Source organism: Triturus cristatus, chromosome 5_2 (genome assembly GCF_964204655.1).
Source record: "Triturus cristatus chromosome 5_2, aTriCri1.1, whole genome shotgun sequence".
NCBI lineage: Eukaryota > Metazoa > Chordata > Amphibia > Caudata > Salamandridae > Triturus > Triturus cristatus.
The window spans coordinates 621,347,808-621,419,896 of record NC_140588.1 but is presented as its reverse complement, the minus strand read 5'-3'; positions in this window follow the sequence as shown (position 1 = coordinate 621,419,896).

Below are 72,089 nucleotides of genomic sequence, written 5' to 3'. Positions count from 1 at the left end.
CGCCAAGCCACGCCCCCCGACAGTGCAATTTTTGAGTTCTGCATTGTTATCCTATGGGCGGAAGAACAAGCTATGGAAACAGGTACAGTACATTGACTTACAGGACCAATCTCCAGGAATTAAGTGAGTGATGGGCAAGGTCCAAGACAGAACCAGCAGTACACCACCAGCAAAAAAGCATTGGGAACCCAAAAAGTTTCAATTGGGATTGGTCTCTGTGAAAAGAGGCTGCAGGTTGTGGTTAGGAAGCCAGTCAGGGTGAACCAACAGAGTGGTCCAAGGCTTGCAATGCTCGGGATGTAGGGGCACCTTGGATCCACATCTCCAAGACCTGGGGGCAATGGATGCAGAGGTGTCTTTAGGCGTCAGGATTCTCTTATCTGGCACATTCACGGTCGAGGAATGTTGCTTGCAGAGGCTGCAGGCGATGTTGGGGAGTCCACGAGGTGTGAGACCATAATGGACTTGAGCTCTGGATGGCTGGGGAACCTTTTTGGCATGGATGGCCCTCTTCAACTCGAGCCAGAGGCGACAAGTACAGTTGTGGCTTCGGGTGTCGGGTTTTGGTGGTTCTGGATGCCTTTGAGTCTTTTGTTTTGGTGTTTCTGCAGGATGCAGGGAACAGTTCCGTTGTTCTTTGTGAGGTCTTGGTCTTTATTGAAGGCAGGCAGTCCTCCCAGGTTTGGGAGGCACACAGATGCAGGATGAGTCATCTTTGGCACAGGGTTGACAGAGAACGGCAGACAGGACAGCACAGCTGGTGCCAAGTCAGGTGCTCTCTTCAGTCTTCTGTTTTTGCGTCTCTTCAGTCTTCTACTTTTGCGGCTCTTCTTCATAGGTTGTCAGGATCTGCTTCTTTGGTGCCAGAGACTCCCCTAAATACTGAATTTAGAAGCGTTAAGGAAGTGTAGGGTAATAGCTAATGGGCTACTGAACCTTAGGGTCACTATGCCCCCTATTTGACCACTTCCTATGAGAAGCAGGCATAACCCTGTCCCAGAATTCCTAAGTATGCCATCAGAAAGATGGCTACTTCTGAAAAATCGGGTCCACCTCACTGTAGCCCACCTTAGGGGTGGTACTAGTTTGCAGGTCATCAGGAGGGAGGAGGTGTTACACCCTCTTCCCGGACAGGCTTTTTTTCTGGTTCTCCTGAGAGCAAGGGCTCTCGCCCTAGGAGGTCAGAACAGCGTCTCGGGTGGCAGGCTGGTAGAAAGCAATCAGCAAGGACACCAGAGGCTGGTAGGTTTCATGGGGTACCTCTAAGGTGCCCTCAGAGTGCATGGTGTGGTAAATTCGACACTGGCATCATTGTGGGTTTACCAATATGAGATGTTTGATACCAAACATCCCTATTTTCAGTGAAGCCATTATGTAGTTGGGGCACTCATTTTCATCAGTGTCGAGCACATGTTCTAAAATGGCTTCCCTCGTCACTTGTACTGGCAGTAATGGAACTTACCAGTACAGGGGCACATCTGCTCATGCAGGTATACCCTCACATGTAGTACTCAGCACCCTGCCTGAGGGCTGTCAGGTGTGCTGTAGGGGTGACTTACAAGTATCACATGCAGTGGTAGGAGACATGGCACACAGGGATGTGTGACATATTGTGCTTTGACTTTTGTCTGTACCAAGATACGCAGACTGCAGTGGCAGTCTTTCATGTGCTTGGCGAGGGGTCCCTCAGGGTGGTACAATTCATGTTGCAGCCCTTAGGGGCCCTCTTTAGTGCCTCAAGACCTAGATACCAGGGTACCATTTAATAGAGACTTCCAGAGGGTGCTAAAGGTTTTGCCAGTTGGGGGAACAATTGTATAATTTTGGGAAAGAGCTCTGGCACTAGGGATCTGGTTAGCAGGTACCCGTGCACTCTCAGTCATAATCACATCATTTACCAGTAAAAAGCGGGGGTGGCCTTGTCAAAAAGGGGCACTTTCCTACACATGCTCGGTATCTCACTGTGTCACTCTGCCACAGTCACTATGTGACTCACATGCTCACACTGTCTCACTGACTGTCTCACTGTCACTCACCCGTTCACTCTGTCACTTATGGTAAAGCTGTTCCACTGCCTCACTCACTATCACATTGTGAGGTATTTGATGTGTACCATGTTTCAATTGGGTAAGTCCTGTGAACATAACTGATTAAGGGCTTCCCTAACAAAGAAATTGCAGATTAACACAGTGGTGAAAGATTGAATGGAGAGTTTGACAAGTACTCTTGAGATGCATGCCCAGGTGCCATGTTGAATGTGTAAAGTCTAGTGGTGGTGTGCAGATCTGCATACGGTGCTATTTATGGCCGGATTTAATTGAAGAGTGACGATTCACAATTGTTATCATTGCGCCCTGTTTTTTTCTGCATTTGTGTGGAGAACGTCGAGCAGAAATTGGCCATGGAGCCACCCGAGGACTTCTCAGTCGCCAGCGTTTGAACTTTATAAAGGACTGCTACATCTAAAAAAGCTTTCCATGTAGATGGGATAGTCAGAAAATGGAAATACTGGTTTACAGAGTATATAGTATTTAATTTCTTTCTCTTTTCTGGGCTAGAACACCTGACTAAAATATTTACAACAATAAGCCTCAATTTACGTTTGTGTACTATTTGGTTCAGAACATTTTTTCATCCTATTAGGAATTTTACTTAATTATAAATGTTCTGTAACATGCAAGCTGTCATTCCACCACTTCTTTTTCTACAATGCCCTAGAGAACCACCAATAGGCTGAAAAGAGTGGTACCCAGTATGTAACCAGAAACATAGCTACCAATGATACGGCTGGTGCAGTGGCACCAAGGCCCAGGCTGTGTAGTACGAGTCTGCCCCATTCATATCAGACGTTTCATGTTCATCCTGGGTCTAGGAAGGCCATTTCCAGCCCTTGCATTAGTGTCCATGGTACCTTTGCTACGCCACTGGAGGTAACATTTACTTATGAGCAATTTATAGTTATTTATTTCGATGTGAAAGGACAAAACGCATGTCAGCCCATTGCATAGGCCCTCGTGGTAAAAAAAGAATTGAGCAGCTGCCAAGAGCCATGAACCTTGCTGGTCAAGTTTTTGCTGATTTTGAAGAAGCAGTTAAAAGATTGAAACAGTTTAGTTTTGAAGAGAGGTGGCAAGAAGACATCATTTCTATTCACAAAAACCTGGCAAGTCTGTAGATGCCTATGTGGAAACACTAAGAACAACTGTGGCAGCATGTGCGTTTGAGAGTTTCACTGACCAACTCATTGAAGACCAGCTAGTTGGCCAGTGGCGTCTCATTCATAATGGGCTTTAGGGCTATGCTCTACCAATTAAGAATGAATAGGCCAGTAGCAGAGATCTTGCAAAAGACATTCTGCTTCTTAAGCAAATGGTGTAAAGTTATACTCATTGTTTAAGTGTGCAGCTGCCAGGAATTAACATTTTTTGACGTGTCTGCATACTTCAGGGCTGCCTGGGCACCATCCTTCAACCACATAAGCAGACGTGTAATGTTTCAATGGAGAAAGGGACAGATGAGGAACATCCCATGTGCATAGAAACTTCCTGGGTGCTTGGAGCAACCGCTCCATCCACTACATCAGACATTTCCAGCTGCTGGTGTGCACGAGCAGGGGCGTAACATGATCAGTAAGATTGGGGGGTTGTAAGCTTCAGATATTTCAACAATCATGCCTGTACATGATGTTAAAATACATTATACAACGAGCAGGACATATGAGAGGGGCTTGTGGGGCAGTGAAAAGGGAGAGGAATGCGGATTGGTAGGAGAACTAAGAGAAAACATAATCTTTTGTGCAATAACCAACGTTTTTGAGGACTTTCAAAATAGACAAAGGGAGAGATTGTATGTGCTTTTTTGTCTGTGTGTATGAAAAAGTTACTGGTGAAATCCAACAGATACCTCACCATACCCGACTTAAAGCACCTGTACCCAACTACTCACCAGTAAATATATTTATTGGAGTGAGTTCTGACTATTGTTCCTTCTTCCCTTGCCAATAGGTCAATGGGTCTTGATCCAAGAAGTTCTCTATTTGTTCAACCTAACACCTCCCTGAAGCTACACCCCATATCCACTAACACTAGTAGATAGGATTTGACACAAAAAAAACACCTTGTTGAAGCATGCGTTAAAAAGAAGTGCTTTTAGATGTAACGTTTCCCACTTTGCATGTGTGCTGCACTGTACAGCACACTTCTGAAATGGTAAAATAGTTAACGTTTGTCTAGGCATAGTATTTTGTGCTGCAAGTGTACCCTCCCAGTATAAAACCTATGCTAGACTCACGCAGACACCATTGCACTATGGTGCACATATGCTTGTGTGGTGCTAGGCAGCCTGATTGCGCACCAGCACTTGAGAGAGAGAAGAGAGAGAGCAGAATAGTGCCATATCATAGATAGGAAGCTTTCCTGCTCAAGCAATGCACTGCAGCACCTTTGGGTGCTATGCTGTGTCATAATATTGTAAATCTGATCCTTCGTGGCCTCACCTTTGCTGATACCCTCATTGTGGAATGGCTGAACTATGACTTTCTCATGTCAGAATTTGCATTTTCAGAGGAAGAGACCCCAAGAGCTATCATAGACACCTAGATGTCAGAGGATATATTTTCATTTTAAGAAAAACAATTCCTTGACGCAATCACCAAGCAAAACTGATGGGTGCAACATCAATGAATTAACTGACGAGACCTCAGGTGCACATTAGAAGTATCGAACAAGCTAGGGGGGAGCTATGGGGAGCAACAGGTAAAAGGCTAATGGATGGAGTCAGTTTAAGTGTGAATTTGGTGAACCCAGGGGTGTAGGAAGGGCGGTGCAGTGGGTTCTGACCGCCCCGGGTGTCATCACTGAGGGGGGTGACAAAATGGCAAAAATGGCCACTTTGTCAAGCCGGGGGTGACAAGAAATTTTCCGCACCAGGGACCACCTGACCTTCCTATGCCACTGGGTGAACCCAGAAGGAGTACACAGAAGCCTCTATACTCTGTTTCAACCCCCGCCAGACATCCTCAATTTGGAAGATCGGGCACTATGGTACCCAGGAGCCGGCCTGCTTCCAGGTGATGAACTGCTCATTGATGCTCCCTTACAATCAGTTACACACGTGGAATGGATGTCTTGTGAGTATAGGAAGCTGGCTTGAGTATTATGCACTTCCTTGAGAGTGGGGACTGCCGTTTTCACTACCAGTAAAGATTACTTGCTACAGATTTGTCTACGTTAAAGTATATGTCCAAACCCTAATGCCCTTCAGAACCAGTGCGTCATTTTTTAATGCGCATCGGTGTCAATAGCTCTGCTCAGAAGCACGTGGCAGGCGCTATAACATGTTGGCGCATCAGATATCAAGTCTGCATAATCGTGAATCCATCTCATGCTTCTTCAATCTACTACCAAACATTCCCTGCCCCTTTATCTATTTATGACAGGTTCCTGCTTTCTCCCTTTGCAACAGGTTTTCTGTACTTCTGTTCCTCCTTCTATCCCCTTTTTGTGCTTTTTCTTCTGTTGCACTTGGTAAATGTCAGATGATAAATGTAAGAGCCAGTCTCCAAAACTGAGTTCTGGCGACCCTATCGGCAACCACCAGCTCACATTAAGCACTGTTCATAAGCCCTTTTCCTGAAGAGTTGCAGGAGTTGTGGAGAGATAGGGCCCTGAAGAGAACCAGGAGCTGTGGAGAGATGATATTATGGTAGGATACCTCTATGGGGTTTGTACATTTCACTTTACTGCTAAACAAATGGTTTGAATTAAATCACATTAAACATTGGACTCTTACTAAAAATAAGGTAGCACAAAGAAAAGATTTCGTAAAGATAAACCATAAACATGTTGCATTGGACAATGATGATCCTGTAGCCCTCCTCCCTCCCTATCAAACTGTTTATCACCTGCGCCTCATCTCATCCTACCAGTGAACCCCTTCCTGTCCACAGAATAAGTCTTATTATAGTACAAGTAAACCAGCCCTACCCTGAATAATGGGGCTAGGGAGTGGCCATATGTAGAGGGTGCACCACTGGACCCGGAGAAGAGGGACCGGACATAGCAGGAATACAACTATAATCCTTACTTTGCAGGAGCTCATGTTGGCATCACTAAAAAGGGACAACAAGCCCACACGTTGCCCTTTTAAAGGTGATGCTAAACTTGGCAGGAAAGAGGTTCCTTTAAAGTGGGTGCCGCAGACCACTTCCTTTATGGAGGCCAGAGCCTCCATTATCTTAGCCTATTTGGAAGGCAAGCATTCCAGGACTCACCGTGCGGACACCTGTGCCATCGAAGAATCAAGCACCTCAACTCAAAAGAAGTAATTCACATAAATTAATAAAGATGTGCTCTCTGGAAAGATGTCCGTCATGTATTTATTTAATAAGGAGCTGTCTTCGTAGTGTCACGAGATGTAGTTTGTATGCTAAAGCTAGTTTTTCCCTGGGCACTGAAAAGAGATGTTAAATGGTTTAACAAGAGGTGCTTTGCACATCACAAGGTACTATTCAGTTAAGTGAAAGTTCCTTTCCCTGGGCCCAACTGCCTGTGCTTGGAGTTGTCTTAGTGGTATCATATACATACTGAAAGATTTAGTAAATCAACCTTTATTTGAAGGGTGCAGATGTACAAAGCAAGCATCTTTTATTGTACTACCAGCAACTACTGTGTAAAAATACCCTCTTGTGTGCCCCAAAGCGTGCCCACAGGCATAGGTATGACTAGCGCAGTAGGGTGGTGGCCGAAAGTCTCTGTGGGAAGGGACCGCTCCAATGCAAGGATGTCACCCAGTCAGTGGAAGGGGGCATTTTCCTTGCTTGCACTGGGGCCCAGAGCACACTGGCTGGATATCGCACGTGAGACTCCCAGCAGTCTCTGGGTAATTAAGCAAGTAACAATAGTTGATGGTTGTGAGTGGACTGTGAACATGGTTATCAGTTTGAATCATAATTATGACACTTTTAACTTTTAATTATGATGCTTTTCTGAGCAAACACATCTTAGCTTCCGAGTTTTCAAGAAAAAACTCAACTTGATCTCATAATGAAAAGTCAAAGTCATATTAATCATGACTGTCAGCCAGAAACTGGCCCCTCCAAACAACATTCAACAATTGAAGACAGTATTTGTCTTGCTTGGCTTTCAGTGGTGTGGTGATATGACGTGCTTTGAGAGTAATGATACTGGGGAGCCAAGAGCTAACATCAGCTAACATCAGACACTCCCAACAAGTGTAGTGTAAAGTAAAGTGAGAACACCACCCGCTGCAAAGAGGAGCAAAAAACATACCCTCCCCAACGCTGGCTGGGGTGGGATTGTTCTTTGCATAATTGTGGCTATTGCTGGCAAACAGTGCCAGTCCTGTCCATGATGTGCCCATTTGTTACATTATTGAGGCCATGTTCAGCTCAATGGTACGTACCTTTTGAGTGTCATTTCGCCACCATTTTAGCTTCCATTGTCTTAGTGGTGGTCATTTCATATCAGTGCACATACTTGACACCATGGTTCTACTCTTAATATAACTTTGCTATCTGTGCCATAACAGTGGTCATTCTTTGATATTTTTACATTCCTTAACATAATTGTCATACTTATGAATTTTTTTGAGAGGTGAGGGGGCATTCATCACGCAATTATAATTCTCCCTGGCATAATGGTGGTGGAAATCACAGCCACTATCAATGTGTGACATTACTGCATATGAAAATGACAAATTGTTGTTTGAGCACCGACTCATTAAAATAAAAAGCTGGTTGTTGGGTATTTTGGGACAAAATAATGTGTTTTTTATGAAAAAGAAAAGCTTCTGTTAGGGAATTGGGCTTTGACATTTGTATTTTCAAAAATAGGCAAGTTGATTGAAATATATATTTCAATATGTATATGAGTGACAATTCATTCTGGTTTTGGGAGACCTATTGCTGATCTTGGTGCCTCGGCAGCTATGGTAGCTGATCCATGAATCGTGTTGTTTCTTTTCATCACCTATATCAATAACACAATTTTTGTAGTGTTTCTTCTGCTTTTTTAAGGCATGAGCATGTACGATTGGTGCAACTCTCTGAATTTTCAGATCAGTTCCTTGATATGGAGGCGGTCAAGTCCAAATCAGATTCTAAAATCCATGCCAGTCAATCTGTCTCAGGTACTCCAATCCCCTTAAGCACAGTCCTTTCTTTCAGTTCCTTTAAACTCATTTCCACTGACAAGTGTATCATGCTCATCAACATGAGTAAACCTTCTAGTTCCACTGATGACCTTATAGTAGGGTCAGTCTGGAAACCCATTATTAATGCTAATGTTCCATTTTTGACTCACATCAATGATTCCTCCTTTGCTTTGGGCATCTTTGCTGAGCAGTATAGGCATGCTGTTGTCCTCCCCCTGCTCACATAAAGCTTTCTTGAATCCAGCTAACCATAAAAACGTCTGTGCAGCCTCATTTCTCCTTTTCACCACTAACCTCATTCGGAAAATCGTATATCCAAGACTTCTTCTATAGCACTTATGTCCTACAACACTGCATAGAAAGTTTTCACCCCTGGCCGCTCTACTGAGCCTGTAGTAACTTCTGCATTGGATGATCTTTGTATGATGGTAGACAAAGGCAATGGGGGCAACTCCTTGTTCTCCTGGACTTTTCAGTGACCTTTGATGCTATAGACATTGCCATCTTGCAGCAACGCCTCAGTTGCTGTGGCCTGGGTGACTCTTCTCTTGGATGGATTTCCTCCTTTTTATAAAACAGATCTCAATCTATTCAAATTGAGCACTCTTGCTATTCCCCTAAACTGTGTTGGGTAGTTTCCCAAGGTGCAATCATATCCCACCTACTCTTTGATCTTTATATTAGTCCTCGTGCCTCGCTTCTATAGAAGTTCAACCTCGTTTCCTATTTCCATGCAGATAACATGCAGATTATCTGCCTCCTCTTCCATCAATTGAATGAATACCCCTCTCATCTGTCGTTAGCTCATTTAACCACCCATCGTTGGATGAAAGCACATTTTTGAAACTCAACCCTAGTAAGACCGGAATTCTCTGATTGGGAATAATGTTAATAGATAGGATTTTTCCCTCTGGCCAGAAGAACTGGGCAATTCTCCGCCTGTTTGATGGTCCACAATTTTGATACTATTCTGAACAGTAAACTTTCTGTTAAACACCAGATCGCTGCTGCCACCATATCTTGTTTTTTCCAACTCAAGCAGTTCAATAGAACTTCCTTTTTCTTGCCTTCCTGCACAAGGTTATGGTCACTCATTCTTTCAAGATAGATGGGACTTTTGGATCTCAGTTAATTTAGGAATTCCATAAAAAAGTCATATTCGTCTCCATAAAATTCAAAGTGTCATAGTGAGGCTGATTTTTAATTTTAGAAAGTTTGATCAAGTTTCCTCCTTCCATGCCCACCATCAATGAGTTCCAATTTAGCATCACATTCCCTTTACAACTGTTAGTCTGATGCATAAAAACTTCTATAGTGCAGCACCCACCTGAGAATATAAAGAAATATGTAAGGTAACTGAAGTCTTCTTCTAACTTCCTTTTTGTGACTCCTATATTGAATCCATACAATTGGGGGGAGGGTAGATTCTTTCTAATTCTTGAGTCCTCCTTGTGGAATGATGTGCCTTTACACATCTGCGTGGAAACTAACCTGCTAGATTTATGTAAACTTCCCAAACCTGACCACCCCCGCCCTAGCAGAGGAACCGCCACTGGTATTTGGGTCTGGGGCCCTGAGTCTGGTCTGCTATGTCTGTGTCAGTTGATCTTGTCAGCCTCATTTCACTAAGAGGTTTTAACTTGTTCATTTTTTGGATTAGGAAATTAAATATATTTAAGCCCAGATTTACAAAGATTTTGTGCTAGGATTGCATCAGATTTTTTGATGCAGCCCCAATGAAAAATCCTTTTTGGGATTTACAAAGCCAGGCAAATGTTGATTTTTGTGGCCTACTAAAAAAAAGTAGCGCAATTTACTTTCCATCGTGTCGGTGTTTCATGGGTGGTGCCTGGGCATTCTTTTGCATCCACCCATGGATTTTCACGCAAGCCGATATTTGCTTAGGCCCAGATATAGAAAGATTTTGCTCCTGGGCTGCGTCACTTTTTTGATGCAGACCCAACACAAAATCCTTTTTTGGTATTTGCAAAGCCACACAAATGTCAGTTTGTGTGGCTTTGTAAGGAAAAGTTATATTGCTTCAGATAAGCATTCCGTGAGTGGTTCATGGACGTTCCCATGCATCCACTCTTGGATTGTGATACAAACCCATATTTACAATGTGACATGGGTTTACGCCAAAATGGTGTGCCTGCCTCAGGCTGTTGTAACAAGGAAACATCTTTATTTCAGGAGTTTGTGAGTTTGATTTTGAAAAATAAAAAAAAACTAATGAACCACACACAGGTATTTTCTCATGGAGTGGAGGTAATTTTTTCCCTTTTTCACTGTCCTTCACAGCAAGGATATACCTGGCGGTGATGGTCAGTAAATAAAAGCCATATGACCAACGACTTTAATTAGGCGACGATCAGATGGCTTACTTCCAATGGCACCTACTCTGTTGGGTCTACGGAGGACGTTTACACTGAGAAAGTAAATTTTGCTCTGTCGGTGTAAAACCAGCAATCCGTGTAACTCAAAATTGGCCAGGCGGACCTTGAGTTTGGTGGACAGGATATTCAGTTGCCATTGCCATAGAGTACCATTGCGCTAAAACTCTAATGGCCATATTATCAAGAACGGCGATAACATTATTGACGCTTTAGTGGCAGGAAACTGCTGCTAAAGCGGCTATAAGGGGTTTGATAATATGCCCTAGAGAATTCCAATAGAAGCCCAGGTTTGTGGTCCTTCACACCAGAACCTGGGCTTCTATTGGAATTCTCTAGGGCATATTATCCAGCCCCTTATCGCCGCTTTAGCATCAGTTTCCTGCTGCTAAAGCGGCGATAATGTTATCGCCGTCCTTGATAATATGGCCCTAAATCAGCCCATAAGGCCCACCAAATGCAAATCAATACTGACCCTGCTCTTTGTGAAAACAGTCCATCCTAAACTTTGGTCACCCTGTGGCCCATTGCTTTTTTAGTTGGAAAATTTAAGATTCACCCCTTCATCATCCCCCGAATCTTACTTACCACGCTACGCCCCTGGTCGAGTACTTTCATTTGTTTTGCTCTGTTTTCTTTCCTGCTCTGTGTTATACGTTCTCATGTGTGTCTTGTAAAGTATTACGTTTCTTTTCATTTCCTCATTAAAGAAAGGTGTGTTTTGTCCTGTTGTTTGTGTGTTGAGTCTGGCAAACTGTCTCGTTCCTCTGCTCCTCACACTGATAGATGCACTGAAAGATCAACTTCATGCAGACTCTGGATAGCAAAAAGGACCATATCGTTATTGCATTGCAGTCTTTCTCGGTTTCATACTGTTGAGACTCTGTGCTGTTTCATTTTGCAAAGAAAATTGCTCTTTTTTTAAAGGCACGGCAGGGATGCAAGTTTCTCTAGAGAGAACAGAGGAAACAATATTTTCTGACTGCAGGCTTTCGCCTTAACATGGTGGTTGTCTAAATCCTGCTCGTAATTATAATCAGGATAATCTCAGCTTGCAGAGACCTTCCTCCTCTGCCTGGCTTATAATGAATGTGCTAATTACACGCTGTGCCACATGGCTCTGTCCTGATTGCGCAGTCAACGCCATTCAAAAGCTGACGCTAAGAGGCGCGCGCTCAAGCCCGTGTTGACAAGATTAACCATTTCACTGACTGTGTGGTCCTCCTCAAAGGAGTCTTCGGCTTTTTAATGAATAATTATGGATTTCGCCAAAGGTGCACTGAGTAAGAATGAAACAATGCAGGAATGGCTGTGAACATTTTAACCCCCACCTGCTGAGGTTTTTCCAACCCCAGTGTTGTGCCTTTTTAGGTCGAGCCTAGATTCAGCGCACAAGCGCTGCTCTGGTGATGATCTTCTGTAGTTGACTACGTGAGAGAAGCAACGCCCACTCCCCCTCCCATATTTTTCATTGGCTTGTGTCATTGTCCATCCTAAATGCTGGCTTCTGATTCATCAATAGACTTGTTAGTCCATCCTTAGTATGGCCATGAAGTCATTTGTCACCTCCCATGGCTACTTGCCCCTTTACTTGGTTGTTACACGGTGCATGTACTTTTTATTTATTGAGTTTCTCTTTCTGCCGACAGGTTCCTGCATGGACACGGATCTGTCGTATCTGTGCTAAAACGCTCTTCGGCGGCGCATCGCCAGTAATGTAGCCTGTGAATAACCCCTCGATGTTGCATTCCAGCTCGGTGCTCTCGTGGGCTGGGTGTCTCCAAGTTGGGCTCGGTTCTGCGCACATGTGATGATGGTAATGAAGCTTGTTCTGTGTGTCTCCGGCTCTCAGCCGTCGGCGCTTGTTTTATGATAGTGCCTGCTAATACAGAGTTTTGCTATGTAGATTTGTAGAGTGCAATATCACTCTGAAGTATATCGTGGTACTGAGCATGTGTGAGTCTAACCAAGCCTAGGGCCTAGTGGGACTACTCAGTAAACCAACTCTTTAACTTCTTGCAGAATTCAAGAAGTGAGGGAGAGGCTCTTATATGTAGCCATAGGTCATTCCATGCTTTAGGAGCGATGTAGGAGAAGGTGGACCACCATATCTAGTTTTCCATATATGTGTGGGATATCTGCAAGTCGGATTATAGATTAGTGGAGTTTTTTGAAAGGTTTGAGAAAGTAGATGTGATTGTAGAGGTATGCTGGGCCAGTATTATGTAGTACCTTGAAAGTGTGTGGGAGGAGTTTGAAATGTGCTCACTTGTGTATGAGGAGCCAGTGTAGCTCTGTCAGGTGTGGTGTGATGTGAGTGCTGTATGGAAGGATGAGAGTGATTCTGGTCATCTAGGGCCCGATTCATAGAACTAACTTAAGACAAACTCCTAAACTTACTACCATTTTCATATTCACAGAAGGCACTTACTCATTTTGGTATTCACAGAAGACACTTACTCACTTCGGTATTCACAGAAGTTAGGAGTCCTAACTTTAGGACTCCTAAATGCCTTCTGTGAATACCAAAAGTCTTAAAATTAGGATTTTTCTCAGTTTAGGAGTCCTAAAGTTAGGACTCCTAACTTTACTACTACTAAACTGAGAAAAATCCTAATTTTAAGACTTTTGGTATTCACAGAAGGCATTTAGGAGTCCTAAAGTTAGGAGTCCTAATTTTACTACTACTAAATTGAGAAAAATCCTAATTTTAAGACTTTCGGTATTCACAGAAGGCATTTAGGAGTCCTAAAGTTAGGAGTCCTAACTTTACTACTACTAAACTAAGAAAAATCCTAATTTTAAGACTTTCGGTATTCACAGAAGGCATTTAGGAGTCCTAAAGTTAGGACTCTTAACTTCTGTGAATACCGAAATAAGTAAGTGCCTTCTGTGAATACCAAAATGAGTAAGTGCCTTCTGTGAATACCAAAATGGTAGTAAGTTTAGGATTTTGTCTTAAGTTAGTTCTGTGAATCGGGCCCCTAGATCTAAATGATCTGCAGCCATCTTGTGAGTTTTTGTTGATCTTGGCATAGAGGGTGTTTCCATAGTCCAGCTTTCTTTGCACAAGGCTGCGCATGACGGTTTTCTGGGTGCTGATTGGGAGCCACTGAAAATCTTTCTCAGCATCTTCAAGGTATGAAGCATGACGCTGTGATGACGTTGACTTGGCCAGTCATATTCGGTTTGCTGTTAATGATCTCAAGGTTCTTATCATGGGTGGTGAGGGTGGGTGACTGTCCTAGTTCTTTTGGCCACTGAGTGGAGTCCCACAGTGAAGTGCCCTTCCCAAGGATCACAATTTTGATCAGTGTTCAGCTTCAGATAGTGATCTTCATCCAGTGGGTGATTTCAGTCATGCAGGCATTGAACTTGTTCTGGGTACTGGGCATCTTGTCCATGAGGGAGAGAATGAGTTGCATGTTGTTGGCATAGGAGAAGTCCTTGATGTTGTGAGAGGTGATGATGCTGGCTAAAGGATAATGTATACATTGAAGAGGATGTGGTTCAGGGATGATCCTTGTGGGACTCTGCAAATGAGGTTGTGCACTTCGAAGGTGTACAGTGCCAAGCTGACTGACTGGGTCGTTCCAGTCAGGAAGGAGCAGATCTATGGAAGCGCATATCCTCAGATTCATATGTCATGTAGGTGTTGAGTAAGGAATGGGTAGGAGATTGTGTCAAATGTTGTGGAGACCTCCAAGAGAATGAGGGTCTTCTCCATCTGGAGTCATGCAGATGTCATCCATGGTGGCAATGAGGGTAGTTTCCGTGCTGTGGTTGGGTCTGAAACTGTGATGCCAAGTTGGTGGTCGCAGAGATATTCAGTGATGCACCTGTTGATGATTATCTCTAGGACCTTGGCTGGAATGGTAGCAGGGAGATCACTCTATACTCTGTGGGCGTTGAAAGGTCTGTGGAGGGTTTCTTCAGCAATGGAAGGCCAGATGTGTATTTCCAAGCATCTGGGAACATTGCGGAAGAGGTGGAAGCATTTAAAATGGGTCTGATCACGGCCCTTATGAGTTGCAGTCCTCTGGAGTAGGAGTGGTTCGGGCAGGGGTGAGATGGGGACCCCTGGTTGGATGGACTTCATGGTGGTGGTTGGTTTCTTCTGGGGTGATGATGGGCCATGTGGCTAGCATTAATTCTGTGGATAAGATCGAGAGGCATTTAGCAAAGCCTGTTGGGTCCGGTTGTGGGTTGAAGTTACTGTAAATTGCAGTGATTTAGTTGCTGAAGAGTCGAGAGAAATAGTTTCAGAGGTCTTGCGCGGGTGTGATCAAGTTGGAGGTGGTCGATGGTGAGCTGAAATGCTCCACAATGGCTAAGATTTATTTTCTTCTATTGGTACCGGCTTCAATGTGGTTCACCAGAGCAGTGCGTTTGGTGTTCTGAATCATTTGATGGTGGTGTCAGGGTGTATTTGAACGTGCTCCTGTCTGCATTGTCCTGGTTCATTCTCCATTCATGCTGCAGTGGATTGCAGTAGTATTTCATCAGTCTGAGTTCCTCCAAGTACCAGCTGGCCTAAGATCTAACTCTTGTTGTATTACTGTGTTTGAGGGGGCAAGGGATTCGGTGTAGAGAGTGATCTAATTGTTGAAATTCTTGATGGCTTTCGGGAGGCGGTTTCTCTATTCGGGTCACTGGATTGTTCCAATTCTTGTCAGTGATTCTGTACCAGTTTCGTCAGGCTTGTCTAGTGGTGGTGCATGTGTGTTTGACCGAGATGGGGATGCTGAAATTGATGAGAGCATGGTCTGTTCAGGAGATGAGCCCAGGGGGCTCCTAGACTCTGATGTTGTAGAAGTTGGTAAAAGTAGGATCCAGGAGGTATCTGGCAATGTGTGTAGGTCCTTTTGCTTGTTGGGTGAAGCCAAGGCTTTCAAGATCTTCAATGAGTGCTTTTGAGTTGGGATTGGCGTGGTCTTCCAGGTGGAAGTTCATATCTCTGGGTAGGTAGTAATTGTTAGTGTCGAGGGCGAGTGGTACAACGAAGTCCATGATGGTGTCAGTGAAGTTAGTGCTTGGTCCTATTGGTCTGCAAATGAGGGTGCCACTTAGGGTGAAGTTGGCTGTGATGTGGAGCTTGAACGACAGGAGTTTCATGATAGAGGATGCCATGTCCGTGGAGGTGGTGCAGCTGATAGCAGTCTTGTGGAGGATGGCAATTCCGCCTCAGCCTTGTGAAGTCTGTCTTGCCTGGCGATCTTGTTGCCGGGGGTGGGGATATGGCTGTGGCGAAGTCAGAAGCCAATGCAGGATTCAGCCAGGTTTCTGTGAGAAAAAGTAGGTACGGGGAGTTGTCATGCAGCAGGTCCCAGATCTCCGTGGCTTGTTTGTAAAGGCATGATTTCCAATAGAAATGGCCAGAGGAAAATTCATGATTTTATCAAAAGATTGGGGTTTGCAGTGCACTGTGGGTAATAAACATTAGTGTGGTCCATGCAAGCCATACCACCCTCTACTCCCCAGGATGTCTAGTTTTCAGAAATGTCTAGGTTTGGTAGGTTTCCCTATAGGGTGGCCAAGCCCAGGCCCAACTCCACAGCTACTCACATCGCAAAAGGATTGAATTTAGTGGGGAAAAATGTAATGCCTCCACATTACATTTTGGGCTCTTTCCTGTCACAGGCACTATGCTCAGCCATATGAGTGGGGTACCGTTTACATTGGGAGAAGTTTGGGAACGTTGGATAATAGGAATTTTGTGGATCCCTGCTGCTTCCGAAACATTCCTTCAAAGAAACCAGAGGTAAATGTATGATTTTAGCCAAAGTTTAACATTTGTAGCCCATTGTGACCAAGAAAAGATATAGGGATCTATGCAAATCTTATCACCCTGCGCTCTTCTGGGTATTCAGTTTTCAAATATGTCAGGGGCGTTATTGTTCCTCCAGAGGTAGCTGACACAGGGCCAAAATACCATACCTAATGCTGAGGGCAATTTGGTACGGAATTTTGTAGGCAGTCTACGAAATGCTGAACGTCTATTACCCTGATGTCATCTCCAGTTAAGCTGTTGAGAATTTACCTGCAGCACAATGTAGGTAAGACTGCCTTCAAAATGGTTGCTTGTTTTAGGATGGCTCCAAAAATGTCTTCCTCATTACTGATTTTTCCTGCTTTACAAGATGATGTGGCTCACTTGCAGCCAACGTTAGAAAACATAACTAAGTACATCAGGTATTTTTCCTGTCCTGTTTTCGACAATGGGAAGGGCACCCAAGTACAGGCTCATACTGATTAGTTTTGAAACAACCAGAAGTCATTGGTTCAAAATTCAAATTCCAGTAACAAATGTTTTCAATTGAATCAAATCTCAGAAAACTGAACCCATGATATACTGGTCGTGAGTTGTAACGTCACATCAAGACACCAACCACTTGATGGTCTATTCATACCCCTTTCATGTGCACCACAAAAAATAATTCACACCACCAGGGACAGGCCCAACACAACACAATACTCATGTCAACAAACTGCCGCCATTCAAGGACCCATCCAATTGATATGGCCACATGACTGAAACACCAATCAAACTGCCTGTCACCCAGTCATTAGCTAACTCATATACAAACACACCATCACCAACTACATACAGGCCTATATCTTCCGTAAATACCAACATTAACATTTTAGCCATGGCAAATCCATCCAACACAAGTGGATTTTAGCCAGGCCGGTCTTCAACTAATCATCTAAGAACACTTTCTCATCTCCTATAGCAAACAAGAAATGACAGTGCCGAAAAACTCATGATATCATTGGACGCTGACAAAAGCGTGTGATCATGTGGAATGGAACTATATTTTTCTCATGATTTCGAAGGATGGTACTGGGTGACAGGATTATTGCAGTTATCAAATTGCTGTATAGCAAACCAACAGCAAGTGTAAACTGTGGTGGGTGTGTTTCAGAATCTTTCAATATCCAAAGGGGAACCAGGCAGGGTTGCCCCCTGTTGACAACATAAAACTGATTAGCCATAGAACTACTACTCATCACCCTAAAGTCAGATGTTAGAATAAAAGGTATTAACACATTGGCAGGTGGAAACAAGGTGGCATATTATGCTGATGATATTATAATGACAGACTCTAGTTCAGCAATGATATCTGTAATTGAATCCTTTTCAAAATGTTCTTTCAGGATACAACATTAATTGGTCTAAGTGTGAAGCCCTACTGTTAGAAATTGGGTCTCTAGTTGGCAGAGTTATGCACCCTGCCCAAGTAGGGACCACAATCCTAGTCAGGGTAAGTCAGATACCTACCGTAAATTAACCTGTGCTCACCCTCTGTTAGCTTGGCACAGAGAAGTCAGGCTTAACTTAAGAGGCAATGTGTAAAGTATTTGTGTAATGCTTAAAACTGTAAAACAGTGAAAACACCAACCACAAATAATCCACACTAGGAAAATAGAGCTTAATTTAATTAACAAAACAAGACCAAAACTACGAACATCCAATAAGTAGAACCGGAGTTATGAATTTCAAAAGAATATCTAGAAATATAGCACTTAAAAGCATAAAGTGCCAACCGGGGATATCAACTTCAGGCCGACTGCTATGGTGTATGGGCCAGATACAGAGACTAGCCTTGGCCTGCTGCAAACAGTGCCTTGCGAGGAGGATGCGTTGATGGGTCGAGGATCCGATGCGTGGAACCAAGGAGGCGATGGGTCATCGTCAATCCGATGTAGGTGTCAGTTCCGACCGTGTAATCCGAGAAGTGGCGGCGGCTTCCTTGCAAGGTGGGTGATGCATCTTCGTCGAGCCACACAGCTGGCAATGTGATGTAATTGGCAGGCTATGCGGTGGCGATGGAGGTGATCCATCGGTTCTGACCAGCGCAATGACACTGATGCCAAACTTCAGAAAACCCACTTCCAAAGGCCCAGGACTGAATTGGCACCACTTAGCAGGGTAAACTCACAGTAAGCAGAGTCCCAAATGTTTTAGGAGTGTGGAGGAAGTCTTTGATATCCCTGAGACTTCAAAACAGGAGGCAAGCCAGCAATCCATTGGAGTCACTTAAGTTCTTGAGGACGTAGAGATGCAGGTCCAATCCTTCTCTCTCCCAAGCAAGAAGAGCAGCAGGCAGCAGGGCAGGCACAGCAGAGCTTGAGTCCAGCAGAGTGACAGTCTTTTCAGCAGCACAGCAGTTCTTCTTCATGGAAGAATGTCCTCAGGTCCAGAAGTGTAGTGAAGTGGTGGTGCTTGTGGCCCAGTACTTATACCAAGTTGTGCCTTTGAAGTGGGGAAGACTTCAAAGAGAGGTCTTTGAAGTGCATACAGTCCCTGTTCTTCCTGCCCTGGATCCACACTCACTACAGGGGGGTATGTAGCTCTTTGTGTAGAGACAGGCACAGCCGGTTCAGGTACAAGTGTCAGCTTCTCCCTCCCATCCTTCCCAGTATGATCCGTCAGAATGTGGATGGCCCATCAGGCACACCTAAGCTCCCTTTGTGTGCGGCTGTCTAGAACGATCACCCACCCCAGACGTGCATTCAGAGAAAGGCAGAGGCACAGAATGGTTAAAGTAAGAAAATGCCAACTTTCTAAAAGTGTCCTTTCTAGACGTGCAACTTAAAATTCAACTTTACCATGAGTTGAGATTTTATATTGTGAGTTCAGAGGCACCAAACTTGAAATATCTATCTTTTCCTGATTGAGAATTACACTTATAAAATGTAATAAAGTAATCCCAATGTTAACGTATTGGAGAGAGAGGTTATGCAGTAGTGAAAAAGGAATTTCATATTTTTCACTACCAGAACATGTAAAACTTAAAGGTACATGTCCTACCTTTTAAATGCCTTGCATCCTGCCCTTAGGGCTGTATAGGGCCTACTTTAGGGATGACGTGGATGTATTAAAAAGGAAGGTTTGGGTCTGGAAAGAGGGTTAACTTGCCAGGTCGACATGGCAGTTTAAAACTGCACTCACAGGCTCTGCAATGGCAGGCTTGAGACAAGCTTAAAGGGGTACTAAAGTGGGTCAATAATACATCAGAGGGTCCCTGTAACATCAAATGAAAGGGGAAAAAGGGCAGGGAAGCACAATCAATTAAACAACAACAAACCCCTTCCAAAAATATTTACAACAAAAGACTGTCCCACAGACGAGATAACGCAATTCTCTAACAATATTGTATTTTATTTTCAAAGATATTTATCTTTTTCATTCAATAGATATCCACAACTAAGTCAATAAATACATATAGCTTTGTTCTTCATCCATATACGAAGAATCTCAAAAAACCACGAAGCAAAACAATTAATCCAGGTACATGACTCAATAGTTCATGACATACACAAAAAAAATTAAATACAATAAATTAGAAAAAATAGAAACAGTTATAATGAAAATACACATAACAATAATATACATCAAAGACAATATACAAAACACAATTGCGCCGACGCGCGTTTCGGAATCCCATGTACCATCCTTCCTCAGGGCACTGATGGTATATTCATAAACCAATATTTAACAATAACTAATACATTTCTTTAATCTGAATCAAAGATATTTTCGCATATTTGTCGAAGCTTCGTCAGTAGCATTTGTTACAATACAGTTCATAAGTGTGAGACGCTATCAGTCATAAGGATAGAACTGGTCCCTAGGACTCTCTTCCTAAGATTCGTAGTTTGTACGTATCTTCAGAGGTGATAAAATGATTTAGACCCTGGGTAGAGATCACCTGTAGCTGTAAATGTTCAGATGCTTAAATCATCTAAATGCATCAACTAGTTAAGGTGATATCCAAATATATCCATGATATGGAATATCATTAAATTGGAATAGCATAAGATGAAGTCCGTTTCCACAGGAAATTAATAATAAGCAACTTAGATCATAACAGGTTTATCCACTGCCGTCCGTGTCTATGTGGCATATAGTCCTAAAATGTAATCATAGTTCCTCTATCTAAAGATGATAGGAACAGGTTGAATCAGGAGAAGAATTCCCTCAGAGGTCAAAGATCCGCCAGATATCTTCTGCTCGTAAGGTAAGCGAATTCGCAAGCACTGAAGGTTTCCCCAAGGTCTCCCCTCAGGAGAACCGAATGACATCCTCTGCACAAATGACGTCAAAGGGTCGTCCTCCAGAGCCATGAGTTTAAGAAAGTAACTTAAACAGGATCAGTATGAACTAGTCTCAGAATGACTATTTATCACCAAGAGGCACATTATACTGATGTGATGGGTAGGAGGACATAAAAACCGATAGGACGTTTTAAGGCCTCGAACCTCAATCATAGGAGAGTGTTTTTAAATAAGCTGTCAAGGTGTCAAATTATCCAGGTTTTTATATTGAGTTGTACTTACATCAACTACCAACATATTATCAAGGGAAGTAGACAGGGAGTTAGAATAGTAATGTCACACTCCCAAATGTATGCTTACCTGATGATATATTGAAAGCTGATATTGTGAAGCCAATGTGAGCGCCGGTCGATATCTTGACCTCGATAGTCAGTAATATGGTAATGAAATACGTGGGCTTGATAAGGAGTAGCCAGGCTCCCATCGAATCAATATGTCACAATCTGTATTACAGAAGCATGGTTTGGGTCAGTAAAAACCGGTAATAATGATAATTATTTAAAGTCATATTTAATTTGTGGGGTAATTTAGAAGGCTGACAGCTTCTGCGCCTATACACACATTATGGGTCACACATTTCCATTGGCAAGAGGACTAAATGGAAAAAGAGACAGTCTAAGGAGAGTGTCGGGTGTGCAGTAGGAGGAAGAGTTGAGACATTTTTGAGGCAAAGCAGAAGAGATGGAGTTGGGGGCTAGGAAGGTCTCATGGGGAAGCAAACGGAAGGTAGGATGGGATGTAGCTTAGAAGGGGGACAGAGGAAAAGACGGGCAAGTGGATGTACAGTAAAAGATAGATGCATATGAAACAGAGGATACCCAAGAAGACTATTGGAGATCCGAAGATAACATAGGAGAGGGCTGGTATGGTGATTGAAATCTTAACTGGTAGATAATAATAGTAATTGGTTCAGGTAAATGCCACAATTCCAATAACTAACATAAAATATGAGGAGTATAAATGACGACATTGGTAGGGATAAGACATGAGCTTACCTCAAGAGATAAATGATCCAAATAAAAATACAACAAACAATACATTTAATTGAGGGTGAACACAAAACATATATGAAAAGGAGGAAATTGATGAGTTATGAGGCAGCACATTTGACATAGGAATGTGGAGGGGTAAGAGGAGAGCACATGGAGCTCCACTGAGAATGGGGAATGTACAGATGGATACGAAACGACGGTATATGTTAGGATGAATATGTCCTCCACTTGATAATGAACGTGCACTCCTGCTCTGAGTGCCCCAACTGTATTGATGTCTGGATCCCTAACACTGATTTTTGATGTCATAAGTGAACATGGATAATGGGGTGTGCCATGACATAGGCTTGTCTCACCTACTGCGGTGTTGTTGGACTGGAAAGGGTGCCCAAAGAGTTTCCCTCGTAGTGCTAGAACGCTACTGCCTTCGCCAGGAGTTAGGCAGCACGTGTGCGGTGGTGGCAGCATACCGTGTAGTGATGAGTAGAAGTGAGCTTGTCCTTTTTAACCTGTCACTGGAGAGAGGCCTATAGGCTCACTCAGTTAATATTCTGCTGCTGTTTGCTTAACTCACCCTTGGCCTACATTGGTTTGGTGTGTAATGCTGCACAGAGCATGAGTGGTGTAGCTGCACTGGGTGTATGTGTGCCTGGCAAGGGAATAATACAGGGATAATGTAGTACTGTAAAGTGTGCGCATGTAGAATGCATGTGCTGGATATATGTGGGCCTATGAGTAATACAGTACATGAAAGATATAGTGCTCTGCGGTACATGTATGTGCTGGGTGTATGTGTGCTGCTTTTGAGTGGTACAGTGTAAGAAGGATACAGTGTTGTGCAGTGTGTGTGCTGTGTACATGCATTGAGTGTATGTGTGCCTGTGAAGGGTACAATGCATGGAAGACCCTAGGTTCCATTTTGGGAGACCCAGACCTACATGGTGAAACATGAGGAGAGTAGGTAGTGGAATTCCCCCGGACAGATTTGTGCATTGTTGCATTCCTGTAGGCTGGGTGGGACACACACTGGAAAGGGGAGAGCTTGGCTACCCGCGTACACTTCAAAGGGATCTCTTTGATTCAGTGAGAGGTCACAAGGGAGGGGTCTTGGCACATCTCAGGAAGGAGATGGGAGCAATAGGAGAGTCATAAGGAGTAGGTTTGATATCCCAGGCTAACCTTTTGATGCACATATCACTGTGGGTGATTTCCAGGTGTGAACTGTAGTCCTTCCAATTGCCTGTGTTGTGAGGCTATCAGCTTTGGAGTCACTTCAGCTGTGCCAGACCGTTTTCAAGATGAAGAGAGGGTAGCTGAGTGAGAACTTCAAAAGTAAGCAGACCCCCAACATTAACTTCCAAGATTCGGAATTTTAATCATGTCTGGTGTCTGCAAATGGACTATGGAAAAGGAGTTTGAGACCCCATCTGCCAAGCAGGGGGATGGGCTATGTGAAGAGGGGAAGCTCTGCAAGACTTCTGCCTGTGACCAGGACTGGGGCCAAGGCATGCTAGTCTCCCTACTGTGTGAGGGGACATCATGCAATGAATCCAACACCACCTGCCCTGGAGCCTGGAGCACCAGCATCAGCCTGCTTGCCAAGACCAGTGTGCCCTGTGAGGAAGAGGAGAGTAATGGAGGGAGTGAGGTCCAGTGGGAGAACCCTGTTAAGAGGACTCCCATTACAAGGTGTGATAAGACAGCTGCCGCACCGATCAGGTCATTGCTGATATGCAGGATAAAGGGGCGACCCTGGTATGTCAGAGAAGGGCCACTGTGAATTGAGCCGTGTGCATAGGTGCGCTGATCGGGCCGAAGCCCATGCGTAGTGAGGACCCGATGACCACAAATGTGAGGAGGGGCCGCCGGAAGAAGACTGCTGTGCTGTGAGGGCTGTAGTCCTGGTATAATGGTGAGCTGCGAACCCCTATGCCAGAAGGGGCAGTTGCTGAGGAATTTGCTGTGCTGAACAGGCTGGAGCTTGTGTACAGGGAGGATACAATTACTCTGTATGCCAGAGGGGGTCACCGGGAGCAACAAGACGTGCCACCTGATCAACACTCCTGCCAGAGAATTCAGGCCACCCTGGGAGCACCTGTTCACCATCATCAAGGTGAAGGGCCCACTTCAGGATCATCACATCACCCTCCCTCCACCTTGGATGGATCAGACATTTACCCTGAAAGGAAGAGCTGCAAACAACCTCCAATCGCTTTGGTGGCACGACCATGTGTGAGGAACTCTGCATCCGCTGAGTGCAGTCCGCCTGGACCACTTGCAGCAAACTCACCTGATTCAACTGCTGCAGCTCCAAGTGCTCACAGGCAGGGCACACTCAGGAACTCCAAGCACGCTCAGGAACTCCAGACACGTCACTCTTGCAGGTGGAGGCAAGATTAATTTTGGGCCAGTCGGCACCGTGGGTACTTGCTTGCTACCTATTGCTGCAACGCTGGAACACTGTTAACTTTAAAATACTCTTGAGACTTGGACTACTAGTGAGTCTTGCCTGGATGTTGGCTATAGAGAATGGGGAATAATCACTATTTCAAGGAGCGAGCAGGGATTGGGACCTGGGTGGCCACCTAAAGAAACACTAGAGCCTCATCTCAGGGGGACTGTATAGTTGTTTGTGAAGTTAGTATTTTTCCTTTGTGTTTTTAGCAGTAGAAATCAAATACTTCTCTTTTTTACATAAAAGTGAGTATTTGGCTGGCAAATGATTTATTGCTGCTGCACACATTTTGAGTTGTGTTCACTCCCCTGTATCCACAACCCCCCATGGGAGCTTTGGACTGCTCAGACCACACTATTTCTGAGAGTCAAGTGCCGAAGGGGCCCTTGGCCCAGTTGCTCAGGATCCATAATAGGCCAGGCCATGGGACATCAGGAGTCAAAGGCCTCAACACCCATGATTGGGCCCAGTAATCTCTACATGCCCTGTGACCATCTGAAAGGGGTTCTGACAGTATGTAACACCCAAGGATACTTGGAAGGGAAAGAGCCATCCCTGTGAATATAATGACTACCATTGTACAAATGACAGCTTCTTCCTAGAGTTAATAAGCAAAGGCATGTCAGACGTGGAAAATAAATTAATATAAAAAGATTTTATAGATGTCACATTAGATATTATACAGTTTATCCTGGAATCTCAGATCCCAATCTAGGGACTTTTGGAATTTGTATAAAGGGATCAATAGCCCTGGGATGAGCAATATTTAAACACATTACGATACGGGAACACTCATATTTTATGGCAGCACATGGAGCTCACCTTATTGTTTACATCTAATCCAAAAAGGGCATACAGATATCTTTAGTAGGATATAATATCATAACCGCACTTGCTGTCAGTGTACCTGCTTAGCGAGGGACAACAGAGAATGGGGATCACATTTGGAGTCTTAGAAACGAGAAGCTCACCCATTAACAATACAAACAAAAGGCAGATGTTTTAATAGCTCTGTCTTATTCGGGAACTGTGTACAATGATTGTACAATTTAGGCACATTTGAAGTGATGATAATGAAGGTATATGTGTTCAGCACCTGCAAAATTGAAAAGCATCTAAAGAACAGATTGAAGAATCTAACATTGGACCTTAGAGTGAGGTGAGATTGATAGAGGGAGAAAACTTAGGAGAGTGGAATGAGGGGGAATTGTCAGATCCACTCAAAGAGCATTGCGAAAGAGAAAATGTCAGTAAAATGGACACGCAGGGGGACATGTCAAGAACACAGCGATCATCAATAATAAAAACATGAAATAATAGGTATGCCATCGTAGACTTACACAGGGATGGTGGGACAAAGGTCTGTACCCAGGGATAAACATCTTAGGACCTGATTTAGAGTTTGAAAGATATGGTAACCTGTTGTAAATGTGGTGGAAGTCACTGCCAACCAAACCCTTGGTCCACCTACCTCATTTAGAGACAGGGTGATCATAAATATTCTGTCAACAGAGCCCCTGTTGGCTCCATCAATAGAATCCTTCTTTCAATAGTCCAATGCAGGTATTAGGATTCATCTCTAATACTAGTAGAAGGTTCAACCAATATTACCTAGATGTAACCTAGTAATACCTTGCATCTCCAAGTAATATATGAGAGCTTTTGCTTGAGGAGTCGGTGTGTGGCAATGAATGACAGAAGTTTTACTTCTGATTATTTTCCAAAATACCAGGCCACTTCCTAAAGAACAAGGAAATAGCTGGCTATGGTGGCATTGTATTTAAAGTAATTCCTGCTTTATTTGCTAGGTCGGTTCCCAATCGAATCCATAATTTCCTATTTCAGTTCATTCAAACTAACAATGGCTGATGGTAGGAAAGTAACTCTAGGTTTACTTTATCAACATCCAGAACTCTCTTCCAGTGGACATAGATGGCTGCCTGAAACAGACATAAAACAACATTGCTGCTTCTCCTGTCTCTTCCATCTACGTATGGTAGCACTGCCTTAAAGGTGGGAATGGGTTCAAAAATTTTAGACCCTGTCTGTTGGACTTTGCCCTCTCTGCAGGGTCACCCCCAAACATTTTGCATTCCACCCTCCTGTTTTCTGAACCTGTTTTTGTTGGCTTTAAGGACTCTGTGCACTTTTCCACTGTAAATCAATGCTAGAGTGTTTACGCTGACTTCTTTAAACATGGTTAAATTGGGTTACACACAATTGGCACATTTAATTTACTAATACGTCCTTAGTAAAGTGGTGCTACAGGTACTTATGGCTTGTAAATTAAATGCTACTAGAGGCCTGTTGCACTTATTGTTCTACCCACTTAAGAAGCCCTTTACAACATGTCTCAGGCCTGGCAATGCAGCCTGTGCATGCAGTTTTAAACTGCCATTTTGACCTGGCCAAAAAAAAAACTTTTGCCAGGCCTAATCCTTCCTTTTTTATACATATATGTCACCCCTAGGGTAAGCCCTAAACAACTCTTAAGACAGGGTGCAATTATTTAAAAAGTTGGACATGTACTTTTCAGTAGCGGCTGCTATGGGTCAGTATGGTGGGTGGGGGTAAAAAAGAAGAATAAAAAGAAATGGAAAAAAGAAAAATTCACATACCTGCCGGCCGCCGCCTCTCCTCCGTCATCTTTGGTTGACTCAGGAAACAGGAAGCACACAGGATCTTGGACTCCACTATTCCAATCACGAAGCTGCTGTCACTAGCATGACAGCAGCATCGTGATTGGTCTGAGCAGCCTGGTTCGGTGCTCAGACAGGGAGTGGGAGGCTGTGCATGTTCTCCACCAGGCTGTGCAATACAGCTGGCCAAACTGTCATGTGCGCTTAGAAAGTGCCCACCACTCCTCCTACTCTGTGGGTAGCCCATCCCCACCCTGCTCACACCTAAACAGAGTCGGTAATGAAAAATAAAATGATAATAACATGGTGTTATTAGCATTATATTTTTCTTGTGGGGTGATGCTCCTCCGCCTTAGCTGAGGAGCCGCCGCTGGTACTTTTAGGTTTTGCATGTCCTGGTAGTGAAAAACTCTCAAATTCATTTTTCACTATTGCAAGGCCCACCTCTCCCATAGGATAACATTTGGTGAGCTTTTTACATTTAATTAGTGATATCTTTTGTTTGGGAGTGGGTCGGAATGTCATGTTTGGTATCTGAGAATTGCAATTTAAAACCCTCTTTAATGGTAAAGTCGGATTTTAAGTCACAATTCTGAAAATGCGAAGCCACTCAATATAGGGCCTGGGTGTGGGCAGGATGGCCCATCCTGACTTAATGAGAGTGGCGGAGCTGTCATCTGTCACTCTTGCATGTCAAAGTCACTGCCTCAGCTAATACACAAAGGACTTCACACTAGTCTATTGTGACTTAAGATAGACTGGGACCCGAGCAGGGAGGCAGGAAATTCCAGACAATATCTGTGGGAGGAAACTCCAGAAACTTCTCTCTCTTCAATGCTGGCATCAAGCATAAAAACGGGGCCCTCAGACCCACTTTCAGTACACTCTGGAACCTGTGGATAGTAGAGAAGAAGGACCTCTCTGCAGCCAAAGGACTGCCCTGCTGCTTGAGGCCTGCCCTGCTGTCTGAGAAGGAAGACTGGAACTGCACCCTTCATCCTAGGCTAACTGTGTGACTCCAATGACTAGTTAGCTGGGCTCCTGTTCTGAGCTACAGGGACACAAGAAGCTCCAGAGGCTTCCCTGCAACTGCCCAGATGATTTGCTGCACTGGACCTGCCTAGACTTGCAACTGGGTCTTACTGAGCCCTGCTTGCCTCTGCTGATCCCCAAGTTGTGCCTCCCTGGTCGTGGACCCTTGGTGGCATCAGTTGAGCTTCTCCTAGAAGAAAAGGAGAAATTCTGAGGTTTTGGGATATTTGCGACCGCAAACAGATCCATTCGCAACAAGATTTTCCTGCCCCCACCAACCGCCAACGCGAATCTCTGATGAACCCAACTCTTCATGTTACAGCGAGGACCAGCAATGTGAGATCTGCACTTCGTGCTACAGTATCGACAGACTGCGGTGCCCGCCAATTCGAATCTCTGACAACAACTGTCCACGATACCTGACGGGATGCCCGTCCGTGACACCCAGCCTGCTCTTTTCTCTACAGCAAAGACCATCAGGGGCTCTATTCCTGCTCCTCGCAGCCTCCTCCTCCACTGTGAACGGAACTCTTTGCATCCTCGGCTAGACTAACCTGATCCCTATATTCTGCCTGTGCTCCATTGCGGTCGGACTGAACTTATGATTTTCACCAGGTCTTGCATAACCAGTTAACCACGAATGGCACTTTTGGCTTTTAGGCGCTATACTTACCTTGAATCTTTGTAATTGCATATCTCCGTTTCTACTGATTGGATTTTTGCTATTTTGGTGTCAAATAATTTACTCTATTGTTCTAAATTGGTGTAGGATTTTCATGTATTGTGTTTTCACTTTATTACTGTTTGAGTTATGCATATATTCTGTACACATTTCCTCTAAGTTAAGCCTGACTGCTTTTGTGCCAAGCTATCAGAGGTTAAAGAACAGGTTAATTTAGTGACTTTTTTGGATCACCAAGACAAGGACGGTAGCTGTTGCTTGAGTAGGGATCAAACCCCCCTCAGCCAACAACCCACTTTCTCACACTGTCTACCAACCGGAATTTTCACTCTTATCGTACAATCACACTTTGTCTGGCATAAATAAAGGCTCACAAGACAGTGTAAACCTGCTGTGGTCTAAAATAAAAGCTTGCAAACACCGGTGTTTCAGATAACATTGGGCCTCTTCGGAACCCTGTAGGAAGGAAGATACTTTTTATGTTATATTTAGAAATTAGTGAAGTGTCAAATTCTGTCCAACCAATTCACTCTCAAGGTGGAGAACACAAAGGCAATTCTGTGGACGTTGAAGGAATAGCTGTAAAGTGGAACCACTTTGTGTGGAGCTTCTCTAGGAATTAGCTTTTTCCTTTGGAGCTGACATTACAGGTAATACCCTGCACAGGGTTGTATGATAGTGTAACGTATGTCTAAATCACGCATGCCTGTACCATGCGGTCTCTACCACAACCACGTCTTTAGCATGCATGCCTTTACCACGCATGCCTTTACCATGCAATTCCGTGGTAAAGACAGGATGGGTAAAGGGGCATGTGGTCTAAAGATCATACCCCTGCTCCCTGCCTTGTAAACTTTCCCTTTTCTTTCTTTCTAAATTAAACCCACACCCCAAAAACTACCCCGACCCCAGCCCCCCCGCACTGAGCCCTAAACATCCCATACATCGCCCTGAACCACCCAGACCCTCCCCTGTAAACTGCCCCTTCGCCTCCTGACCTGAGCCCTAAAAATTAAGCCCACATCCCAAAAACTACCCCAACCCAGCCCCCTTGCCCTGAGCCCTAAAAACGATCCCCTACAACCCTAAACTACCCAGACCCTGATCCCTGCCCTGTAAACTGTCCCTTTTCCGCCTGCCCTGAGCCCTAAAAAATAACCCCACACCCAAAAACTACCCCAACACCAGCCCCCTACCCTGAGCCCTAAAAACTATCCCCTATATCGCTAAACCTCCCCGAAACTGCCCTGTAAACTGTTGCTTCTCCCCCTGCCATGAGCCCTAGAAATTAAGCCTAAGCCCCCAAAACGACCCCAGCCCCCCTTCCCTGAGCCCTAAAAACTATCCCCTAAATCACCCCTAAATTACCCCAAACCTGCCCTGTAAATAGTCCTTTCTCCCCTTGCCCTGAGCCCTAAAAATTAAGCCCACGCCCCACAAACTACCCTGACCTAGCCCGAGCCCTAAAAACGATCCCCTACATCCCTAAACTACCCCGATCCTGCTCTCTGCACTGTAAACTGTCCCTTTTCCGCCTGCCCTGAGCCCTAAAAATAAACCCACACCCCAATTTACTACCCCGACCTCAGCCCCCCTGCCTTGAGCACTAAACACGATCCCCTACATCGCTAAACTACCCCAAACCTACCCTGTAAACGGTCCCTTCTCCCACTGTCCTGAGTCCTAAAAATTAAGCCCATGCTCCCAAAACTACCCTGACCCAGCCCCCCTGCCCTAAGCCCTAAACACTATCCTCCTACATCCCTAAACTGCCCGACCCTACTGTCTGCCCTGTAAACTGTCCCTTTTACCCCCACCCTAAGCCCTAACAATTGTCCCCACCCTAAAAACTACCCTGACCCCGAAAAACGACCTCCTCCATCCTCCAAGACCATGCCCCAGCTCCACTTACCTCACCAGAGTCCCGAGTCTTCCGAGTCCGAGTTTTCCTCTTCCTGTCTGCCCCTTCCACTCTGCAACTAGACATCACATGTGTGTTGATAAGGTACATGCGTGGTTAAGGTAAGCGTGGTATGGCTTGCAGGGAAACAGCATGCGTGGCTCAGCCATTTCCCCCTGCAGAGTACTGTCAGCTAAAATGACATCATTGGCTCATGGTGTGACGTTGGCACCTACAGGAAGGATGCTGTTGAACAAGCAGTCATTATAATATGTCCGATCCATAACCACCTGTAGTTTCCTTTGCCCCACTCATGGCATGAACGTTCACACTTACAGTTTACCCCATTGCGGTATAGTCTACCCCTTGTATTCAGTTGTGGCTTTCATTCAACAAATCCGTGCATTTTGCGAGTTGCAGCCTTCTTTTGTTTTAATTGACCTACTTGGACTAACCTTGGACTAGCAGACAATAATTTCATAATAGAAAATCCAGGCACTGGTTACATGGGTTAATCATACAGGAGAGATCTGGTAACCCTTTACACCATGCATGCACAGATGTTCTAATTTCCATGTGTCTCACCACTTCCCAGCCACACACAAGTGTCTCTGTCAATTCTCCATATTTCCTCTCACACTCGATTTCCCACAGTGGTGTCACATGAAAAATCCAACACGTTTGCAGTCCTAATTGTTGTCTCATCAGAGAGATCAGGAACTAAAAAAGTATTAGGCTTAGGATATGTTCTTACCACTGATCTTCATTCCAATGCACCTTTCCGGGATGTCAAATCCACCACCTAATTTCCCTTAGCGCCTAGGGTCAATTTGATCTAAAGTCATTACTACAGTAGAACATATGAGGAGTCATAGCAAACCAGTGCTTTGGTTTGGGGTTTTACAACCACATTCCCAAATAAAAGGAAATCCTGGAGCCTAATAGTGTGCCTAGGTGCTATATTGAAAGGGAAGATCAAAGACTCGAGCGCTGAGAGATCCCCTTGGGGATGATTCGTGCGCGATATAAGTGATCAAAATCAAAAAAAATCAAAGACTATGTGGGCATGTTAGTCTCTTTCCAATGTCAGTTTTTGTTTAATGAGCAGTGATAACAACTCAGCAAGTCAGGAGAAACACACTCCCATGCACCGGTGAACGTGCCATTCCAATTCGAGTTTCTTTTATTTCTTTGCCTCAGATTCCTGCACCTTTCCTGCAGTTTGAGTGGACCCTAAGACTGAACACTTGGTGTTTGGCATAATCCTTGTGCCATGGCAAGAGTGGTTTACGATAATGCTGAAGAAATGAAGGACCTGGGTTGGGGGACTCGATAAGTATGTTGGTACCAAATGATGAAAGCGTGGGCGAGACACTGTTCTGTAACCTACATGCAATCATTGAGAAGAGGGCACAGGCTGGGTGGGTTGGATGGGCATGGCGATTAAGGCACAGCAGACGCGTTTTCCAAGGAGACGCAAGGGAATGAATGGACTTTGGTCCCTCGTTCTTTTCTCCCCTTCATATTTTATTTCCTCTTCAGAAGGCCTAGTTAAGTGGACATGAAGCCTAGATGCCTCCATCTGTTTGTCCCCTTTGCCTGCTCATCCATCCGATTGACTTTCAAAGTATGTGCTGTTTCTGTAATTTGCTGTGTTGGCTTGACTTTATATTCTATTTGTGTATGTGCTTTAGTTACCTCCTGTTCGCTGTCTTGTGTGCATGGATGAGATTTGGCATTAGGTGTCGCTCTGGAGGAGGAGTATTTTCCTTTCCCCAAGTTAGCACATAGAGCACTGGAATTGTCCCTTTTCAATGCATTAGTGATTTTATCTAATTTATTTCAAAATTGTGCTTTAAATGCACTTTTGATTTAATCTTTTTGAAAATGTTCACAGGGCAGGGGAACTTCCTATCTAAACCTTACTATGAGGAAGGCAGGCTCCCTTGCTGAAATTCATCTGACTTTTAGCAGTGCCAGTTGACGATGTGGGTGGAGCTAATAGAGGAAGTGGGTGGAGCCAGTGGAGGAAGTGGGTGGAGCCAACGAAAAGTAGGTGTGGCCTCCGACAAAGATTTGAGCACCTGCACTTCACATTTTACAAATTAAGCACTGCTTGTAAGCCTGTTCACGTATTTTACGAGTAGATTGTGTGCATGGGTGTCTATATATGTATGTTGGTGAGTTTGTGCATGGTGTTCTGTAGGTGTATTACTACTTTTTGTATATTTTTCTCTATTTCTGTAGGTATGTTACTATTTTTGCATAGGTAAAAAAAAGGTAGCCCACCTGCAGAATCCATGCACAAACATAACAACACACATGCAGTCGCCTGTAAACCTGAGCATGGCTGTTGTGTGTCTCTGTGTACATCCACTCTACAAAAGCTAAACCTTATTACTTTGCCAATGATTATTTTTCTGAAGGGACGTGCAGATGTTCCCTTCCACTCTACTGTGTGCAAGGTGCATGATTGTTTCCCATCTGCGTTTCACTTTCTCCGACAATGAATAATGCACTTGATGCTAAGCAGGAAGGAAAGCAATGCAGGAAACATGTTGAAATGTTATTGAATTGTGCAGGATGTTTATCCTCTGGCAATGCATCTGCCTGGAGCAATCAGGCCTCATTTAACTCCATCAATTCTTTGGCTGTCTCGCTATAATGACTTCATTCGGCGCCACTCTTATTAGAAAACCAATTTTCGTTCACGCGGACATTCATTTTTTCCCTCTTTGGCAGCCAAGCCTTTTCCACCTCTCTCTTTGTTTATTTCAACCAGATCTTCAACTTAACTTTCAGCCAATGGGAAAAATTGCATATTCAGCATAGCGTGATTATTGGTAGCACATTTTAGACTAATCAAAAAATGGATCATCACAAACAAGTCTATACCACTATCCCATTTCTAAGAATTATCAAAAATCTTGCATTACCATCCACAGCAACAGAAATCCAGAGATGCAAAGCACATTATGCAACATTCTCTAACAAAGACCAATACATTAATGTGCTAGCCAACCAGTATCTGCACTTCCAGCGGAAATATCCTTCAATAGAAGTTACATCTAGCACATGATGGAAAGCTTAATTCATAATACATGCTCTCTAAAGAATCAGATAATTACGTCACACTGTACTAATCTCTGCTGAAACTGCTGGAAGAGTAGACTTGCAAGGGGACATTGATTTGGAGGGGGAATGAGCGGGAGCAAGATGAACAGAACACTAGAAACTGCATCCATTTTAATAGAATGGTGTCTTCATGAAAATATGGCATAATGAAACTACATTATTAATCATACTTCTAAAGATTTCTATTAATTTATTTTAAATGCAACATCATTAAATCCTTGGTTACGACTATTGTTCATCATACATTTACTAATTCACCCACATTATGTGTTACCCAAAATTGCACATTTTAAAAAACTTTAACAGTTTACTCCCTTTAATTATTTTTAAATAATCACTCATAACCCATTAAATAACTTAATAATTCAACTATCATTTAATAGATGTCTCCATCTTCTTTGGTTTCCGAATGTTTCAGCTGATTGTAAAAATAATCCTTAAAATCCTCCATTTCCATTGACCTTTTCCTCTTCCTCAACCTGTTTTCACCTCTAGTGCTATTCTTATATCTACTAATCATACACTTTAACAATTTTAGTAAAAGAAAAAGATTAATTGCACAAATCATTATGATTATCACAGGAGTTAAAATTGACTGGAAAACATCACCACCTGTATTAACTTATCACTCACCAACCTTACCAAATCTCCTCCCTAGCTCGCTAAACCAAGAGCCTACAGCTTCCCATAGCCTTGTTCTTCCAGAGACCTAATCTCATGAGTCGAATTAATTATGCTAGTAAATAAAAATCAATAGCCTTGCTAATATCCTGAATATATGTACAGCATTTCTTTAAAAAAACCAAATATCTTTATTTAGTTTTCTCTGTATAAATGTCATGTCATCAAACAACATATTCAATATCAACGCTTCGACACCTAGTCAGGGGTAGTAAGCGCTATACAAATGCAATTACAATACAATACATAGGGTAGAGCATACAGAGCCTTTGGGGGTTCAGTGCTACAGTACATAGTCAGTTTAGACTCAAGTATTCTATCTTCTGCCAGCACACGTCTCAGCAGGCTAAAACCTTGGCCTTCAGAGGCCTTATATGGTTGAATATTCCATGGCATATCCATTTATATCAAGGGTATAATATTTAAGCCAGGGGCCCCACACTTTACGAAACTTCTTGGGACAGCCTCTTTGCCTGACATGTAACCCTCTCTGCCGCGATGTATAGGGCCATTCCATCCCCTGCTTCCATTCCTGTAGGGTAGGCATTTCAAGGGCTCCGCAATAGAGTGCCATATCTAGTTTTGCCACTACCATGCCTAGGAGCATGCTTCTGGGTACTTCTACTTTTGCGGGTATTACCAGTAGGATACATTTGGGGACTAGCGGTAGGGTGACTCCCAGTATTTTGTTAAGTTCATCAACTATTTTATGCCAGTAAAAACGTATATTGGGGCATGACCATAATGTTTGTACAAAGGATCCAATCTCGTCCCCACATCTCAAACAGCTGGGTGTAGCAGCCCTACCAAATGTGTGGAGGTGGACCCTAGCATAGTATACTCTATGGAGGACTTTAAATTGAATAAAACGCAGGCGAAATTTGATTGGCACCTCTCTTGGGTGCACCAGGGCCGCTTCCCAGTCTGTGGAGCCTAATTCACCCACTTCAATTCCCCAGGTTTCTTTCAGTTTCATCAGGGTGTCAGGGACCTTGAGTCTTATAGATCCATGATACTGCCTTCTCAATTAATTTCCTTTGGAGGAGCCTCCCTTCAAGTGGGGCATATTTCTGGAGGTCTTCTATCACTATCTTTTCTGCCAGCCAGGCATGTTTTAACTGCAGGCATTTAAAATACTGGGTTTTGTGTAAACAGTATTCCTCCTGTAGGGAGCTCAAGCGGAATCAATACGCCCTCTTCAATGAGGTTCCCCAATTTGGGGATGCCGATCATGTCCCACTTTCAACTTTCCAAGTTCTTCGACGTGTGATCCCACCCATAGAGGTGTTTCCCATGATAGTCTCTTTTTCCATTTCATTAGCCTTTTTTTGCCTCTTTCCATGCCGCCACAGTCACTTGAGTAGCAGTCAACAAACTGTGTGACTACCTACCCACATAAATATAATATAGGTATGAATGCTTCTGAAACTGGGTTCTTTCCAGCATGTAAGCTGGGTGGTTTCCAGGCTGATATCCCCGCTCATTGATCACAGTTAGATGTGCTGCCCAGTACTGGGCCGGTATATTGGGAAGTGAGATGCCTCCATTATATTGTTTCCTCTGGAGTGTCCCCAGTGCCACTCTAGGATGTTTCCCATTCCACAACAACGTTCAGGTCTCACTATTGATTCTAGCAAACACTTCATCAGGAATCTTATGATAGGTGTTCTGGAGGACATGCAGGAATTTCAGAAGTGACATAATTCTGAACATAGGCGCCCGCCCCAATATCGTCAGGGGTAGTGTTCTCCATCTTTCCACGTCTCCATGGAATGCTTGAGCCACTCTCCTGATATTGTGATCAAGGCTGGTTTTAAAATCAGGGGTCACGTAAATACCTAGGTACTTAAATCCCCGCCTGTCGATGCGCAGCTGCGTGGGACAGCTCTGTTCATTGCAGGAACCTGCTGCTGAGTATAGCCTAGATCTATCCCAGTTAATTTGGTATCCTGCATGGACCCCATAGTTATCAAAGATCTGGAACAAAGCAGAGAGTGACATAGATGGATTAAATATATATTCACTGAAAAAACCATAGGTTTCACACATGTTATAGTTAGCTGGACATTTTACTGATAAAAAACCAATGAAATTCCCCCGTTATAGTTACTGCAGGCAACTATAACTCACGCGACCGCAATCCTCTGCTGATGCTAATACTGTATTTAGACACTTATTTGCTCATGTCTTCTTCCATTAAATTTTAGCTTTACATATATTACAAATATTTCTTTTTCATAAAGACACATATGTCATCAGCAGAAGATTGCGGTCGCGTGAGTTATAGTTGCCTGCAGTAACTATAACGGGGGAATTTCATTGGTTTTTTATCAGTAAAATGTCCAGCTAACTATAACATGTGTGAAACCTATGGTTTTTTCAGTGAATTTGCAAGGTTTTTTAAATGCTAAGTTACTTTACGCCATTCGTGGCGTGCGCGCTCAGTTAACGCAGTTCGTTCCGTGCGCGCACGATGCGCTTCGCGCACCGTGCGCGCACAGTGAGCACGCGGTGCGCTTCGCGCACAGTGAGCACGCGGTGCGCTTCGCGCACCGCGCACCCACTTTACGCAGTTAGTGCCGTGCACGCACAGTGGTCACGCGGTGCGCTGCGCGCACCGCGTGCCCACGTTAAGCGGGATGGGCCATGTACGCACGATGCGCTTCGCGCACCGTGCGCACATGGGGGACATATTTTGCGCATCTTTGTGAAATGTATTCTTCGGGCACCATTTGCACACGGGGTGGGGAGAATGTGGATAGTTTTTTTTTTTATATAATTTTTTACCGTGCGCGTACGGTAAGCGTAATCGGCGATTTTCCGAAAAAATTTTTTTATTTTTTTTTGGGCTTGGGGGTGGTTTGGGGACCCCTGTATCAATGCTGGGTGGTTAGGATCTCATGAAACTGCCTCTTTACATATATTTGGGGTACGTTTTTGCTGCCCAACTCAGGAAGCGAGAGAGAAAATGGCGGCCGCCGCTTCCTGGTTTTGACCGACTCGAATGTTTACTAAGATCTAAGAGCCAATCAGAATCGCGCTCGCGCACGCCACCGTACGCGTATGGTAAGCTTACGGTAAGCGCACGGTAAGCGCACCGTAAGCTGCCACAGATATATATATTGATTTAAAGGCTATTTTCTCAGAATCTACTGAACAGATTTACACCAAACCTACAAAAGGCACTTCCTTGACCTGGGGACTACCTCTCTGCCAAATTTCATTAAATTCTGTTCAGCCGTTCGGGCTGTAGCCCTGTCTAAAGGTCCTATGGAAAAATGCATGGGAAAAACGCGTTTTGGGACCCCCCTTTTATCTCAGCCCCCGCTTGACGAATCCCCCCGAGACTTTCAGGGTAGGAGCGGAGCGTAGCGCCCCACCTATTTTGAAAAATTCGCGAGGATTCGTCGACCGGCGCCAAAGTTATTCAAAATAGAATGTTGCGGATTTCCTATGGAAACGTGGTCCTAACTATAACTACCTACTGGCGACCGCCAGTAGGTAATGTAAGGATGTCGTCCGCATATAGCGATATTGGCTCCTCACTTATATCGCCCTCTGCTGGTCTGAATCCTTCTACACTCAGGTGGGCTCTGATTATAAGTGCCAGGGGTTCCAACCCCAGGGCAAACAAAAAGGGGGGGGGGTAACGGGCACCCCTGACTTGTGCCCCTCTCTATGGAAAATTCAGCAGACATTTCACCATTCACCCTAACTCTAGTAATTTGATTGTTATAGAGTAGGTTTATCCAGGCTATAATGTTGGGGCCAAACCCAAATTGTACCTGTACTCGTCTCAAGAAGGGCCAATGTATACCATCAAATGCTTTTGAGCATCTAATGAAAGTATTATGTGGGGGGTCTTCCCTATATCATACGGTCTCAATCCAGATATGAAATCAACGGTGGTTAAATCTATTCGATCTCCGGGTCATAAAGCCCGATTCGTCCGTGCGTATTAATCCACTGATCACTGTTATTAGCCACTATAGTGGCTAGTGATTTGGTCTCCGTATTGAGGAGAGAGATTGGCCGGTAAATGCCACATTGTATTGTTGTAAATCGCAGCTACGATGTGATTCAGCATTTGCTAAAGACATGAATTCTCCTGCCTTACACATGTCTCTTTCGTTATGTTGACTGAAGTTTGGACTCCATTTTGTATTGTCATGTCTCCACGTGTGCAACACGAGGAGAGTCCTATCTTTGTGTTAGTTGCTCTTTAATCTGCCTAGTAACAGTCTATAAATAGTTCCTTTGTCTGTCTGGCGCATGCCCAGACTTGACCACATCTGTTATCAGTTAGTCTTTGCTTGACCATGTTTTCGCGGGCTTAAGGAGTATGTCAGCTCCGCCCACATATTGATCTTGTATTGAAAATGTCCATAAAAGGTAACATTCTTCGCCTCATGTTGTATCCTCCCACTTATGAGCCCCTCTGTTGTGTATAAAAGGGGACCGTGTACGCAAGTTCTTTGTGCTACTCTATGCAATACTGAAGGGTATTGTATGGATTGTAGGACCACCCTTAAGGGTTAATAAACTCTGTCTTTGTACTTTGCAGTTTCCGTGCCAACTTCCTTATAGATTCCTTTACAGGAGAGCGAACCCTTGTGTCCTGCGGGCCTAGCTGGGGCCTGTATTCATCAGTATCTCCAGTTTGCCTGATTTATGTATTACCAAAATTGTGGCGCTACATAGGTCTGGAGGTACGGTTCCCATTTCCTTAGCTTCACAAAACATCTTAAGAAGATATGGCGTTCTTTTTTAAACTGATGGCCGCCAAAACTTCAGGAAATCCTATCTCCTTTATGTTCAGTCCTTCTTCACCTTGATCACTTTACAGACTCTGCCTTCTTTTGTCAAAAGAATATCTGAAGCAAGACAATTTGGCATTGCTATAGTCCTAATTGCTACCATTTCTGCATTTGCTAACCTAAAAGACCCTGCCGTATCCAAAGTAAACCTATCTACTACTGTAGACAAGCGTCTAAGTTTTACATCATTCATCGCCACCCCTATAGGAGGAATAAAGTACCTAATATATCTAAGTCTATTTGTCCAAAACTATGTTTCACCCTTCTTAGACTAAGTTATTCACTCAATTCATCCATTCGATGAACTCTAGGAAACACTAAAGCTAAAGAACATGAAACAACCCAATTTCTCTGCAAATTGAAATAAGCAGTATTTCCACACACATAATAAATTCCACTTAAAATGGGTTCTTCACAAGCAAATAATCTCCACTAACCTCATAAATTCTAATGCACTTACTCTCCCCTACAAATTCCATCTTATCACCCTTTGATGAACTTTGTCTTGTCATACACAACTCCCCTCTCCTCTGTTTCTCCATTATCAGCCTAGGAAACAAACCTGACAACCTAAATTCTTCTTATTTTATCTCTTCCAACACAATCTCCTGTTCCTCCAAACTTTTCACCACTTTTAACCTTCTTTCATTATATCTAATAAAAGCATGCTCTGCTTTATTCAAAAACACATAACTTTTATCCAAGTTAGTTTTACATCTGTTTTGTACAATCGTTCTCAGCAATATACCATCTTTAATTTCTCTGTTAGCTTCCCTAATAGATCAAGTCTACCAAGATACATTATAATCAGTCAACTATGGAGAAAGAATGTCATCATGATTAAAAATAGCAGTAAAATATTACATGGTAAGGAAGACGAGATTGGCAACTGCACTTACGTTGATCCCTCCCAAGATATTGTAGGAAGGTAGGCACATGCACAACATTTGCTCACTTTTATTATATGTATATGTTCCCTAACCATTTTAGTGGAAACAATGCCTTTCAAATGAATAGGTTATACCTGTAAACTGTTATTTCATGTTTAAAATAAGTTATTTTAGAAATGTTTTCAACATTAACACTATTAAGACAATCAGAAACATATCCCATGGGAACCATCAAGCACAACAACAGTCTCATTAATATTATCAATAGCATCATTAGTATTGTTAACCCTACAATTTTAGGGATCTTCTGTGATCCATCTTCTATTAAGACAAAATAAAATCTTATTCTTGCAAAGGCTCAAAAGTCAATTACATGTTTTGCTAAATAGTAACGTTTTCTTCTTTTCTTCCTATTTTATTGAAACAATCATCAAAAATAAAAAGGAAAAAGAAAATGATCTGTTCTTTTTACAAAACATTTCTAAATTTTCAAAAGTCTCTTTCAAAGTTCATCTAAACCAATTAACAAAATAACTTTTCAACTTCAAGATTGTCTCTTCAGGCTTGTGAAAGTCTCTTATCAAATTTTCTTAGTCATCAACTCACAGTTTTGATCTTTTTTCACAGACCTTGTTTCGTATTTAAGGCGGTTCTTCCTCCAACTCTTATTTCAGAGTTTTTATTTCACATTCAAGGTGGTTCTTCTTCCGACACTATCTGTGATTCACTATCAAAGTTTTACTGGCACTAATTCACCAATGAATAATATTCTGTGGTCTCATCTTCTTCTTCAGAAACTGTAGCAAGATACAGCCCCTAATGTGATGAGTATTTCTGATTTGGAACTCACTTTCTTATCGGGCTCTTAGCAATTGGTGATTTACTTCCTCCAATTTCAAAGTTCAACCGTCTCTCATGATCTCTTTCTAGCTCGCAATGCTTTCCTTTACAAGTTCTCTTCTTTGGCATATCTTCCTTAGCTTTCCCACTTTCAGCAATAGTCTTTGTATCTTTGCTCTCCAAGGAACTTTGTTTTGAGCACACATCTGAACACAACCTTGAACTTGCATCATGAGCAACTTTGTCTCTGTTCATTCTGTTCATAGGAAACTATTTCTTTCCCTTGGGGGTCTTGGTAACTCTGATTGTCAACTGTAACTTTTCACTGCTTGGATCAGAGAGTACTTCTTCTTACTGCCACTCATGCATTTGTCTTTTGCACTGTAACAGCTCCTTACTCTGCTAACTGGTTTGAAACAACTGAACTTCAGGAGTTTCAGGTTCTTCGTCAGAGCTTTCACTTACCTAAAACTTCACACCTTTAGATCGCTTTTGCTCATTCTCTTCACCAGTTTCAACAGCAAAATCTTCACTCCCCCTCTGGTTCATGCTGCAAATATCAGCTTGACTTGAGACATGACTTTAAACAGTTGTGTGCTCTTTGCAATGTTACTTAACCCACCCACTGCTTCAGCTCCTCTCACTCTCTTTGCATGAGCAGCGTGGATCCACTGCAGCACATTTGCACACTTTACTGCAGTTTACGATTTTTGCTGAACACAAGGAGGTGCACTGAAAAAGTAAATTTAGTCCATAGTAATTTCTTCAAAAAAGTTCTTTATTCAAAAGTTCATGCTCATTCACAGAAAACCAGCCAACGCGTTTCGTTCCCAAAATGAAACTGTGGAACTTCATCAGGGCTGTAACAAATAACATAAAACACATGAAATGACTGACAGACATAGCTGATAACATGAAAAATTACGACGGTGACACTGACATCACTTTTTGATTTGTGAGTTAAATCACTTCCATAAGTACATTATAAAGCACATAGTACACACTACAAGAACATAACTAATTAATGAACAAACACGTTTTTTGTTGTTCTGTTTAAAACAAGAATACACAATATGAATAACACAAATACACCTACATGAAGACAGACATAATCCAAAAATGTCAGCAAAAAAACTGCACAAAAACGAAGATATATTTGCAAGATTTTCCAACAAAAAACACAGTTTACAAGAGTTATCCCTTCTTTTTGACAAATAGAAGGTTAATTGAAATACATGCATTGTGTCAAAAGCTGACATGTTTGTCTCATCCATTTAAGACACTGAATAAAATCAGAAATTCACACTACATCGTGGTGCAAATAATAACCTAAAAATTCCATAGGAATTTAATTATTCATTTAATTTATATGAAAGCCTATTAAGAATAGCGTAAAGAGATAGAATAATATACATCTGGCTAGAGATAAAGACAGATGCTGTGAATTAGAAACCCATCATTTGAGTTTAATCCTGAAAGGGTTCAAACATCTAAGTCTGTTGTTAATCTGAACTCTCACCTTTATAAGGTAAAGTTCTAATGTGCCCCCAGGATCCATCCTAAATTTGATTGTTGCCTTAATGCACAAAGGAAAATAAAAATAAATTACTAAACTAACTGTTAATCTCGAATCTTGGGTCCTGGAATAGCGTGCTACTCACTAAAAAGTGCTTCAATGCCTCATCAGGGGAAGTAAGAGCTATATAAATACAATTTACAATTACAATTCATTGGTTATGACTATTATTCATCAAAACATTACTAATCTGCACATTATTTGTTACCCAACAGTTTCACCAAGTCTACTTTGCAAGGACTGGTCCTTTCCTGTCCAATGTTCTCCACATTCTCTTTAGCTGTCTGTGACTACTTGTAGACCTTCTTCAAGAGATCATAAGTGTACTCTGCTCACCATATAACTCTAAGGGTATCATTCCTAAAGAACGACTTAAATGAGGAACAAAAGTTTCAAATGGCCTAATGCCATGTTTGATAGTTGCAGCCAGTCATGGTATTTTCTGGTCAATAGCACTTTCTATTCAGGGCTTCTACAGTACTTGTCAATGACAATAAGTGACATGAGATTTCCTTTAAGCCAATAGCTCCCAAAAATATATATATCACTGGGTTATTTAGAACGTAAAATGTCAGCGTTTGACGTCTTCCAGAGTTATGCCAGATGCTATATTTCATTTGACCATTGGTTTATCCATTTTCTTGAATACAATTGTACCAGTACAGATTTCTTACTGACAGGTGATAGCCTCTAAATGGACCTCTTTTTTCAGGGCATCAGAAAGCATAGGTTCCTCAGATTAAGTCTGGCATGAGCCAAGATCTTGTATGATTATTATTATTGTTTTAATTGTAACCTGACCAAATAGCGAGCATTTGTTCAGCCCTCTTCAGCTGATGTATCTAGTATAAAGGGGTGACCCAATGCCCCTCAGAATCTGGATGTGCAAGAATGTGGAGAAAGTTGGTTCTGTCGGTAACAGAATTAATTCTTGGTATACTCAATAATAACCAATACAAAACAACAGTACTCAAACCTTTCAGTAATAATCAATCAAAAGGAAAAAAAAGAGAAAGGGCAAAGAACATGAATCAAAGACACACCAAATTTGAATCAATTAAAGTCTGTATTTAAGGAAAAATCCAAATATTTTTACATTTTAGGTATCAAACGGACATTGAAAGGCTGTCAAAGTTCGTGAGCATATACTTTGTTCCAACGGCACAAGTACTTTAGTGAAAAAAGTGCGAAAGAATTTGCTAAATGTAAACAGGATATATACAGTGCTGTAAGAATTGTTGAAACTGATCATTCAGCGGACATCCATCCCTAGGTACATAAAGCTCCGAACCACTTGGGATTTAAATTTCCATTGGAGAGAGTAGGGTCAGGATTATCGTAAGTACGTCGACGTTTTGACCCCATAAGGTGCTTGATTTACTAATACACATGGTGGGTCTTCCTCAGGACAAGGCGATACAAGGGACAGCCAAAATTAAGGGAGGAAAGGTCTTCAGGGATTGGTCCACCGTTGGTTGGACTCAAGGGGCAATAAATGAAGAAAGTTCCTAGATGGTGATAAATCACACCAAAAAGGCAGCATAGTTCTGTCGCTCTCCGGCACTGCTCGGGAACAGAAAGCACTGTCTAGGTAAGGAGCGGCAATTTAAAACACCCACCCTAAAAAGTATTTTTGTTGGATATGGAGAAACTCCAGTTGAGGCATCTAATGGTAAAGGTCTAGGGCAATTATTAAATGAAAAAGTAGCCTGTTCCAACCGTTCAGCAGGAAAGCTGCAACTCGAAAAATAAAATCTGTTCCAGGGCTTCCAAAATACGGCTCTCAAATGAACACATTGATCAGGGAGTAAAGCCCACATCTCCCTCTTAGTATATTTAATAGGAGGAGCAGGATGGGATAGCTCACAGGCAGCATGGCTTGCGCTGGCAGCAAACCCGACTCGGACGGCACAGATAGACTTGCCTTAGGAACGCCTTCGTTGCACCAGTGGCGCACCCACTGCGTGCATCCGATGCATGTTCGGTCATCAGCCAGTTAAAATAGCAAGGGAAATTGAACTACTAGAGAGCAGCTGCCCAAAGATGGTGGCTCAAGTCGATCAAACAGGAAGCAGGAATAAAGAGGAAGAAATCATTAGGTCACACAGCAGTGCAATTATTTTAAAAAAACTTCTGAAAAACGAATGTTTCCCAAACAGTGTCCCCCCGAAATAGGATAAAATAACACACTGAACGCTCTTGAACATGAGTGATCGAAAGTTTAAACATTATTTTAAATACGGGTCAGCCGTGTCCCAACCACAGAAGTGGGGATAGGAGACCCAGCAGTAAAAGGGGCAGAAAAGATTAAGCAGAGGCAACAGATTTTTAAATCAGCAAAGAACAAAGTGGCCAAACTGACCACCCACCCAAAAAAAACAGTCAACCCATATCTCCCATAGCTACTCAGTTTCTCACTTACATACCTTGCATCCACAGGCTCACTTATATTGTGCCACTCACTCATATCAACCCAGTCACATCCACTCTCTCGCTGACTCAGCAATCTTATGTCCACCTGAATCACTCACATCTACCAGCTCGTTCACATTCACCTCTCTTACTTACGTTCAACTGCCCACTTCACTTAGTTCACTCACATCCAACTAACTTATTAGGTCAATTCGTTTCTTTACTGAACTACATTTCAACTTGCACCTAACTAAACAAGCATTTACAATGCAATGGTCTCGGCAATATTATAGGTAGAGCTATTGGTATTGCTCATTATTTTTTTATTATTTTTGTAGCCCTAAATAAATGGCATTGTCATTTCTATTGGCATTAGCTTTTTTTTTTTGCATATGTGATACCTATTGCATTAGCAGAGAGAGAGTGAGGTAGTGAGATAGAGAGAGAGAGTGAGGTATTGAAATAGAGAGTGAGGTAGTGAGAGAGAGTGAGGTAGATAGATAGTGAGGTAGTGAGATAGAGAGTGAGGTAGATAGAGAGTGAGGTAGATAGAGAGTGAGGTAGTGAGAGAGTGAGGTAGTGAAAGAGTGATGTAGTAAGGGAGAGGGATGTTGTGAGGTAGTGATATATAAGCATAGAGTGATGTTGTGATGTAGTGAGATAGAGAGAGAGGTAGTGAAAGAGAGAGTGAAAGTGAGTTAGTGAGATAGAAAGAGTGAGATAGAGAGTGATTGAGGTAGTGAGTGAGAGAGAGTGAAGTTGTGAGGTTGTGAGCTAGAGAGTGAGGTAGTGATGTTTTGAGAGAGAGACGTTGTGAGATAGTGAGGTAGTGAGATGGAGTGGAGTAGTGAGAAAGAATAAGAAACCTTTTTTAGGGGGCCAGTACATTGTGGTGCACTGCATACATGCCACTGGATCTGATTCAGACGGGAGACTCGAGATTGTTTGAGCCCCAAATTGCTTTATTTCGGCCGTCTCCCTGCTAAAATCGCATCTGCTTCAATAGATGTTCATGGGGGAAGTACATTCTCCGATTATGTTTTTTTTAAACTTCCACTTTCCTGTTCTAAAAGGTTGGTATGTATAGAGCAGGTAAATTCACCTCACCAATTTAGCCCACCATGACTCGGCAAGAATCCAGTTGGGGGGTGGTGGGTAGTTACGGGAAGCATTACTCACTGGGAAATCAGAAGGTTTCGTGACTCAGCGAAAATCAGAGCCAAACCGGCCGATGTTTGTGCAGACTCGCGCTGTAGCGTAACTCAGCGAAAAACTAAATCCGACTTGTGACTGTGTAGAACTAGCCAATGTTTGTGCTTAGTCAAAAAATACAAAACCCATACCTTGACTCTACGAAAAACAAACTCCTGACTTCTGAGTAAGCAGAACCGGCCAACGTGTCAGCGCAAACACAAGAAGAGGCGCCATGCTTCAGCAAATACAGTAATGCGGAGTGAATATGGGCTGGCAGAGACGGAAGAGCTCGGAGGTCTCGCTAAAATAGTCTAGTCCTGCAACTGACCGTCCTTGCCCCCCAACCCCCGCCTTTAAGAGTTGAGTCCGGCACATAAGTGACTCTGTCTGCACTAATATTAGCGACTTTGCGCATTTAAGCCTGGAATGTACTACAGAGAAGCGGGCTACGGGTCTGGCTCGACCCTAAGCGCCAAAAGGTCGAGCCGAGTCCTCGCGAGATGTGGCTTGTAAATCACATCACAAACATCGTATAAAAATATACATTTTTTTTTTAAAATAAAGAAACATTGAATTTCTTCCACGTACGTTGTTTAAAATCGAGTATGTTAGATTCTATTGGTGAATTGAGTGATGTTATTTGAAAATAATCTTTGCCATGCTTAGAAGCATTGCTGTATGTCATCAGGCGGCCTTTAATGTTATCAGTGTTGCTGTGTGATCTATATAAGGTTAATAGTAATGTTATTCACAAACCACTCCTATTATTTATTGCACTGTGCAGTTGTGGCGTTATTGTATAGCACTCGTTCAAAAACAATCGGTTTCACAATGTTCTCAAACTGGTCGTTGAGAGAAAACGAGGCACTGTGAAGTTAAATGATTCGCGGCGTTTCCGTCCCAGGCAGCTGACAAACACGGAAGAGGAGCTGTAAAACGGGCACATCGGCCTCCAGAGCCGAGCCCTGGGCACCAGCGGCACCCCGCACTCAGTGCAGCGATGTGCCCACCTCGATATAAAGGCAAACAAGAAACACGACAGAGTCAGAGAGAGACAACTGCCTTTCTCCGAGGCAAAGCAGAAATGCCTCGGAGAAAGGCAGCGGCGGTTTCGAATTCGGGGGCGTGTTTTGCTTTTCTCTCCTCTTGCCATTGGCTGGAGGAGATAATTAGAAAAGTTGCAAAAAACACGCCCCCGAATCCGAAAAGGACGGGGCCTGTTCGGAGTGACGAACCTCTTCTCCAATGGCTGGCCAGCATTCAAGAGGCCAGCCAATGGAGAAGAGGGGAGAAGAGGGGCGGGTTCAAGCCCCTCTTCTCCAAGTCATTATCCACCACCACCAGCGACAGGTTGCTCGTAGAAACTGGAACAAGATCACAGCCGACCAGCTCGCCGCTTCCCTGAGCCAGCACCCGCCTACCAGCTCAGCGAACCCCAGCCAGGCCGCCGACAACCTCACGAAGTGGATCAGCAACTGCGCGGACGAACTCGCCCCTCTGAGGACCCCGCCCAGCAGACCCGCCAGCAAGAAAGCCCCATGGTTCACCGACGAACTCAAGAGCTCTAAGAAGAACTGCCGAGCCCTCGAGAAAGTCTGGAGAAGGGAACCAACACCAGACAACATGACCACCCTCAAGATTGCCACCCGGAAGCACCACCAACTGATCCGCGCCGCCAAGAAAACTGCATTCAAGGACCGGCTGGACAACAACGCACACAACTGCAAGGAACTCTTCAACATCGTGAAAGAGCTCTCCAACCCCAACGCCGGAAACAACGACATCACCCCATCGCAAGACCTCTGCAACTCCCTCGCCTCCTACTTCCACAACAAGATCGCGGACATACACAACAGCTTCAGCTGTCAACCGACGCACACCACGACCACAGCAACGCCGCCCACCACCACCCTCCGCGCCTGGACTCCGATCAGCACCGAAGACACCGTCCGCATGATGAACTCCGTCCACTCCGGATCTCCGACCGACCCCTGCCCTCACCACGTTTTCAACAAGGCCGACGCTGTCATCGCACCCCACCTGCGGGACATTATCAACACCTCCTTCGACACCGCCACCTTCCCTGAGAGCTGGAAGCACGCCGAACTCAGCGCTCTACTCAAGAAACCTACAGCGGACCCCACCGATCTCAAGAACTACCGCCCCATCTCGCTCCTCCCGTTTCCAGCCAAAGTCATCGAGAAGACCGTCAACAAACAGCTGGCCGCCTTCCTCGAGATGAATGGGTCCCTCGACCCCTCACAGTCTGGCTTCCGAGCCAACCACAGCACAGAGACCGCCCTCATCGCTGCCACCGACGTCATCCGAGCCCTGATGGACAACGGAGAAACAGCGGCCCTCATCCTCCTAGACCTCTCCGCGGCTTTCGACACGGTCTGCCACCGCACCCTAGTGCAGCGCCTCAGCAACATCGGAATCCAGGAGAAGGCACTGGATTGGATCGTCTCCTTCCTCGACGGAAGAACACAGAGAGTCCGCCTACCACCGTACAAGTCAGAGGCCACCGAAGTCATCTGCGGCGTCCCTCAAGGATCCTCGCTGAGCCCCACCCTCTTCAACGTCTACATGAGCCCCCTCGTGGCCATCGCACGCCAACACAACCTCAACATAATCTCCTACGCCGACGACACCCAACTGATCCTCTCCCTGACCAACGACCCCGCCGCCGCCAGAGCCAACCTGCACGATGGTATGAAAGATGTAGCCGAGTGGATGACGACCAGCCGCCTGAAACTGAACTCAGACAAGACGGAGGTCCTCATCCTGGGCTCCTCGCCCTCCGCATGGGACGACTCCTGGTGGCCCCCCGCCCTGGGCACCGCACCCAAACCGACGGACCACGCACGCAACCTGGGCTTCATCCTGAACTCCTCCCTCTCCATGACCAGACAAGTCAACGCCGTCTCCTCGTCGTGCTTCAACATCCTGCGCATGCTACGGAGGATCTTCTGGTGGATCCCCACGGAGACCAGGAAGACGGTCACCCAGGCCCTCGTCACCAGCCGACTGGACTACGGCAACGCCCTCTACGCCGGAACCACCGCCAAGCTCCAGCAGAGACTCCAGCGGATCCAGAACGCCTCAGCCAGACTCATCCTCGACATCCCACGTAACAGCCACATCTCCGGACATCTGAGAGACCTGCATTGGCTCCCCGTCAACAAAAGAATCACCTTCCGTCTCCTCACCCACGCACACAAAGCCCTTCACGATCAAGGCCCGAGCTACCTCAACAACCGAGTCAACTTCTACGCTCCCAAACGCCACCTCCGATCAGCCAGCCACGCCCTCGCCGCCGTCCCCCGCATCCGAAGAGCGACTACAGGAGGAAGGTCCTTCTCCTACCTGGCCGCCAAGACCTGGAACTCCCTCCCGACCGACCTGCGCTTGACCAAAGACCACCTCTCCTTCTGGAAGAAGCTCAAGACCTGGCTGTTCGAGCAGTAACGGCACCCCACCCCCCAAAGCGCCTTGAGACCCTACGGGTAAGTAGTGCGCTCTATAAATGTCTTTGATTGATTGATTGATTATCTCTCGCGAGCGAGACTGCGCAAGCGCAGCCTTCGCTAGCCGAGACCTAAAAATATTCATTCTGCAAAAAGCAATATTTTCTACTCAGTCATCTTCCATCCTCTGTTTGCAGGGAACATGTATGCCACCCTAATGGTACTGGCTGAAGGTCTTTATACGGCTGGGACCGTTCTACCACCCTTACCACCCGAGGTTACTGGCCTGCAATGTGTTTTGCCACGAAGGGCCTCGACAAACTGACTGTTCACTAGGGGGATGCCATGATTTTGTTGATGCGTGTGCAGTCTGTTGGCCCAAGGGTTGCTCAATGTGTGCTAACACTGCATGTCTACTCTGGGTGTCACCCATCCGTACAAGGGTCTGGGGACACTTGAAGTTGGGTAGCAGATGAGTCGAGTTCAGGGGCATGCACCTCTTCACCTGTACCCCGGCGAGGACAAGGCCGCCGAGCTCCTTCCATGCAACATCCGTCCACTGTCCTATGGGTGGAGCGTCCCGTGGGAGGAATTTCCGCCTCAGGGAATATGCATCCTCTTCCTACCAAGTCCATTTCTGTACACCAACTGTACCTGCATTCCCCGGAGAGTACCGGAAGTACTTCGCTGCAGCAGGCTTTGTGCAAACTACTTTCTAGTGCCCACTTGTTACCAGCCTGCAGAGACAGCAGAGGTACAAGAATATGGCCTCAATCCTGATTGGAATTTGAATTTTGTAGGAAGCTTGATCTATGGTGGGAAATACAATCTTGTTACTTGCATCGCTCTCTCCTTTCTTTTTGTTAAATATAACTGCATCACGTTTTTATCAGTAGCTGTAAGATCATCACCTAGAGTGTGTTTGGCGCATTGTTTTGACCTCTGTATTGAAGGGTGGTTTGAAAGAATACAACATCTCTCACACTTCGCCATTATCTATTCTGTATCTGGAGCTTTTGTCTTTCATTTCTTATCTCCAAGATAGTACTCTTGGCAGACAAGGTGCTAGGTCTGGTTAATGAACTACTAATCCTTCGATTTCAGGAGCACCTGGTGTTGTGTTCATTTATTTCGAGGGTGCCATCTGTCTGCACTCCTTTGGTTCACAGCTAATCTGTTTCCAGTGTTTGCAGGGCACAAGATAAGCTTGCAGGGAAACCAGCAGTCATGGTGAAGTAAGAATAATGCATCCTTTGGCAATGCCCAAGGTATGCCAGCGTAGGACAATGATGCTTTCTCTTTCCACCTGGATCACTCACACAGTCATTTGGTGCAACTAAAGGTACCCCAAATCAGTGGTGCTAGTACACTCATTCAACATCTGGGTGCTGCCCTCCTCATTACATCACTGAGGGCTAGACCTCCAAGAGACCCTCTGCCTGCCTAGAACATGTGCCACGCCAGCAGTGAGTACCAGCAGCATTAGGCCGCAGTTAGAGCACAGCATGCCTGTCCCAACAGCTGGTGGTTTAAGTGTGCAACCCCTGTCTTTCAGACCAGGAATGTTGAAGATCCTGTCCTTGGAGACTACAACTGCTTTATTTTCTGGTGCCAGAGTTCTCTCTGGTACTTTACAGCCCCGAGGTCTCGCCCCTCCCACACCTTCAGCTGAAAGTCCAGTGATAGACCACTATGCAAGCAACCAAAGCAAGCATGACATTCCAGTAAGAAGTGCACCCAGTCGTTTAGCAACGGCTGGTGGTGGGGGGGTCGCCCCTGGCGACACGAGTTTTGGGGGCAACCCCCCCTGTCTTACTAGCGGCTGTCATGGGGAAGCAAATGCAGGGAACACTACCCCTGCTCTCCCCTCTTACCTACGGCCTTCAAGGGGTGCAAACACAGGGACCGCTGTGGGCGGCAAACATTTTAGCTATGCAACTGAGTGTTGTATCACATCTCGCGATAACCTGTTGAAGGTCGTGTCTACTGTGAGGCGACGTCAGGGGAAAGTGGTAATTTCCCCTGCGTACGCAAGTTGTGTGGTTTGGTCCCACACAAGCACAGAGTAACAAGCCACACTGCGTGCTCTGATTTATTGCAGCCTACCATTACCACACGGCGATACTCACATGCGGTAGCGCTCTGGTGCACAGCGCACGATAATTGAAGCACACGACACAACATGGTGTCTAGTGGCGGCCACGCATCTTTTTTAATGTGCGTGTTGTTCGTGCTGCACGTGTGAAACGCTGCCAAGAAGGTGGGGAAGATCACCGCAGCGCTGTCCAGGCTGTGTGGGTGCACCTCTACAGTGCCCTGAAGGGGAATCTGGTGAATGGTGCCACGAGCAACATAAGGGGCACACTGTCAAATGTGAGTAGCTGACGACCAGCGCAAATACAACCACATGACTGCAGTGCAGTGTGGGCCACTAATTGAGTTGTCCAGCAAGGCGCCACTGAAGTACTGGGTTTTTAGAACCCAGCGGTGCAGGGGAACACACCCTAAGACTTCGGGTTCTTCCTGTTTCAGACCTACAGAAACACAGAGTCTTCTAGGAGAAGTCAAAGATCGATTTATTGGCTGCAGACCAATTACAGGTATCCGAGAAGTACAACACAATGTATGTTCTCAGGAGACTGCTTAAACTTACAGAAACGGGCTTCTCCTTAAATACAAAATATCATGCTTCAGGCACACATTCCTTGTTTTACGATATGGTCATTCACATGTATCCATTACAAACGAAAAGGCAGAGTCATGATGACCATCCCACATTCCAGTTAAGCCAGCCCACAATTATTTACCCAGCGAGGCTCAGATCCCACATCAGATATCAACAGGCCCCAATAAACACGGGCATCTCCTGTTTGTAAAACAAGCCATAAAGCAGGAAGAGTCAGGTGTGAAAGAGATTAGCCGGAGGCTTGTGTGGGATGAAAAGGCTTTATGGTGTGTCAAACCCTGATGCTAATCACAGGTGGCGTAGGACGGGCAGCTCGTGGGACCGGACTGACCTGGGGCAGCGGAGCCAAGCTGCACAGGTCACAGAGAAGTCAAATGGAAGGCACATGTGTTCTAAAGGCCCGTACTTGTTCGTAATGTGTAGCCTATGTGAGGGCAACCATAAGATGGCCACCGCTCCAAGATGGAACCCACGAAGTCAATGTAAAAATCGTATACATAGTGCATTTATCGATGAAATGTTATGCAAAGCACTTGTACATACCGCATTGACCATTCGCGGTTCGCTAATACTGGTGATGAATACAGGCCCCAGCTAGGCCCGCAAGACACAAGGGTTCGCTCTCCTGTAACGGAATCTATAAGGAAGTTGGCACGGAAACTGCAAAGTACAAAAACAACGTTTATTAACCCTTAAGGGTGGTCCTACAATCCACACAACACTCTTCAGTATTGCATGGAGTAGTAGTACACAGAACATTCGTACACAGTCCCCTTTTATACACAACAGAGGGGCTCATAAGTGGGTGGATACAACATGAGGCCGAAGAACATTACCATTTATGGTCATTCTCGATACTGAATCAATACATGGGCGGAGCCAACACACTCCTTGAGCCCGTAAAAGGACATGGTCAAGCAAGGCTAATTATAACAGATGTGGTCAAGTCTGGGCATGCGCCAGACGGACAAGAGGGAGCTATTTATAAACTGTTGCTAGGCAGATTACTAGAGCAACTAACACAGAGGTCGGACTCTCCTCGTGGTGAACACATGGCAGCATGCCAATACAAAATGGAGTCCGGACTTCGGTCAACATAACGAAGAAAACATGATCGCAAGGGAAAGCATTAATGTTTTCAGTAAATGCTTAATCACATTCTGCCTTAATTTACAACAGACGACCCTTTCAGCATTTACTGAAGACATCCGGCTTCCAAGAATAATCATCATATATGTCAATTATCATCATTCCTTTAACCTCTTTAGCTAGACCCTTTTGGTGAGCAACATCGGCAACAGCTTTCTTATCTGGAATGCAGAATGAAATGCATACAGAACAGCACAATGGTCCACATTGAATACACATACAGGAAAGGAACAGAATTGCTATAATAATACAGAGACCAGTTAAAACCTTCCATCCCCAGGCAGTAACCAACGCCCAAAACCATCCAGAAAAGGACCAAGTGCCGTTTTCTGTGTGGATTTCAGCTGCTATTTTATGCAGCTTGTTAATGGCATTATAAACGGATGGCGTATGATCAGGAATGAACACACAGCAGCTACTTCCAATAATTTTACAGGCTCCTCCTCGATCAGCTAGCATTACATCTAATACCATACGATTCTGCAACGCAACAATCCTAGTTATTTGTAACTCTTCCGTAAGATTCCCAAGAGCAGCGGCAGTCTGATTGGTCACAGCTTCTACCACTCTTGTTAATCTTCGGATCTTCCTACTATTCAAAGCGGCTCCAACAAAGAAAAACAGTCCTAAGTTAAAATCAATATACTGTTGCAAGCTGGTATCGGTCTGATCCACATCATCAATTGATAGAGTACGTTTGTATCTATTTACAGTCACATTATTCAAAAGTTTCAAATCCTTATGATATGACGCGGGTGCTAGGAATACAGGAGGTAATAGGAATGATACATAGCATACCCCAGACCACCCAGCCGGCAAACGGTAATAACCTTTATTTCCACACACAAAGTAGGTATTATGGGACGCTAGGAAGGTACTGTTATTCAACCCGTCAATGTTCAATACGGTTATGCAATCGCTGACACCAACAGGGATAAAACCCACACTCTGGACACACAAGTCCGCTTGAGCTTGTGCTACTTGGATTACGAATTTGTCCTTCCCCGCAGTGTCTCTTGTGTTCGTGAAGATATAGGGAATGGATTCATTGTCCGGTCGGTACTCTTCCCATTCCCAAATTGTCCCATTCGCTTGTGGATACCCATTCTTGTCTTGATGGCATTCTCTATTAAGTCTAAAAAGCAGTCGCCCCACTGTCGGTTTCCGAGTGGCAAACAGCAAAGTGTACCATGCTCTACAAGAGCCATTATGAGAGAAAGGAAGTGGTATGAATGGCGTTCCTCCTTTCTTCTGATGGGCTGGCATCATCCCACATATCCAACAGTTCGTAGCATTCGTAGCAACGTGGGTATGATGCAGCATCTGGATGAAAGTGTTGTTCAAGTAAGATTGTCGATGCTTCAACTCTTGATACGGTAATGTATAAAAGTAGTGCTCTTCAGGCACCGGAGTTGTCAACACAAGTGTTTTCCGAGCAGGAGTTACCTCCTCCACAAACCATGTGGTTATCCCAACAACAGCTACTGTTAGCATGAACCCCAACGCACAAAGGATTTTCTTCTTCTCCATGTCAAAAGAAACAATACCCTGGTATCTTCCTGAAACTAAAAAGTCTGTCAGAACTCTTCCCCTTGGGCAGCGGTTGATTTCTTCACCAGCGGGCCAAGACGGGTGTCGCTACACTAATGCAGGGCTGATCCCCCCCCCTTGCCTCATCGGCTCTCCGTTTCACTAACCCAAGGGCCGTTCTGACAGTATGTCCCGGCACTGGAAACCTTACTTCCTTGGTCGAAGATGATATCGCCTTCCTCCAGAAGTCGTGTGGTCCGGAAAGAGCTCCTCAGTGTCTCGTGGCTCAGCAGCACGGCCTGTCTCTGCTGCTAGGATTTCTCGTTGATCGGTCAGCACGGCAGACTCCACCAATCCGGGCGGTACCTTTCGACAGTGCAAGGAATGGATCCAATTCTTTCGGTTCGAGACTCGCACAGCCGTCCTCGTTGCAAGGAGGACTTGTTCAGGTCCTACCCATCTCGGCTCCAAACTGTTCGTTCTGTCGAAGACCTTCACCATAACATGATCTCCAGGCCGGAGACCATGTCCTTCGCCGGTAGACCGATCAGGGAGCGCCTCTCGGACCTGTTGATGAATAGAAACCAAGTTATCCGTTAACTGTGCCAGATAATCGCTCATCATTACACAAGGTACATCATACACAGCCTTAGGCCTTGGTGGACCCCAAATGTTCATTGGGCGTCCGAATACTATTTCGTATGGCGTAAGGCCGGTTCGAGAGTGTGGCACTGACCTAATTGACAATAACGCCAGTGGCAGGGCGTCTGGCCAAGTCAAAGACGTTGAAGCTTGGATTTTGGCGATCTTAAGCTTCAGTGTACCATTATACTTCTCGACTAGTCCGGCAGACTGAGGGTGGAACACGGCATGAAACTTCTGAGTGATGCCTAGGCCCTTCAAGACATACTTTATAACATCCGCTACAAAGTGAGGGCCATTATCACTCCACAGAAGTCTACAGACGCCGTATCGAGGGAAAAACTCTTTTAGCAGTAGCTTCGCCGTGGTCATTGCAGTATTGTCTTTAGTAGGGTACGCCTCAACCCATTTGCTGAAAGCGCAAACCACTACTAGAACATACTTCAAATTGTTACAGCGCTCAAGCTGGATGTAATCCATCTGCAGAACCTCAAAGGGTGCAGTGGGTGTCGCAAATCCTCCTGCTGGAGTCCGAGTGCCTTTCCCTGGATTATACTTCAGACAGATCATACAGGTCTGCACCACCCTCTTTGCCGTGCTAGCAATCTCTGGATGCTCCCAGACTTGGGTAAGCAATTTCACAATTGCGGAAGCTCCAACATGTGCTAGCCCATGTGCCATTTGAACCATAGGTTGTACGAAAGCCGTGGGTAACTTCCATCTATCCATCTGCTTATTTCTCCAACAGCCCTCATCATCCAGCTCTCCCTCGCTAGCCCATTGCTCCCGCTCTTTATCAGAAGCGGTCCTTTGCATTTCTCGCACTTCCTCCTTCGCATCACGCCATCTCTCCACCTGTGACTTTACTACATACATGGCAGTAGCGCCGGGCTGCATCGCAGTCTCCCGTGCTACTCGATCCGCTAACGCATTCCCTTCTCCAACTTTATCAACTACTTTCCTATGGGCACTACACTTAACAATGGCAATTTTCTTCGGGTATGTCAATGCGGTTAAGAGATTGTGGACTAACTCCCCATGCATTATCTGTACCCCATGTGACGTTAAGAACCCTCTCTCCTTCCAGAGTAGGCCGAAATCGTGCGCTACTCCGAAGGCATAGCGGCTATCTGTGTAAACATTCACACACAATCCTGTACTGAGCTCACATGCTCGTGTTAAGGCTATCAGTTCCGCTGCTTGAGCTGATTTCTGTGGTATGCGTGCTGTCTCCACTATCGTGTGAAATGTGGTAATTGCATACGCTGCTGAAGTCGTACCATCTGGTAGCTTCAGGCATGATCCGTCTACCCACAACTCTCCATCTACATCTGAAAAGGGCGTATCCTGGAGATCAATACGACCCTTTGTTTGTTCCTCAGTCACAAGAATACAATCATGCGCTTTCTGCGCCTCAGGCTGGGTCTCGGGGTATGGCAACAATGTGGCCGGGTTTAATGTCACGCACCTCTTTAACGTAATATGAGGAGCCAAAAGCGTCAGCTCATATCCCGTTAAACGGGCACTGGTCAAATGCTGCGTCTTTGTTTGATTAAGCAGGGCATCCACAGCATGGGGAACTAACACCAACAATTTATGGGACAACACAATTCCTTCACTTTGGCGTATTGACACAGCTGTCGCCGCTACCGAGCGAAAACACCCTGGTAATGCTCGGGCGACAGGATCAAGCACAGCCGAAAAGTATGCACAAGGGCGCTGCTTGTCGCCGTGCATCTGTACTAAGACTAACAATGCACATCCATCTTTCTCATGCACATACAACGAAAAGGGTTTTGTATAATCAGGGGTCCCTAACACTGGTGCTGAACAAAGGGCCTGTCGCAGTTGCTGAAAAGCAGCATCACACTCATCTGACCAAGGGATTGGGATAGGCGTGTCTTTTGTCAAAAGAGCTAGTAATGGCTTAGCTATGTGTGAAAACCCCAATATCCACTGTCTACAAAAAGAAACAAGGCCCAAAAATGCACGCACATCCTTCTGCGTGGATGGTCTCGGTGTGTCCAAAATTACTTGGATACGATCTGGTGTGAGTGCACGCCCCTCCTTAGACAAAAGGTGACCTAAATAAGTCACCTTTGGTCTACAGAATTGCAATTTCTTCCTAGATACTTTATGATTGTGGGAGGCTAAAAAGGAAAGTAAGGATAGCGTGCTTTTCTCACACAATTCCAGGGTGTCAGCCGCCAACAAGATGTCATCGACATATTGAATGAGGGCGACCCCCTCGAGTAAAACAAAGGAATCCAACTGTCGTTTCAAAGCCTGACTGTAAATACTAGGGCTTTCTGTATAGCCTTGGGGAATTCTACAAAAACGATAAGATCTATTGTTTAATGTGAACCCAAAAAGAAATCGGCTATCAGGGTGAATGGGAATGGAAAAGAAGGCATTCTTCAAATCAATCACTGAAAACATGGTCGCCGTAGGCGGGACCAAGGTAAGCAACGTCGTGATATCGGAAACCACCGGGTACTGAGGTATCACGATCTTGTTTACCTCCCTCAAATCAATTATGAACCGATAGACCTTTGCATCCGTGTCCTTTTTCAAAATTGGGAGAATCGGACTGTTACAGATATTATAGGGAACTTCTTCCACTACCCCTACTGCGATCAAATCTTGCACAATCTGTATGAGAGCTTCCTCGCCCTCCTGGGAAATACGATACTGCGGGAGGCGTGGTAACACCGCCCCCTCCTGGACGCTAATGTGGACCGGAGGAATCACCATTTGTCCCACATCTGTGTCCGAAGTCGCCCATAAAGCTCGGGGGAGGGTAGCCAACAACGCATCCTCTGATATCGTACACATCCGCCCAGACCGGGGGTAGTTGTCATTTAGTATCACCCTCACACCCTCAGGGGAGCAGCGGATTGTAGCCCTAAAGTACTTTAACATATCAAGGCCCATAATGTTATCCGGTGTATACGGAGCAAGCAGAAACGGACAGGGCGCAGAAAAAGAATCAACCTTAAATGTAAGGGGCTGTGAAAGAGGGCTTCGGGAGAGTGTACCGTCAAACCCTACCGATGTAACCACTGAGCCGGATGGGGGAGCCCCCGGAACCAAGTACCTAGACAATGCACTACGTGTCGCTCCTGTATCTACTAGGAACTGATCAGTAGAACCTAAAACTTCAGCCGATACATAAGGACCCGTCTGATCGACCGGCACCTCAACTGATTCAGACCCCCATCCAACGCATTCCTATGCATGCTGCGAATCGTGATATCCCGATCGATCGATGTCCGATACATGATACTGGTGCTGGCGATCAAAAACATTTGAGCCATCTCGGTGCCGCCCGGCAGTATCGAAACGGACATTATCGTTAGAATTCCCTCTAAAGTTCGAGAAGCCCCCTCTACCTCTCGGGCCACCCGGAGTATGCCCCTGACGTGAAGCACGCAACACTGGGCAATCCCTGGCCCAATGGCCCAATTGCTTGCAATATGCACACTGGTTCCTATTCAAATCAGATCGGCCCGGAGGGGGACCATAAGATCCGCCCCGTCCTCTATTATTACCCCGTCGGGGCGGGCCATATACTTGTGCTAACATCACCTTAGTCTTGAGGTCTTTCGATTTCTTCTCTTCCTGGCCCTTCGCCTCGTGCTCCTGACGCTCATAATACTGAGCGATAGTCAGAAGGGCCGTCGGCGTCGCGGAGGACCAGGAACTCTCGCTCGCTTTTAGCCGGGCTGCAACTGCCGGTAGCAGATTAGCCACATATTTGTCCGCGAAAAGGTGGCGGCCTGTGTCGTCAGTAAGCGACTGGCCACTAAAGTCATGAAACGTTTCTTCAAAGCGCGTGAAGAAATCTGCAACGGACTCGTCAACTTTCTGTTTACATGCAGCTAACATATTCCAGTCAATCTTTTTAGGGGGGATAATCGTCTTTAACTTAGCCACAATCGCCGCAGGGAGATCTAAAATATTCTGGGGTGGTTTCTGTGCGGGCTTCCGTTCCCTATCCTCATCCTCAAGGTCAGACCACCGGGCCTTGAAGGCAACCGCATCATCTACCTTTCGGACAGAGCGCCACGTATCCGGCGGTAGGATAAGGCCAAAGAACAGGTCTATATCCGCCAAGGTCATAATGCAAGAATTCAAGGCCCCCTCGACTTCTTCATAGAAGGCCGCTGGATTCTTGCGGGGGTCAGGCAGCGCATTTTTTAATGCCATAACATCGGCCCTATGCCATGGAGTGTAAACCCAATTATATACAAAATATCCCCTTGCATCGGCGGAGTTAATATCCGAGCTAGTCCCTGCTCCCTTAGGAGGAACATACAAAGGCGCCGCCTCTCGCATTGGTTTAGCATGCACTATGTCATCCTTATCTGACTGGGAGGCGGATGGGTGGCCCCCTGCTGCAGACGAATCCGACTGCTTCTCCTCCTCCGTTTGTTGGCGTGCTTTCTCTCTAAGGGCCAGCACCTCGTCCCGCAAAGCGAACAACCGCCGAGCCGCCTCAGGAGCCTTAGGGGGAGAAAAAACACCATTACGTAATGCTCCGGCATCCGAAGACACTTCGTCAGGCTCAAGGACACTAGAATATTTTCGGAAAGCAGCAATTACTTCATCTGCGAAATGAGACAGAAAATACACCCTCTCTCTATCTTGCCACGACCCCCAAGTATGGAACAACTCCTCCTTAGACATCTTGCCCTTAAGTGCACGGAGGGAAAGTTTCCGAAGCTCAGCCATATGCTCGGCCGATAACATGGACCGTGTGTCGACCTTACCCGGAGCCGGGCCAGAATCTTGCGGCCGCGGAGCAGATGTGCCAACATAAGGGGGCGGAGAACGATCTAGTAAATAAAAATCATCATCAGGATTATTAAGGACAGGATAAAGTGGCTGGCGAACAACATATTGACCCGAGACCTGTAGCCTACGCTCTTTCTCTTGTCTGTCCGTGTGCTCTTTGTCCTCCCGACGCTTCGCTTCCTGCGCTCGCACATGGTCATTCTTCCGTTGCTCTTTATCAAACAGCGCTTTCTCACGTTTCTCTCGCTCACGCACTTCCTTCACCCATAATCGCACACACTCAAACATATCCTGACGAGCACGTCGCTTACACATACACTGTTCCACATACTCAATCTTACGTATATCAAACGATCCATACAAAGGCCATCGCAACTCAGGATCCTTCCTCGTGTATTTCCTCCATAGCGTGCTGTACATTATGGAAGAAAGACCATGCTTCACGTACATATCCCTATTAGGAGTCCCCTCTGGGGGAGCTGGAGCAGATTCCTCGAGGTTCAACCGGTTTCCAAAACAGCAGCACCACTTACGGAGTGCGCTAAAAGCAGGCATGCTAGGAATAATGCAAAATGTGCAATATTATAAGGAAAAATGGCACTTAATCGTTGCGCCGTTCAAAGTTTACACAGCTCCGGAGAAATCTCTCCACATTACCTGCCTATATGTGTTGCAACGCATATATTTTCACAAAGACAAATTCAAAATATGACTAGTCATCATCAATCAAACTCAAATAGCCAACCCAGGCTTCAAAAACTCGGAGCAAGTACCGTACAACGGTTCTTACCAATCAAGAGTCCAGGTTCCAACTGCCAAGCTCCACAATCGCCCAAACGGCTCTCACGGCAGGACCGACAGAAGAGGTCTCAGTCGATGACCGGCGCCACCCAGACGGTCAGCTCGGAAGGGAAGGAAGAAAAACCTCGGGATGCCAGGGCTAAGACGCCGCTGGCAGTGATCACGTCCCCGGCCAAACTCCTCACCTTCGTCGCGACCAGTCCTTCGAGCATCCGAGTCGCCGATGAGCCCCACGTGACGGGCGCCAATTGATGAATACAGGCCCCAGCTAGGCCCGCAAGACACAAGGGTTCGCTCTCCTGTAACGGAATCTATAAGGAAGTTGGCACGGAAACTGCAAAGTACAAAAACAACGTTTATTAACCCTTAAGGGTGGTCCTACAATCCACACAACACTCTTCAGTATTGCATGGAGTAGTAGTACACAGAACATTCGTACACAGTCCCCTTTTATACACAACAGAGGGGCTCATAAGTGGGTGGATACAACATGAGGCCGAAGAACATTACCATTTATGGTCATTCTCGATACTGAATCAATACATGGGCGGAGCCAACACACTCCTTGAGCCCGTAAAAGGACATGGTCAAGCAAGGCTAATTATAACAGATGTGGTCAAGTCTGGGCATGCGCCAGACGGACAAGAGGGAGCTATTTATAAACTGTTGCTAGGCAGATTACAAGAGCAACTAACACAGAGGTCGGACTCTCCTCGTGGTGAACACATGGCAGCATGCCAATACAAAATGGAGTCCGGACTTCGGTCAACATAACGAAGAAAACATGATCGCAAGGGAAAGCATTAATGTTTTCAGTAAATGCTTAATCACATTCTGCCTTAATTTACAACACTGGGATAGACAGGGGTAGGGCCCTGCCTCCTACGCGGTCCCAAATTTCAAAGTACCACAGACCCTCCTATTGCCCTTACATAGGCAATATCTATACTCATATCAATCCGAGTCTAGGCCAATATGCATGAAGTCATGGAGATGTTGCTGTAGCATCATCCTATTGCCTAGCTCGTCCCTCAATACAGGTTGCCTTACACATAATGTAGCACAGAGGCCACATATCGCAGGAGCACACTGTATACACAGACAGAACAGGAAAAGAATGGCTAAGATCATTCCAATGACCATCAGAATCTTCCAACCCCAGGCAGATATCAGTTCCCAGAACCACCCCATCAGCGACCAATCTCCTTTATCCACGTGTATAGATTCAGATATTTTGTGCAGTTTGGAGATGGCTTGATAAACTGTTGGAGCGTTATCTGGTATGAAAATGCAACAGCTAGATTGGATAACCTTACATACCCCACCGCGGTCTGCAAGTATGACGTCTAGAACCATACGGTTCTGCAAAGTCATGAGACGATCCGCTTGGAGCTCAGCTGTCAAATTACCAAGGGCACCAGCCGTTACATTAACAGTGGATTCAACCACACGAGTCAGTTGTCTCAGGTTCCTACTATTGATCATAGGTCCCCAAAACGGCAGGAAACCCAAAAAGAAGTCTCCCGCTTCCTGACCGGCAGTATCCTCCTTACTAATCACTCCTCTCACAACTCTGGTCTTGTGATAATCAGAGGCAGCAGTAAATGTCGGCGGTAGCAAATTTGCAGTATAACATGTGCCCGAGAAATCAGGGGGCAACCATGTATATGCTCGGTCATTGCAGACAAAATATGTACCCTTGGCAGCCAAAAACGCAGGGGAAAACTGTAATGGAAAAGTGTACGTTTCAGTACAGTCACTTCTCCCCAGTTGAGCTCTTGGATTCTGACCATTACCTTGTAAACAGAACCGACCTATGTGGGGTACGACCCAAATTGGGGACGAGATTTTTCGCTGCCTTTCACCCAGACTAATGCTATACCCCGTCGCGTTCCACCCTACATAAGCTCTCAATTCATCCTTGGGAATGGATGAGTATGCGTCGATATCTCTGCTCATATCGGCAACTCCTTTTATTAAAGCTTTATTATTGGTGCTAGGTCTGATGGAACGTGGTTGTCGCGGGGAGTAGGCATCTAATGCAAAAAGGAACATGGTCTGGAATGCCCATGACGATCCATTGTAACTAAACGGCAGCACTAGATAAGGAATACCTTTGTTAATGGTGTGTGGCATTAAACCACACACCCAGCAATTAGTTGTATTCATGACTAGTTGGTGCTGGTGCAGGAGCTGAATAAACGAGTTGTTTACAAACTCTGATCGTCTAGCTTGTTCGTGTTCAGGCAGAGGTGGAAAGAGTGCAAGGAGGCAGTAGGAGGAGGTATAGGGTGTACAGTGGGTGCAAAGGGCTCTTGAGAGGAGAAGAATACAAATCCTATAGTAAACACCATCATACTACATAGTATAAACAGACATAAAAATACAAAACGTTTGCTCTTCATTATTTTACATATTTTCGTCTTATAGTTCGTTTCCTCAGCGAGTATCTCCATCTTCAAAAACTCCATCCTCTAATCGTGCCGCTCGCGGACGGTGATTATCTTCTGCTAAGGAGTACGCCTGTCAGTCCAGGGAACGCCCTAGACCAACCAGAACCGTTGACCTAACGTCTTCGGCCTGTACCCCAAAGTCTTGGCACCGCGACCCTGCGGCTGAACCCGGATGGTGGTTCGAAAAACAAAAATCAAAAAGTCTTTCAGATGGGAGAGCAATAATATCAAGAACAAAAAGGGTAAGGGAAAAGAATATTTATTTGTCCATAGGCCTTGGTCTCAAGTTGTAGCGGAAACGGCCAGGTACTGTCTGGTCTTGAAACAAGAGTGCAGGCTCTGTGGTGTCGAATCGAATTGACGGTGGCACAGCTTCTTCCGAAATATCGTCACTTTCTTGTGCTGAAGTTGTGCCTCTTACGCGTGCATCACTAAATGGTACAAAACGAGGTACAGTGTGTTTCAGAGTCAGCGATACCCTCCTGGACCCACTGGTCATATGGTAGAGGCAAAGGGATCCGCTTACAGTGGGCGCCGTGAATCCAATTCTCCTTCCCTTTTACTCGAACCGCTGATCTTGTTGACAGAAGTACGAGGTGAGGGCCAATCCAACGGGGCTCATTGTTGCTCTTGCGCTGGAAGTTCTTTACGAGAACCCACGTGCCAGGGTCGATAGGGTGTCCTGGAGCTTCAGAGGCCTGGGGGAGAGTATCATACACCTGTTGGTGTAAAACACGCAATTTAGCCGTCAATTCATACAGATAGTCAAGCAGTACTGGATGTTCGATTTCGCTGAATTTTGTCGGTCTTGGCACACCCCATACATTGGCCGGGCGGCCAAAAATAATCTCATATGGGCTAAGTCCCACTCGTGAGTGTACGGTCATTCTGGTGGATAGGAGTGCTAAAGGCAGAGCGTCAGGCCATTTAAGACCGGAGCTCGCCTGGATTTTGGCCAGCTTGAGCTTTAGAGTGCCATTGTAGCACTCTACTAATCCAGCTGATTGGGGGTGATTTGCAGCGTGAAATTTCTGCTTTATCTCTAACCCCTCACACACATTCTTCATCACTCGACCCACAAATTCACTCCAATTATCACTCCACACCATTCTTGGCATTCCAAACCTAGGGAAAAATTCTTTCACAAGGGCTTTGGCTGTGGATAAAGCAGTGTTGTCTTTTAGGGGATATGCTTCTATCCATTTTGAAAAAGCGCAAACAACAACCAGTACATATTTCAAGTTGTTGCACCTTTCCATGTGGATAAAATCTAGCTGCAAAACCTCAAATGGATATGATGGGGGCGCAAAATGACCAGCTGGAGTTGGGGTTCCCCTACCAGGGTTGTATTTCAAACATACCATACAATTCTTGACCACATTCTCTGCACACTTGGGAATTCCAATATTCTGCCATACTGGAGCCAACAACACAGATTCCTTTCACGCTGATATGTGCCATAGTAACTACTGGAAGCACATATGCATCAGGTAACAACCATCGCCGATGTTCTGACAAGTCAACCCAACAACCATTCTCATCCAATTTACCCGTACTTTCTCTCCACTTGCTCAACTCTTTCTCTGTGGCTTCAGCTTGAAGGGACTTCACATTCTCTATCGTGTCTTCACACATTCCAACATCACCAACCCATCTTGCAGGGCCTGCAACATACATTCGAGTCTTCACATCTTTTGCTGTTTCTTTCGCGATTTCGTCAGCAAATGCATTACCACGACCAACATCATCAGTGACTTTCTTGTGCGCACTGCATTTCACAATCGCAACTTGTGACGGTAGGGTCAGTGACTCAAGGAGATCATTCACCAACTTGCCATTCTGAATTTTAGCTCCATGCGAAGTCAGGAACCCACGTTCTTTCCACAATCGCCCAAAACTATGCGCCACGCCAAAGGCGTACTGACTATCAGTATATATGTTCACTTTCATTCCCTCAGACAACACGCATGCTCTTGTAAGGGCGATTAATTCTGCTGCTTGAGCCGAATTATGTGGCACTCGTGCAGTTTCAACGATCATGTGCAAAGTCGTGATAGCATATGCAGCAGTCGTATCACCATTCGTAAGCTTGAAACACGAACCATCCACCCATAAGGTACCATCACACTCAGTCAGAGGAGTATCTTTAAGATCTATTCTTCCTTTTGTCTCTTCTTCTGTTCTAAACAGACAATCATGCTGTTCAATCTCATCTAGGTCTGCTGGAATCGGCAATAATGTAGCTGGATTCAACGTGTTGCATCTCTTTATGTGTATATGATTTGCCAACAGTGTCAATTCATATCCTGACAATCGCGCACTAGTTAAGTGCTGTGTCTTGGTCCTGTTTAACAATGTGTCCACAGCATGTGGAACCATAACAATCAATGTATTATCCATCACTAGTCCAGCAGACTGTCGAATAGACATAGCTGCTGCGGCTGTAGCTCTCAGACAACTTGGCAATGCCCTCGCTACCGGGTCCAAGGTTGACGAAAAATATGCGCATGGACGCGGTCTGTCGCCAAAAGGCTGTGTTAACACTGATAATGCGCAACCGTCCTTTTCATGAACATACAATGTAAAAGGCTTGCTGTAGTCAGGGGTACCCAACACAGGAGCTGAACATAATGCATTACGCAATTCCCAAAAACTTTTCTGACACTCCTCAGACCATGGGATAGGATTCGGTGTGTCTTTACATGTTAATGCTAACAAAGGTTTTGCCAGCAAAGAAAAATTCGGTATCCAATGCCTACAGTATGAAGTAATGCCCAAGAAAGCACGCACTTCTCTCTGTGTTCTTGGGACACTCAATTGTGCAATGGCTTGAATTCTTTCTGGGGTCAGTTTCCTTCCCTCCTTCGACAAGAGATGACCTAAGTAGGTCACTTCTTGTCGACAATATTGCAGTTTTGAGAGAGACACTTTGTGATGAAAGGCAGACAAATGACGCAACAATGACAATGTAGCTTCTTTGCAAATCTTTTGAGTATCCGCGGAGATTAGTAAATCGTCAACGTACTGAATAAGGATAGCGCCACTAGGTAAAACAAGTGCATCAAGCTGCGCTTTTAAAGCCTGACTGTATATTGATGGACTTTCACAGTAGCCCTGTGGAGCGCGTTTAAAGCGGAAGCTTCGACCTCCTAAACTGAAGCCAAAAATGTCTCTGCTCTCCTCTGCAATTGGGATGCTAAAGAAAGCATTTTTTAAATCGATCACTGAGAACCATGCAGCGGAAGCTGGAATCATAGTTAACAAGGCAGTTATATCAGGGACAACTGGAAACTGTGGCACAACAATCTTATCAACCTCTCTAAGATCAATCACAAATCTGTAAACAGGTGGCTGTGAAAGGTCCGTTCGTTTTAAGACAGGTAAAACAGGACTATTGCAAACGTTGCCTCTTGTCTCTTCAATTACACCCTTTTTAATCAAATCGCTGACAATTGCTAACAACGCTTTCTGACCTTCATTGGAGATCTTGTACTGGGGAATGCGTGGCAATCTGACATTGGCTTTTAAAGTGACCACGTATGGCGGTATTTCCAGGAGACCCACATCATCGGGACCAGTAGCCCAAAGGACATCCGAAAGGGATGACAATTCAGGTGGCATTGCATTCTTAGACAAATACATTGGGGAAATCACTTCCTTACCCAATGTAAGTTGTACTCCTGAGGGAGAACAATATAGTGTTGCATGCAATCTTTTTAACAAATCTAATCCTAGCAGATTTTCACCACAACCTGTCGTTAGGATGAGGGGTACTTTTAACTCACAAGGCCCAACAGAAAGTGGCATAGGACTAGAAATCGGGTTCCTAACTGGGGCGCCAGAAAAACCTACTGAAACATTCATTTCGCCATACAAAGGCGCGCCAGGGAGTTTTGAATGCATCATTGAACTCTTTGCAGCACCAGTGTCCAGCAGAAAGGGCTCTGTTATACCCGCTGTAGTCACCTTAACATACGGTCCACTCTGATCCACTGGCACTGAAACAACTCCCTCTCTCTGTCTATGGCTGTCCTAGTAATCATTACCTTCTACATTGTGATCTTCTGCATAATAATCATTATTATAATACTGAGCTGTATTACCAGTCGTGTTGGCTTGCTGATCAAAGCTATTTATCGTATTTTGAGGCGGAAGAGGACGCGCGTTCTGGGGAGCATTTCCACGCCCTCTGCCTCTAGGAGCTTGCTGACCACCTCTACCTCTTGCGCCATACGCATTACTAGTACGCTGCATTAATTTAGGGCAACTATATTTAAAATGACCTTCCTCTCTGCAATATGAACATTGATTGGGACCTACAGGGATACGTGGTTGATAATACCCATTCATTTGCTGGTTATTCTGAAACTGTTGGGGTTGCTGATAGATACCTTGAGTTTGCCTATAATTATTCTGTCCTCCACGTGGCGGATAAGCCTGCTGTAAAAGGACCTTCATTTTCAGTTCTTTCGTTTTCTTGTCTGCTCTATCCTTCTCGTCTTTATCTCTATTTTCATAATACTGTGCAGTAGCCAGTATTTGCGCTGAAGAGGAAACAGCCCAAGAACTTTCTGAATCTTTTAATTTCTTACACAACTCGGGAAGTAGATTCTGCACAAATTTATCCACAAATAACCGTTGGCCACCTTCAGTGCTCATGTCTTTACCACTGTGGTCAATAAACGTTTCTTCAAACCTTGTAAAGAAATCGGACACTGTCTCACCTTTCTTCTGCTTGCATGCAGATAGTTTATCCCAATTTACGCGCATCGCGGGCATTATAGTTTACATGTATGTAATAATTCTACCAGGGAGTTCTGCTACAAGGGGCTCAGGTTTTGCACCACCAACTTGTCTAGTGTCAGCGGCAACGATAATAGCCCATGTGCCCCCTAGTTCTGCAACATGATCCGTATTACAAATGGATCCCCATAAAGGCTGTGGAACCACATTCCCGAACAACATATCTATGTCAGCTAGATTCATGACACACGATTCTGCAGTTTGTGATAACTCCTTATAATATCCTGCAGGGTTTTTACGGGGGTCAGGCAATGTCTGCTTAAGCGCTAACACCTCAGAACGCTTCCATGGGACATGTACCCAAACATGCTGAAAATGAGCTGGAGCAGCAGCAATATTTCGAGCAGCATCAGCCGCAACGGCTTCCTTCCATACCGGAGGGACTTCTCTCATAGGGTATTGTCGCACTTTTCCTGTTTTCCGCACAGGGAATTCCTGTTCGAACAATGATTGCTGACAATCGCCATTCCTGAAGGACAGTAAAGTCGCAACCGCTTTATCTACATCGGGACCCACAATTATACCTGTTCCAAAATCAAATCGCACGCGACACAATTCCTGCGGGATTGTGTTTGAACCATGATCCTCCAATTCCTCACAGAGGCATTCACACATTTTGTCAAACACATACCTCTGTTTTGGGGCGTCCCATTGGTGAAAAACGTTAACAACTGATTCCACCTCATAGAGTGAAGGGAATACAATCCACCTACGCGCCATATGATCTAACACCTCTTTCTCTTCAGGACCAGGCAGCTGACTGCGCAACTGCTTACGTTGTAAACCAGGGGTCACACTAGATGACCCAAAGAGAGGCGACATTAAACTAGTAACCACATTAGCTAGTCGTTGTCGTGCTGAAGGAGAAGTTGAGGCGAAAACGGGGGGATAGACAGAGGGAAGAAAAGCGGATGTAGATACAGGTACCTGGGTAGTGTAAGAAAGAGCGCCAGGGGAGGCAGCTGATGTGCTAGGCAAAGTCGCAGGAAGCGCAGGGGCAACAGGTAAAAAACCTGGCGGCCCTTGAGAGGGCTGCACTGTAGGGATAGGAGCCGGCTGAGGAGGAGCTGGCGGCTGTGGGAAGGCTTGCGGCACATTACCTGGAGGCTGCACATTCACGAGCTGTGGAGGCGCTGTGGCATTTTGTGCATACGGGGGTGGTGAACTTAGCAAATGGGACATTAGGGAATCTTTCTCATTCTCTTTTGTTTCATGTTGCACAAGGGGTGACAAAACAGGGTAACATTTATCGATCCCTAGTTTGCGCTGTCTATGTAATTGCTCATTCATTTGTTCCTCCTCATTATCTTTAAATTGCACAGCTGCTTGCATCATTGATATACCTCTTTCTCTCTTATTCCTTTTCGCTAGCTTAATTTCCTTCTGTTTGGCTTCCTTTCGCCATAGGCGGAAAGAATCAAACATCACCGGCCGGGCTTTCTTTTTAAACAATTTAACTTCCAAATTATCTAAGATATCTGTATCGAAACTACCATTTTGGGGCTATTTTAAAACACCGTCCTTTCTGGTGTATCGGATCCATACTTCATTATATGCAATGGGGCCCACGCCATGTTTTACATAAAGCTCATAAATTGGAGTTCCAATTGGAGGAACCGGACATGAACCCTCTAACTGGAAATCCCTTCCACAACCCAAACAAAACAATCTTCCAAATACACTAAAACCAGGCATCTTCGCTCACTAGTCTAGTTTCAAACTTCAAAGGATTATCGAATACGATAGTCTCGTGAATACACGAGTCCTCTGGCTTTGGCACTTGCAAGTTCCAAATCAAAGCGATCCCGAAGGATACCAAATTCCCGAAGGATGCCAAACAAACTGGGAGACGCTCCACTTATACTTAACTGAATATCGATGATCGATGGCATCACCAGAAGACTCTCTCGATTGTTTCGCTCTACCAAATCGTCAAGGGTCCAAAACAGGGCGATTAATCAGGGCAGCAGTCCTTCGTAGCCGTCGGGACGCGGAGAACCTCGCAGAAAAGACTTTCGGACCACGTCGACATGCAGGGGTCGATGAAGTGGCGGCCTTCTTCCAGAATTTCCACACGAAGCTCCTCACGAACCTCTGGCTTGGACCGGTACCGCTGAAATCGCCCCGAGTTGGGCGCCAACTGAAGTACTGGGTTTTTAGAACCCAGCGGTGCAGGGGAACACACCCTAAGACTTCGGGTTCTTCCTGTTTCAGACCTACAGAAACACAGAGTCTTCTAGGTGAAGTCAAAGATCGATTTATTGGCTGCAGACCAATTACAGGTATCCGAGAAGTACAACACAATGTATGTTCTCAGGAGACTGCTTAAACTTACAGAAACAGGCTTCTCCTTCAATACAAAATATCATGCTTCAGGCACACATTCCTTGTTTTACGATATGGTCATTCACATGTATCCATTACAAACGAAAAGGCAGAGTCACGATGACCATCCCACATTCCAGTTAAGCCAGCCCACAATTATTTACCCAGCGAGGCTCAGATCCCACATCAGATATCAACAGGCCCCAATAAACACAGGCATCTCCTGTTTGTAAAACAAGCCATAAAGTAGGAAGAGTCAGGTGTGAAAGAGATTAGCCGGAGGCTTGTGTGGGATGAAAAGGCTTTATGGTGTGTCAAACCCTGATGCTAATCACAGGTGGCGTAGGACAGGCAGCTCGTGGGACCGGACTGACCTGGGGCAGCAGAGCCAAGCTGCACAGATCACAGAGAAGTCAAATGGAAGGCACATGTGTTCTAAAGGCCCGTACTTGTTCGTAATGTGTAGCCTATGTGAGGGCAACCATAAGATGGCCACCGCTCCAAGATGGAACCCACGAAGTCAATGTGAAACATCGTATACATAGTGCATTTATCGATTAAATGTTATGCAAAGCACTTGTACATACCGCATTGACCATTCGCGGTTCGCTAATACCGGGATAGACAGGGGTAGGGCCCTGCCTCCTACGCGGTCCCAAATTTCAAAGTACCACACCCCAGCGACGTCAGTGCGCAGAACATGCCCCAGGATAGAGCCATTCGTGGTGGAGGGGGCTCTTTCTGCTCAGGCCCCGAGGTGGAAAAATGGGTAGAGCGTGTCCTCCTGTTCTTTGAGGCAACTAAAGTTGAAGATGACCAGAAGAGGGCCATGATTCTACATCTTGGAGGGAAAGAGGTGTATAAGATAGCCAAGTCAGTGGTAGAGGCAGCAACAAAGACTCATCTCACGATCATTACAGCCCTGAATACCCATTTTGAGCCCATGGCAAACCAGGACTATGAAATGTTCAAGAAAGCAAGGCAACAACGTGAAGAGTCGCTACATGGTTTTTACGTGCGCCTAAAGGAGCTTGCAAGTATCTGTGGGTTCTGAGATGAGATTGAGGAGATATGAGGCCAGGTGATTCAAGGGTGTGCCTCAGCAAAACTGAGGGAGTGAATTCTAGAGGAGTCAGAAAAGTCATTGGCTGACATACTCACCATGGGAAGGACAAAGAAGCTCTCAAAAGCGAGGGCAGCACACATGGAGGCTGTTCTCCAAGTTCCCATCGAAACCGAGCCTGTGAATGTCGTGCCCCGACTAGTACGGCATCCCCCAGTCAAACAAGAGACCCGAGATTCCGGTCATGTGGGTACTGTGGTGGTCTGGTCCATCGACCGTCAGAGTGCCCTGCGAAAGGAAAGAGGTGCACTGCCTTCATGAAAGTGTGCCGATCTAACAAAGGCAGGGCTGCAATGTCTTGGGTGTACACGATCCAGGAGGCTCAGGAACCTAACAGTGACATGGATGACGATGGCCAGGAAGAATATACTGTACATTCTG